Here is a 72,089-nt window from a genome sequence, read left to right as displayed (position 1 = left end):
AATCAGCACCAATCAGGGATGTGGCTGGCGATCAGTCGGATGTCTTGGCTCAGTCAAGGAGAGAAGACAGTAAGTGGCAGTTGAGGGGAAGATGACAGTTGGGAGGAGGGAAGAGAGTGTCTAATGGCCTCCATACCATGGCCCTGACAAGACAGCCCTGATCCACGTGCCCCGCCACATCTTGTTAGTGCGAGTTGTCAGAAACTGCAACCACATGCTCTTAGGGTGTGATTTAGAATTATAGGGCCTTAGTGAAAGGCCTCTTGCACACATCTGTATGGCTTTTTCAGTATTTTGCGGTCCGCAAGAAACGGATCCGCAAAAAATACAGATGACGTCCGTGTGCATTCCATTTTTTGCGGAATGGAATAGCTGGCCCCCATAGAACAGTACTATCTTGACCGTTATGCGGACAATAATAGGACATGTTCTATCTTTGAACGGAACGGAAAAACGGAAATATGGAAACGGAAGGCATACATGTTACCTTCCGTTTTTTTTGCAGATCCATTGAAATGAATGGTTCCGCATACGGTCCATATACGAAAATATGCAAAAAACAGAACGTAAACGGAAAAGAAAAACATTTGTGTGCAAGAGGCCAAAGGCTGACACCATCAAGCTGATTACCTGATAGACTGTTCAGTTGCCCATAGCAACCGGCAAGCATTTAATAACAATGTAACCATCAAGCTTTCTGCCCAATGGTGACTGCAACCGCTAAGCATTGCGCCTGCTGCTTGGGGAAAGTCATGATGTAAGTGTCTGTATCATGGCTAAGCCATACTAAAGTGCGGTCCCAGGATAGGATCGAGGGTCACGTATGAAACTGACCACACCATGCTGTTAGTATGTTCATTTACATGGTGCAGTCTGGAAGGGTTAAATAAGAGCCAAAAGTCTGGGTGCTTGGTTTTGGCACCTGGACTAGTGGCTGTCAGTAACAGAACGAACATGCTCCCCCGAAGGAGAAAACCCTGCATTCGCCAGGGAACCATAAATATATAGCAGTTATCCAAACTGGAGTATATTGACAAAGTGCTGTCAGGAAGGGGTTAAGGGCCTCTGCAGCAAGGCACATTGACAGTTGCTAAAGGGTTAACCCTTCAGAACATTAGTCATAGACACCTATGACATCACAAGCACGTGTGTCATAAGTGAAGAACCCTTGTAAAAAGCGGGCGAGCGGCCATATTTGGTGCCGTACTTGATGGCCTGAGGACCTTGAGCTTGACTACCCCCGCCCACCGCACCTTGACGAAATTTGGAGGTTCTAGCAGGAAGCCCATCGCCCAATGGGAGGAAAGGGACATCCGCCTAGCCAACCAGATCAGCCCGGCTGCTGCACCTCCCCTCCTTAATATTTATGTGGCAGCCACATAGTGGCATTACCCTCTAAGCCCAAGGGAAGGGCAGCCCTCCAGCCATGGTTCCCTAGAGGTTTCCTCCACAGGGGGTTTTCCTCTCCTGAGTGCTGGAGGGTGACTCTCCGTGAGTCGGGGGTTTGCCTTTTTTGATATTTTAAATAAACAATTTGGCCATTTATTCCCCAATTCATGTTTTCTGTGTCTTTATTCTGTCTTTTTTTTTTGCGTTCTATGGTTTCAGGGGTGTATGCACGATTTTCTCAGGGAGGAGGTTAAAGGGGTACTCCCATCTGGGACATATATGGTATATATTGATAGGATGTTCCATAGATGCCCTATTAGGACCTGCTCATATGTCCAGAGCAGTGGTCCGAAGTAAAAGGCGAGCACATTGCGCAGGCGTGGCGTCGTCTCCATTCATTGCTATGGGAGTTCCAAAAATAGCAAGAACAAGCATCACAAGCGCGACCACCTCTCCATTTACCACTTGGGGACTCCATAAAATAGCCAAACCAGAGCTCAGCTATTTTCTGAAGTTCCATAGCAGTGAATGAAGGGTGGCCACACATGCGTGACTTGCTGTCTTTACACTTCGGGGGCATCATCCTATGGATATGTCATAAAGGTCCCAAATGGAAATACTCTTTAAAATGAAATTCATTATGAAAAAAACAAGTTAGCAGGACTCTTAACAGTGTTAGGAGTCCCAGCACCGTTGCACCAAATGAGAACAGTTTCTGGTGTCGCCAAGGATTAACGACTCTTCAGGTGAATGCTGTGGGGTGAATCGATCAATCTTCTACACCAGTTTTATGGCGTTGGAAAGTTGCAAATTTAGCCGCATGTCCCATTTTGTACCTAGATTGGAAAACAGCCTGACCTAAATATATAATTATCATATATAATATTAGGGGATTACACACAATAAATAATAACATAGGTGTACCTACCCCTTGAGGAATGGGTTCATCAAATTTATCTACCAGTCATAGCCCATAGCAACCAATCAGAAAGCAGCTTTCATTTTCCCAGAGCAGTTAAAGGGATTGTCCGGGTTCAGAGCTGAACCCGGACATACCATTATTTTCACCCAGGCAGCCCCCCTGACGCTAGCATCGGAGCGTCTCACTCGATGTTCTCCTTTGCCCTGCGATAAATCGTGCAGGGCAAGGTCTTTATTGTTTTTAATAACACACTGCCGGGCGGAAACTTTTGTTTTTAATAACACACTGCCGGGCGGAAACTTCTGCCCAGCAGTGTGTTTGGTGACGTCACCGGCTCTGATGGGCAGGCTTTAGCGCTGCCCTAGCCCTTTTACTGTCAGCCCCATGGAGAGCCCCGGTACGTCACCGGATGTCCAAAAAATGCATTTTCCCTGTGTGATTTAGCGCAGGGCAAAGGAGAGCATTGGAGCATGAACTGCTCTGATGCTCAACTCAGGGGGGCTGCCGGGGGGAAAATAGAGGGATGTCCGGGTTCAGCTCTGAACCCAGACAACCCCTTTAAAGAAATAAAAGCTGAGGTCTAATTGGTTGCTAGGGGCAACAGGGACAGTCTTAATGAGGCCTAAGGGGGGCGTGGCCTGCTCACTAATGGCGCCGGTCACATAGCGCATCTGCTCCGGACTAAACATCTAAAAGGCGGCTCACAGCAGCTACTCCGTCATCCTACTAATACCAGATACAACCTTATAAGGAGCTCCAGACATGGGGAAGGTGAGGAGACGTCCTGCTCCAGCAAAGCTGACCGAATTTTTCGGTAAATCGACGCCAGCAGAGTCTGGCCTAAGAGGGACTCCACCTCCAGCCTGTACGCTGACCTCTCCGGCGGGATCGCCATTGCTACCAACACATAACCCGGCTGCTAGGAGCAGGCCTGAGCGGGAATCCCTTGAGCATACTCAGCTCACAGCAGACGCTATGCGCTCTATGCTGGACACTCTACGCTCCTCTATGAAGGAGGACATGCTGGGGCTTCTGAAAGATCTCAGAAAAGATATCCAAACCATTGGTGACCGCACGTCGCACCTGGAGGTTAAAATGGCTGAATTTGCTACCTCCCACAATACCCTTATCGATGCCCATGAGGCTATGGAGGATGATGTGGCTAAACTAACAGCTAAGTTACAAGACTTGGAGGACAGACACAGGCGGAATAATGTAAGAATCCGTGGGATCCCAGAGTCTGTTGAAGCGCATGAGCTGGAACATCCCCTGCAGCAGCTTCTTAAAGCGGCACTGCCTGAGTCCACAGAAAGGGACTTGATCATAGACCGTATCCACAGAGTGCCCAAGCCTAAAGGTCTGGATCCATCTCTTCCACGTGATGTTATTGCCAGAATCCACTTCTACACCATTAAAGAGGCGTTCCTGAGGGTCCTGAGGCAGAACCTGACCCCATCAGAGGACTTTACAGGTATTGTGGTATACTCGGATCTTTCCGCAGCCACGCTTACAAAGCGCAAAGAATTCGCCCCGATCACCACTGTACTGAGACAGCAACAAATAAAATACCGCTGGGGTTTCCCAGTGAAGCTGTTGGACACGTATAATGGGGGCCTGCAAGTCTTCAACTCACCTCAAGTGGCGACTTAATAAGGCCTAAGATGTACGTTGGAACAGATTTTTTGCATGTCAGTATCATTACAATATAGCAATAACACCACAAGTCCCAGTGCCCTCATTGTGCCAGACTGAGCCCTTAGGCCTCCTGCACACGAACGTGTGCTGCCCGTTGCAGTATTGCGGACCACATTTGCGGATCCACAATACACGGGCGCTGTTCCGTGTGCATTCCGCATCACGGATGCGCACCCATTCACTTGCATGCCACATGCTAATGAGCTGATTTGAGTCCAGCGTGATGTCATTGAGTCCAGCGTATATTTAATTAACAGCTATAGCCCCTCCCCTGCCCACCTGCTGCTGATTCATATGGAAAATAACTGTCATTCAGCAGCAGGTAGGCGGGGAGAGTCAGGAGCTCATGAATATTCAGGACTCCTCATTATCAGCTGGAGCTTTTCAATACAAGATGTTGGCAGATTGACTGGGTCAATTGAAGAAAGTGACCCAGCATTTTGCTAAGAGAATCAGTCACTTATTTATGTTGCCCTTAGTTAGGACACCATAAAACTGGTGACAGGTTCCCTTTAAGTTATATGAGAGTCAGAGGTTTGATCCTGCAGAGGAACCCACAATGACTAGTGCACACTGATGTCCTACAAATTGTAGAAAGGGTGGCTGTATAATCCTCCTGAAATAGTAGCAGTTCACATAGTTGGAGAATTATAATTAAACATGTAAAAACATCCAAAGGTTGAAGAAGCAGCACTCCAATATCACAGTGAAAGTGACGCCTATTCACACAATGCACAGACAAGCAATGTTTCAGTTTCCATTGGAACCACTTTTAAGTTTGAACTGATACTATGTTGGGGGCACTGTGACTGTGCAGACACAAAAGCGGGCACTGTTACTCTATCGAGGCACAAAGGGGCCACTATTACTGTCAATAGGGCAGTATTACTGTGTTGATGCCAATGAGGGGGCACGATTATGTTTGGGGTGAAAAGCAGGCACTTTTACTGTCTAGGCTACAAAGGCTACTCTATTGTGTGGGCCACTATTCCGGGGTACTATCTATTTGGCACTATATTTTGGAGTTATCTATAGTTATAAGGGCACTGGAGCAGCAGAAGGCAAAATATTGGGGGAAGCAGTAGAATGTGTGTTTATAGCATGGTGTATAAGTGAGAATGTAATGGAAAAGACATCTGGATGGAAAACTCTGAGACAAACTGTGGCTGGAAGAAGTCTTTATGGAGGCCTGGGTCATGTGGTGAAGAAAAGGGAAAGCACAGGACTCCAATCAAAGCAGATAACATCTATGAGTCAAATCCTTTCCCACTGACCCAAATAGATATTATTGTGTTCATAATGTTTGACTGAGAAGACATTGTAAGATAATGAACAATGCTCAGAAGAAACCTTCGCACTAGTCCCACCCGTGGTTAAAAGAGCACTGGCTGTAATATATCAGAAAGTAGGTAGGTAGGTAGGTAGGAAAGCACACATTGCAGACTGCATGGGGAAGGGGGTAAATCACAGTATAGATTAGGAGAGCACACATGCGCACTATAAGGGGGAAATAGGGACAAATCATTTATTCTTAAAGGGACACTGACAGGCCCAATAACCATAATTAGCTGTATATATGTATGCACAGGTCTTCTAATGTGCATTAAAAACATATAAGTATAACTCCTGTCCACATTATGAATACAGTAAACTCATGTTTTATAACCTGAAGTAATCGCTTTTCTTTCTGCCCAAGGGGCGGGGTTTCAGCTCCACTTGCGCCCAGACAGCAGCGCCCCAACCGCCGCTTTGAAGCGCCGCCCAGCTCATCAATATTCACTTCACTTTTCCGGGGGGCGGCTTCTGCTGTCCCCGACCTTCCGAGATCCGGTGCTTGCCCAATAGAAAGCTATGGGCATCGGACTCACTTTCAGCTTCTGCGCATGCGCCCGGCACCCATAGCTTTCTATTGGGCAAACAATGAAGAATCATCTGAAAGCTCTTCATAGAGACACTACTATAATCCAATTTCACCCTTTTTGCACACGTTTAACCTCTTAGTGACCACCCATATGCCTTTTTACGGCGGTCACTAAGGGGCCTTAGGCTGGGTCGCCGCTTTTTTACTTTTGGCCCAGTCTAAGCGCTGCACGGTTCCAATCCAGACTGTTTAACACTTTACATGCCACGGGCAATGGCGCATGTAAAGTGCTGACAGAGGGAGCGGGGTACTGATGTGTGTAAAGCCTGGATGGGGTCTCGTGTAGGCCCCAGACCAGACTTTAGTAATTTCCAGCAGGTCAATTTCAGAATGGCTCTGATATTAAAATGCAATGCACTATAGGAATAATGCATTGCATTTTAAAATCAATCAGAATGTTGTCTGTTAGGGACTATTATGTGGTAAAAAACCAAAAACATTTATTCAATAAAAAAAACATAAAAAATTACGCTTTTTTTCATTGAAAATACGCTTTTCAATGAAAAAAAATAGCAAAAAAAAAATCTCCCTCATATGTTTGGTATTGCTGCATCCGTACTGACCCGGACTACATAAATGTCATGTAAATTAACCCCTACGGTGAACAAGTGATCATGGTAAAAAAAAAAAAAAGACCGAATTGCCACCGAAAAAACATAATAACAAGCGATCAAAAAGCACCATTTACTCCAAAAGATGCCAATGAGAAATACAAGTCATCCTGCAAAAATCAAGCCATCGCACAACTCCATAGAAAGAAAAAGAAAAAAGTTATGGGTCTTGGGAATCGGCAATGCAAAAACTTTTTTTTCTTTAAAAAAAAAAAAGGGGGGGGGTTTATTGCAAAAAAGTAGTAAAACAGAAAAAAAAACTATATGTATTTGGTATTACTGTAATCATAGTGACCCAGAAAATATATTTATTATGTTATTTATATAAAAAAATGAACACCATAACATTTATAAAGTAAAAACGCAGGGGCAGTATTGCTTTTTTCCAATCTCCCTCCGAGAAAGAGTTAATAAAAGTTAATCAAAAAGTTATGTGTACCCCAAAATGGCACCATTAAAAACTATAACTTGTCTCGCAAAAAACAAACCCACATAAAGCTATATAGACGGAAAAATAAAAAAGTTATAGCTCTTGGAACGCGACGATAAAAAATGGAAGAAAAACGCTTGGTCAGTAAGGTTCAAAACAGGATGGTCACTAAGGGGTTAATATAACTTTTAGATTCATTTCTGGGCCCCATCCTTGACATACATTGTACTGTACTTTTGTTGCACTGAAAAGGCATCACAAATGCACCTCATGTGGATACGGACTTTAAATGGAATCTGTCAGCTCCGAAATACCCCTTAAACTAGAGTAAGGGGTCTATAGTGTAAGTGGTGCTGAGCCTGACTATTACATTTTTATATTAACCCTAAGTTCACACCTGAGCGTTTTACAGCGCGTTCAAACGCGCTGTAAAACGCTCAACACATGAAAACCAATGCTTCCCTATGGGAATGGTTCTCACCTGGGCGTTTTACAGCGCGTACGATCACGCTGTAAAACGCCCGACGCATTATCAAGTTCTTGAGCTTCTTTGGGGCGTTTGTGGCCATAGGACACTGCAGTCAATCACACAAACGCGCGTCAAACGCGCGTTTACTATTACAAAAAACGCGCATAAAAACGCGCGACAAAAACACGCGTTTGAGAAACGCTCAGGTGTGAAAGCAGGGTAATACTCACTTGCATTCTGATGCTGCACTCCAACAAACCAGCAGTAAAATACAATGAGAGGACTCCTCTTTTAGTTCTCTCCATTATAATTGTGAGCTTGGGAGTCCTCTCAATGCCTATTACTGCTGATTTGTGGGAGTGCAGCACCAGAATGCAAGTATCAAGATAAAAATTACATAACCAGACTGCGCGACTTAGGCTACTTTCACACTGGCGTTTTGGCTTTCAGTTTGTGAGATCCGTTCAGGGCTCTCACAAGCGCTCCAAAACGGATCAGTTTTGCCCTAATGCATTCTGAATGGAAAAGGATCCGCTCAGAATGCATCAGTTTGCCTCCGTTCAGTCCTCCATTCCGCTCTGGAGACGGACACCAAAACGCTGCCTGCAGTGTTTTGGTGTCCGTCTCATTAAACTGAGCCAAACGGTTTCACTGACACAATCTGGCACAATAAAAAACGGATCCGTCCTCCATTGACTTTCAATGCTGTTCAAGACAGATCCGTCTTGGCTATGTTAAAGATAATACAAACAGATCTGTTCTAAACGGATGCAGACGGTTGTATTATCTGAACGGATCCGTCTGTGCAGATCCATGACGGATCCGCACCAAATGCGAGTGTGAACGTAGCCTTACACTATACACCCCTTACTCTACTTTAAGGGCTGTTTTGGAGCTGAGAAAGTCCCTTTAATAAACTCACTAACTACAGATGTTCATGGATGATGCTTGTCTATGATTCCTAGTAGAAACACAGGTTGGTTGGAACGTTTAGTATAAAACATTGGCCATGCCCTACAGCCAAAATGGCAGGCATCATAAATGGCTAATGTGTAACCACAGAAATGTTTGCTGGTTACTCTATAACTGACATGTTGCTACCTTGAAGTGACCTATGAGGGCCATTATGAAACACAATCCACTAAACATATGGCCACATCCTTTGTTAACAGCAGCCATTGTGTGGCTACTTTTATAGTTATGGCTTTTATTTACGCTTTTAGACCACTAGGACTATACGTCTAGCATACTTACAGACACGGGCTGATCACTTTACGTATGACATACATGGTGGTGATATGGAGAGTGTAATCACTTCTGTTGGTATTGAAAAATGGCCACACATAAACCCTATAAAGTCTGTCATGATGTCAACCAGGTACAAGTGGCTTTGTTGATTGCATGAGTAAGATATCTGGTACAAAAGTAACAATAGTCCAATTGCAGCGCTGCCTCCCATAAAAAAACTATGGGAGGCAGACAACACACAACCGCCGCAAGAATGTTTGGACTCTATCGGCATAAACTGCCATGTGAACTTCCCTTAAGGGTAGGTTCAGACGGCATAAAGGCACATCTGAAAAGTCCAATGTGTATTTGCCTCCTCAAACAACTGATTGGCAGGGGTCCTGGGTGTCAGATACTGGTGACTGATTCAGGGGACAGGTCATCACTTAAAAAAGTCAGTAAACCCTTTTAACTTTACATTTTTTTATTGCTAATTTCTTCTATAACTGGGCTGACATGTCATTCCAAGTTACAGTGGGAATACAGCCCCCAGAGAGATTGTACAGGGCTGTACAACCTCACTGCAGAGTTGATCGGGGTCTGACAAGATCCAGCAGCTCGTGCGGACTCACTGCACCTGGCAATCACATACTGTACATAGGAAAGATTCTACTTCTCCACTTTTTTAAGGGCAAGCATCAACCTGCACACCGTGCACACCGTGTTTGAGGAGGCCACAGTGCTTCGGTGAGCACTACAAGCACAGCGCCGCACATTGCGTTAAAGGTTGTGCTTGATATTGCAGCTCAGCCCCATTCTCTTGATGTTACTGGCCTAGGGTAAGCTGTGAGAAAGCTGCAGCACTCATGAGAGTGCTGCGGCCTCCTCAAACTGCTGATCGGCGGGGATCCTAGATACAGTCAAAGATTCTTGCAGCACACTGTGACTGTGACTCCATTCATATAGTATAAAGAAGAACTCCAGCACTAAAAGGCTTATTCAAGATGCAACAAAAGGTTCTTTTATTAATAAGCAGCTACATGTGACATTTCGGTCAAACTATTGCGGCATATGAAGAGAAGAAATGGTAGTTGTGAGCGCACTAACTTGTATCTCTAATGTGCATCTTGGATAAGCCTTCTAGTGCTGGAGTTCCCCTACCAGATACTGATGATCTATCCAGTGGATAACTCCTTTAAATGTATCCCAAAGGTCTTGTATGACTTTATAAGGGGCAAAAAGTGTAAAAAAAAAAAAAAAAGACAAAATAAAAAATTTGGTACATTTTAAAAAACACCACCACAAGCTGCACTACAGTCTCTAGCCCTGTATTCAGCTACCATAATCCATACATTCCATATATCAAATTGACCGTTAGAAATGGACATTTTCCTGGTTAAATTATTATTATTTTTTTATTCTAAAATAAAGATGACATAAAAATAAAGTCCCTGGTATCACCAAAAAGAAAGGTGCAAAAATTTACATAACTGAATGGAAAAAAAAAAGTTTCAAAGTTGCATGTGATAAAAAAAAAAAAAAATGAATGGTAAATGGCCTGATCTTGAACTGGTTAAAAAAAAACTGAACCTGTACTGGCACCTTAGGCCTGTTTAACACAGATCTGGTAGCCTGTTCCGTCCAAGAACAGCCTGTCAGATCCGTCCTTGCTGGCTGCAGCCGTGCGCTGCCGGGGTTCCGTCTGGCCCCATTTACTATAATGGGGGCCAGCGGAAATCCAGACCCAACCCGGCAAATATGCCGATGACAAATACGGGTTTGCCGGTACATCTGGCTTTTATGATATGTGTTATTTTATAAATCTTTTGGTAGTATAATAAATTACCTTGGCTGATTTCAGTTGCTGCGGGTTCTCCACTATTTGGATCCCCTCTGTTGTGTTTCTGAGAAGAAACATAGGAGGAGATCGGGAGGAAAGCATTGAAGTCCAACTACAGTGATTATCTGGATGATGGTGCTTCTTTGGATTTTTATGTTCCTGACATTGGCAGAGTGGATCTGAATATTTAAACTTACCCGTAAGAACCCATGCTGCTGCACCAGTTCTCACAGCGGGCTTCTGTTTTCCCGGCTGCAGTGGTGATGTCATGTCCAGAACACGTGACTGCTGCAGCCAAGCACTGGCCTCCTCAGTGCACCCCTGAGACCAGTGGTGGGCTGCAGTGGTCACTTGTTGTCTGGGATAACCGGAGTGGGGGTGCTGGATCTGTCTAATCATCTATCTTTATTACAGGGCAATCCTCTGAGTTGTCCAGGTTTTTCTTGAAACTGAACAAACCCTAATATAATACTGCTACATGGCAGCGGGGTATATCTACACTGAAGTTTTCTGACATTGTATTAAAAACACTGAAAAAAGTGGGAAAAACTGTTTTACTGCAAGTTGCTGCAATTTTACAAAGCAATTTCTGGCCATGCAAGGCAGTATTCAGCTACTTTCACACTGGCGGAAGCAGGGGAACAGCCTGTCTGATCCTTGCTAACGCTAGCCCACCGTGCTGCTAGCCCACCGAAGTCCACTCCAGCCCCATTCACTATAATGGGGGTGGGCCGGAGGTTGCTGCAGCACGGAAAACAAGCTGAGAGGTGGCCAGATAAAACCGCAGCATGTTGTAGTTTTTGTCCGGCTGTGCTCGGCATGTTTGCCGTGCTGCGGCCGGACCTCCCACCCGTCCCCATTATAGTGACTGGGGCTGGGCGGACTTCCAGCAGCACGGTGGGCTAGTGTTAGCATGGATCCGGCAGGCTGTTCCCTTGCCAGAACAGCCTGCCGGACCCTGCTGCCGCCAGTGTGAAAGTAGCCTAACGCACTGCACAGCTGCGCCATGTGGTTATACTTTAATAGTTAATATTAATGAAGCTTTATTGTCATACAAAAAATGTAAAATAATACTACTTAAAATCACATGATGCAAGGATAGGTGACAGAAAAAATGCCATCCATGACGCACACTATTATGAATGGTAATTATACAGCAATGTGAAAATACATATAATGGCTAAAATGCATCCGCTGGGGAAACGCCCTGTATACAGTGTCACGAGATCCAAATCATTGCTTGAAGTGACCATGTCCAGTCATATGGTAAAAACATCAAAAACTTATGTTCATAACTCACCCATATATACAAGCGGTCACGGATGGTGCTACCCCGACACACATTTCGGTGTTCCTTCGACCGACGGATGCTGTTCAGCCATCATAGGTATTTTCACATTGCTGTACAATTGCCATTCATAATAGTGTGGGTCATGGATGGCGTTTTTTCTGTTACCTATCCTTGCATCATGTAGTTTTCCGTAGTATTATTATTATTATTTTTTGTATGACAATAAAGCTTTATACAAAGACAGTGTACTGTACACCATTGACTAAGGTGTCATGTGTGTGTGGCATGTTTGTTAGTTATTATTAATATACACTACTCACAAAAAGTTAGGGATATTTGGTGGGTGAAATTTATGGAAAATGTAAAAAGTGCGCTCTAAAGTGATATTATATCATGAAAGTAAGGCATTTAAGTAGAAGCAGCAATGGTGGTTTCCTCATCTCAAACAATTTATTGAAACAAAAGCCAAGACCAGTGGTGGGTATACCCCCACAAAAATGTCAGGGTCTCAATAACTTGGCATGTGGCCTTGAGCATCAATTACAGCTTGACAATGGCGTCTCATGCTGTTCACAAGTCGACTTATGGCATTCCACTCTTCTTGAAGGGCGGCCCTCAGGTCATTGAGGTTCTGGGGTACAGAGTTACACGCCTTTACACGGTGACTCAGCTGATCCCATAGGTTTTCATAGGGATTCAGGTCTGGAGAAAGTGCAGGCCACTCCATTTGAGGTACCCCAGTCTCCAGCAGCCGTTCCCTAATGATGTGACCTTATTGGGCTGGTGCATTGTTGTCCATGAAGATGATTCTAGGTCTGTGTTGTTCATGCAGAGGCACAATGACTGGATTAATGATGTTATTCAAGTAGTATAAGCTTGTCACTGTACTATTAACAAAGTGTAGGGCAGTTCTGTATTGACTAGACACACCTGCCCACACTTTCATCAGTGAACAACACTGAGGCCCACTGGTCCTTTGTCCAGCATAGATGCTCCCTGGCCCATGCAAGACGATGACGCCTGTGCCTGGTGGTGTGGTCAGGTACCCTTGCAGGTTGTCTAGCACGCAAACCACACTGATGTAAATGGTTTCCAACGGTCTGACGTGACACTTGGGTGCCTCTCGCCTCCCTTAAATGTGTCTGGAGTTGTATGACATTCATCTTCTGGTTCCGCAGGGCATTGTTTGCAATGAAATGGTCATCAGTGTTGGATATGACGAAAGGAAGTCCACTTCTAAGCTTTCTGTGACTCTTCCAGTCTCTCTGTTACAGTGTCTGTGACACTCTAAGCTCAGTGGCCACTTCCATCTGAGAACATCCTGCTTGAAGCCTCGCAAGGGCGAGGTGCTGTTGATCAATTGTTAGGCGTCGTCTTGGTCTCATGATGAGGAGGACTGTTTAAAAACCAATTCTAATTGTATTGTGCGATTCATGGATCAAACACTTAATGTGAATTTTGTCCTTAAGCTACTTGTTAGGCCCCTTGCAGACGAGCGTTTGTCACACTGCAAGTCCGCAGAGCAGCATCCGGCCTGAATTCTCAGCACTGCTGGGGGTCACACTGGATTGTATTGATTTATGATGCTATATAGAGATTTCTAAAGAATTTGATTTGGTCAAGTAGCCGAATTTTTCCCCAAAAATTGGTTTGATCCGAATTTATTCGTGGCGAATCGAATAAAAAAAACGGCTATTTCCTGGCTGCAGAGAGCCTTTATAGTAGTGTAGAACACTGTGCCTTGCAGTAACACGCATAGAAAGTTTGCTGTGGTAGTGAAACAATACTGTGAGTCAATATGTGTTACACCTGTGACAGGTGTTAGAAGGTCTGAAAGACTGGCTGTACATGAGTGATCTGATAGCCTCTTTTGGTTTCACTTTGCCTGTGGGTTGCTGGTATGTCCACACCTCCTGTTCAGGTGTGGATCATGTGACTTTTACCTCCCCCTATTTAGACTGTCTTCACTCATCACTCCTTGCTCTGGATAGCTTAATTTGGTTTTGGAAGAGCCGGAGTGTGGTTCTTGTTGAAGTCCTGTTCATCCATCATCATCAGGAGTTAAGTGTTCCGTTTGTTATGTTTTGTATCCCCCCCCCTGGTTGTTTACTATGCCTCAGCGAGACGCTTGTTCCTTCACCAGGGAAGGAACGGGTTGTCTCTGCCCTATCATTACCTTTAGGGCATACGAGGGTCACCAGGGTTTTCTAGGTTCCTGTGTATGGGCATCTCTACCATCAAGAGGTGTCCATACGGATAGGACTCAGGGCCAGGAGCAGGGTTTTATAGGTGGTGACTCTTTTCCTTCCCTAGAAGTGAGGCCTAGTGTCTTTCCCCTTTCTTATTGTTGTCTTTTGGTGTTCTCCCCTACTACATCCGTGACAGTATGACATGAAGATGACAGGCATTGCTCTTAGAATCACTGCACACTTCACTTATTTGCGCAGTTACGGGGCCAAAATTGACCAAATAACTCAAGTGTGAACTCAGCCTTACAGGTCAATGTTAGCGTCAAGAAGAAGCACACTCCTTTTACACCATTGGCAGCTGATTTCACATAGATGTCTACAGAACCTGTTCTATTAAACGCTTATACAAGTAGATCCCGCCGGACAGAGTGGAGAGGATGTCAGCAGTAAGTTTGTGTTGATGTCACTGATTATTTTGCGCTTCCTCTGATCTGTAATAACCCCCCAAAAATTGAACCTGTCTGTGGAGCATCCGCCTTCACTCGGTCAGCAAGCCATAAGTATTGCTAAAGCCAAAAAAACAGTAGTGGATCCAAAACAGAGATGACACATGAATGGAATATTTGCATGTCTTCTGAGTTTTGTACTTACTCCTGCTTTTGGCTACCAAATCATAAGCCAATTCTGATGCAAAATAGGGACCATGTCATGCAGGCCTTACAGCTGTTACATAGACAGGATCCGTTGTGCATCTACTTTTTCCTTCCTTCTGACAGATCAGTAGAAGGGTCAAATAAATGATGATGTCAGCCAGGCCGAAAGGCAAAATAGTGGCCCAGTCAAGTGGGGCGGGTGGAAACAGCATGAGAAGTCCACAGAGTGGCCCTATGACATAGTGGTGAGGTGGAAGCAGCATGAGGAGGAGGCCACAGAGTGGCACAATGACAGTGTGGAGGTGGCAGCAGCATCAGGAGGCCACAGAGTGACCCGTTGACAGAGTGGGGAGGTGGGTGACAATACCAGTACCAGATGAAGATGGGTGAAAGAAGGAGCACTTGGTATCAGATGTGTGGCATCAGGTGGGTGGCAGCATCAGAATAGTAGCTGAGGCAGGTAGCCAGAAGAAACCGGTCTCTTTTGTCACAGAGTTGGTGTGGCTCCTGGCTAATCCACGCCTGATACATCTTGACAAAGGTTAGTCTCTCGACATTTTGGGTGGACAGGTGAGTTCTTCTTGGGATAACTATGGCCCCTGCCACACTAAACACCTGCTCTGATGCCACACTACCGGGCAGGCAGGACAGCTTTTCCAGGGCAAACTCTGCTAGTTGCAGCGACAAATACAGTTTGGCTGCCCAATAGTTCAGCAGATCTTCAATGTGGGGTGGCAGGGTGCGGTCCAAGTATGCCACCACCTGCTGGTTCAGGTCCTGCTCCAGGTCTACCTGCTGCTGCTCCTGGTGAGTAGTTTCTTCACTAAGTGGGTGAAGAAAGCTGCTCATCAGCGACTCTAGACTCAAGTTGCTGCTGATGAAGATGGAACTGCTCCTACCCCCCCACCCTGCCACAGCAGAGGAAAGTGAGCGCAGAGGGCCCCCCGGTCAGACCTGCGAGAGGATGGACGATGGTACATATAGGCAGCGGCCAACTGACTACATAGGATGTCTCTATAGTAGTTCAGTTTGTCCTCCCTCTCAGCGGGTGTAAAACAGGCCCCCATTTTAGACCGATGGTAGCGAGGGTCCAACAAGGTGGAGAGCCAGAAGTCACCCCTCTGCCGAATGGTGACAATTCGTCTGTCACTACACAAGCAAGTGAGCACGCATCGGGACATTTGTGCAAGTGACTCAGAGGGACTCCCTGCCTCCATCTCCACTGCATACTGCCACGGTGTGTCTAGGCCTCTGTGTTATCGCCCTGTAGCTCCTCTGGCTGCTCCTGCTCCTCCTCTCCTGTCACCTGTGTAGAAAAACCAAATAGCTATTATACAACTCTGTAATTCCAGCTAAATATTCTTATTAGGGTGCAAGTGATACAGGCATTAACAGGGTTTATTACAAGAAAATATTTCTACGTCTTATTTGCCCTTGTGCGTTGCAGTTATATGTTCTAAAGCATTTTTTAGCTTGTATTAGTGGGGAGGGGGGCTTATTAGCCGTTGTGTGGTGAAGTGAGAAAATTACAGCCCTTTTTGGCGTGTATTAGTGGCACAAAAATATATATTTTCCGTTAAGCAGTGCAGATAAATGTTCTAAAGTCTTTTGTGGCGTGTATAAGTGTAAAAAAATAAGGGCCTATTTGCTGTTCAGCGGTGCAGTTATATGTTCTAAAGCCCTTTTTGGCGTGTATTAGTGGCAAAAAAGATATATTTGCCGTGCACTTTGGCAGACACCGACAGCCTCAAGGACTGTCCCACCTTCTGTTCTACCTACGTGTGCAGGGCTGGTATTGCCTTTTTGGCAAATAAATTATGGCTTGTTAGGGACTGCAGCACCAGCAACTTGGCCAAGAGCACATTCAGCTTCTGCGCCGTTGGATGAGTGCACACATACTGTAGTCTCTTGGCAATCGCTTTGGTGATCGATTGCTGACGGAATGACTGACAAGGAGTAGGAGGACCAGGAGCATCAGGACCAGCAGATGATGGGAAGTACAAACAGCTCTCCTCGGCTGTGGTGGTGGAGCCTGACTGCCTGAAGTCAGGTGCATGCCACTGGGTGATGCAGCGGTTTCTGTGGCAGGCTGGACCACCACATTGGAACCACAGTTCTCCCAGGCCTCTTTATGGTGACGCTGGATATGTTGACGCAGGGGCGTGGTGCCAACATTGGCACCCTGGCCACGCTTCACTTTCTGCCCACAGATTCTACAAAGGGCCATGTTCACCTCCTCCGGCGGCTTAACAAAAAACTGCCACACCGCCGAGTAGGTGATTTTACCCCCAACAGTTGACTGCTACCGCTGCTGCTTCCGTGAAAGGCTCCTGCGAAGCGGGTGGTCTACCCCGGGCACGTTTGGCTCCCGAGCTTCCACTGCTGCCACCATGCTGACTCCCGGCCACGCTAGCGACTTGCTGGCTCCGCCGCTGCCTCACATCAGTGGCGGATCCAGGGGGGGGCAACGGGGCAATTGCCCCCCCCCCCCGAGCTGGCGGCGGCTGGGCACAGGGAGATGAGCGCTTCCATTGTGGAAGCGCTCATCTCCAGTCATCTGTATCGCCGTCCTCAGGACAGCGATACAGATGCCTGCCTGTGCTGCGGTAGGGGAGGGAGAGGCGTGTCCCTTTCCCTTCCTCTGATAGGCTGCCGGCCTAGTGCCTGCAGCCTATCAGAGGCCGGCGCAGGGGCGCGATGACGTCATCGCGCCGCCTGAGCCATACAGCGTGGGACACAGGCCAGAAGAGGCCTGCATCGCATCGCTGACATGGAGGTAAGTATGTGTGTTTTTTTATTTTATTATATACAATACTTTTACTGGTGGGGGGCTGTTATTACTGGCACCTGGGGGCTGTTATTACTGGCAAAGGGGGGCTGTTATTACTGGCAAAGGGGGGGGCTGTTATTACTGGCGGCGGGGGGCTGTTATTACTGGCGGCGGGGGGCTGTTATTACTGGCGGCGGGGGGCTGTTATTACTGGCGGCGGGGGGCTGTTATTACTGGCGGCGGGGGGCTGTTATTACTGGCGGGGGGGCTGTTATTACTGGCGGGGGGCTGTTATTACTGGCGGGGGGCTGTTATTACTGGCGGGGGGCTGTTATCACTGGCAAAGGGGGGGCTGTTATCACTGGCAAAGGGGGGGCTGTTATTACTGGCAAAGGGGGGGCTGTTATTACTGGCAAAGGGGGGGCTGTTATTACTGGCAAAGGGGGGCTGTTATTACTGGCGGGTGCTGTTATTACTGGCAAAGGGTGGCTGTTATTACTGGCAAAGGGGGGCTGTTATTACTGGGGGCTGTTATTACTGGCAAAGGGGTGCTGTTATTACTGGGGGCTGCTATTACTGGCATAGGGGGCTATTATTACTGGCAGGGGGGGCTGTTAATACTGGCACATGATTGGGGGCACTATAGGGGCATCTACTGAGGCCACAAAGAAGGGGTATCTTATATGGGCTCTCTGTACAGTACAATTTTATACTGGGACACATTATGGTGGGTACTATGGGGAAGGGGGAGAGGAGTACTATGGGGTCATCTACGGGAGGCACTAAGAAGGGGTATTTTATAGTTGCAAATTATGGGGGACACTGAGGGCATCTACTGGAGCATTTTATACTGGTACATTATGGGGGGCACTAGGAGGAAGGAGGGTGTGGAGCACTATGGGGTCATTTACTATGGGCACTATATAGGGGTATTTTATACTGGCACATTATGGGGGCACTATGGGGACATTAGCTCAACTGGGGGCATTACAAGGGGGTATTTTTTGCACTGTCACATTATAAGGAGAATTATTACTACTGGGGGGGGCATTATGGTGGGCTTTATTACTCCCCCATGGTATGACCCCCTAGTAGCAGCACCGGCCTCTCCCTGCTCTGCTATCCCTCTGCCCCTTCTCCAAATCCTTATTATGAAATCTTTCTCATTAGGATAAAACAGAACATCAGCTCCGCCGAGCCCCCGGCCAAAGTGTGGAAGTGGTGTCCGAGATCCCCAAGGGCCAAGCCAAGTAATTGTAAGTTTTCATGTGAAATATGTTTGTTATACACATATAGCCTACACTGTGGAGTCTGTTCTATAAGCACTATTGTTTTGTGGCGGCGGACAGAAAATAATCTGAAAGTGCCCCTCCCGAGACCAGGCTCTGGATCCGCCATTGCCTCACATGCAAGCTGCCACCCTCTTCTCCCGATGATAAAGCCCCTAATTCACCCGACTCCCAAGTGAGATCAGCTACGTCATCATCGAGTACTGTCTGCACGTCACTGATGTCCTCCTCAACGGTCTCTGGGTCAGGAGCCTGACTGCTCGCAACACCAGCTCCCACGCCACTCTCCTCATCACTTCTTGCCTGCCTACTGGAGGAAGCGGTGGATGTCTCCTCTACATCTTGGCTGGCCAGTAGCTGCTGACTGTCCTCTAGTAGCTTGTCCTCGCTGTATAGTGGAGCTGAGCCCACAGCATATAATACTTCTCTGGCTGAGGGAACAGAAAGGGACAGAGGAAGGTTGAGGACAGGTTAGTGTACAGGGCCAGCTCCCGGGCCATGCCAACTAAGATTTGTGTCTGATGAACCCACTGACTCTTGGCTGGGGGTGTCTGATGTCACTTGGGATGAAGTGGAAGATCGAGTCAACCATTCAAGAACCGATAGGTTGCTGGTCAAGACACGACCGCTAGATAACACCTGGAGCTCAGGCCTCTTGCTGCCACTCCTGCTGCCACGCCCCCTTACTCTGCTGCGACCTCTGCCTGCGCCAGAAACACTTAGGCCTCTGCTACTCCCCTGTGCAGGGCCTGGCACTTCTCTGTCTGACAAACTGTTAGATCAAATAAATAAAAAGGAAATTAAAACACGCCCAAAAAGTCTGTAATTTTCTCACTTCACCACACAACGGCTAATAAGCCCTCCCCCCCCCACTAATACAAGCCAAAAAATGCTTTAGAACATATAACTGCACCGCTGAACGGCAAATAGGTCCTTATTTTTGTGCCACTAATACACGCCAAAAAGGGTTGTAATTTTCTCACTTCACCACACAACGGCTAATAAGCCCTTTTTCCCACTAATACAAGCCAAAAAAAAGCTGTAGAACATATAACTGCACCGCACAAGGGCAAATAAGACGTAGAAATATTTTCTTGTAATAAACCCTGTTAATGGCTGTATCAAACAGCACTTGCACCTGAATAACAAGAACGTTTTGCTGGAATTACAGAGCTGTATAATGGCTATTTGGATCCGCAGTCAGTTCAGCAAGGTGTAATAGGATTATTCCTATTACCCAGGCTGTAAACTCCCCTACTGAACCCTGTTCTACATAAATGCTGTGAATGATTCCTCCCTATCCTTTCCCTGAACTTCTATACAGCAAAATAAAAGTTTTAAAGTCTTTTCTACCACTGTCCCTAGCATCTGCTGACATCTCTCTCTGCACTGGAAAATGGCTGAATCCAAGATGGCTGAGGCTATTTATAGGGCTATGACATCACAGGCCTGGCTGGCTGCTGATTGGCTGCATGCATGGCATTGTGGGTAATCCCTTGTTCCCAGAGTTCCTTGCTCCATGTCCTAACATGTGCAGCAGCCATTTTAGGAAAAAATGAGATTCGTTACCACGAAGTGTGAGGAAATTCGGATTTGGTGTGAAACTAATTTTTCCTGAAATTCGGATAGAATTCCACTTCGTCAACTGCGATTTGCTCATCTCTAATGCTATGTAACCCTTACAGTTCTGGAATGTATTGAATAACATTGGCAGCATTATGTCAGTGTTATCCAATACATTCCAGAACTGTAAGGGTTACATAGCATCATAAATCAATATAATGCTATGTGACCCATGGCAGAGCTGGGAGTTCAGGCCGGGAGCTGCGCTGCAAACTCGTCTGCAAGGGGCCTTAGAGAACAGCAAGTTGTGCAGAAAGTACTGAAACATTGAACAGTTGGACATGTCAGGGTTCCAGACTAAAAAAAATATCAAGGAGCCATTGGCTCCTAACCTGAAAAATGTAGTCGCTAAATTTAAATTTGTAGTCGCCAAATTTAAAATACATATAATTACGGTATAATAAAAAAACACACATGTCTTACCTAGGGTTGTCACGATACCAAAATTTTGACTCGATTTCGATACCATAAAAAAGTATTGCGATACTCAATATCACGTGAAAAAAATAAAACACCAAAAAAGTTGCGTGCATTCCAGATTTTATGGAACATCCAGACCTAATTTTTGTCGGGACAAGGTGACAAAAAAATGGCTGGGGCTCCGATCGGAACTGCCACTGCACCACCAATGATAATACTTGGGGGATGGGGGGTTGGGGGCACACTGCACCACCAATGATAATACTTGGGGGGGTTGGGGTCGCACTGCACCACCAATGATTATAATACTTGAGGGGGGGGGGGGGGTTGGGGTCGCACTGCACCACTAATGATTATAATACTTGAGGGGGAGGGGGTTGGGGGCGCACTGCACCACTAATGATTATAATACTTGAGGGGGAGGGGGTTGGGGGCGCACTGCACCACTAATGATTATAATACTTGAGGGGGAGGGGGTTGGGCGCACACTGCACCACCAATGATAATACTTGGGGGGGTTGGGGTCGCACTGCACCACCAATGATTATAATACTTGAGGGGGGGGTTGGGGTCGCACTACACCACTAATGATTATAATACTTGAGGGGGAGGGGGCGCACTGCACCACTAATGATTATAATACTTGAGGGGGAGGGGGGTGGGGGCGCACTGCACCACCAATGATAATACTTGGGGGGGTTGGGGTCGCACTGCACCACCAATGATTATAATACTTGAGGGGGGGGTTGGGGTCGCACTGCACCACTAATGATTATAATACTTGAGGGGGAGGGGGCGCACTGCACCACTAATGATTATAATACTTGAGGGGGAGGGGGTTGGGGGCGCACTGCACCACAAATGATTTTGATTTATAATACTTAGTGTTGGGGGGGCACTGCACCACCAATGAATATCGTTTATGCTTAATACAAACGCAGGCTGCGGGGGCCGGCCATATCCCATACCTGGCACCCAGCTTCTATGACTGCGCGCTGCAATCCAACGCTTTTAACCCCTCAGGTGCCGCACCTGAGGGGTTAATATCGGCGGATCGCAGCGCGCAGTCAGAGGCTGGGTGCCGGGTATGGGATATGTCCGGCATCCACAGCGCAGCCTGCGTTCGTATTAAGTATAAATGATATTCATTGGTGGCGCAGTGCACCCCTTCCCCTCCTCCTCCCTGCTATCAGCCCATTGGTGGCAGCGGTACAGGGGGGAGGGACTGCCTCCTTCTCATCTGTGCTGTGGAGAAGAACATGGCACGCGCTGAGAGATGCGCGTGCCATGTCAGTTTGTGAAAGCGGCAGAGCAGCGGCGGGTCTAGGCGCAAATGGTGACAAGACTACAAAGTCTTGTCGCCATTTAGCAACTCTAGGTCGCATTTGCGACCATTTTGGTCTCCATCTGGAGCCCTGCCATGTGCATTCAAAAGTTTAGAGAATGTCATATTAAAGGGAACCTGTCACCGGGATTTTGTGTATAGAGCTGAGGACATGGGTTGCTAGATAGCCGCTAGCACATCCACAATACCCAGTCCCCATAGCTCTGTGTGCTTTTATTGTGGGAAAAAAACGATTTGATCCATATGCAAATTAACCTGAGATGAGTCCTGTACGTGAAGGAGCCCAGCACCGCCCGCATCCTAAGAATCTCCTCCTTGCTCCCCGACGTCAGAAAGCCAGAGCGCCGTAATCTCGCAATGCACGAGCTAGTGCAAACGCAGTTCCTTCCCCGAGGCTGATGCCAGCACAGGGAAGGAACATTATGACGACACTGCGCATGTGCTAGCTCGCGCATCGCGAGATTACGGCGCTCTGGCTTTCTGACGTAGGAGATCAAGGAGGAGATTTTGAGGATGCGGGCGGTGCTGGGCTCCTTCACGCTGGACTCATCTCACGTACAGGACACATCTCAGGGTAATTTGCATATGGATCAAATAGTTTTTTTTTACACAATAAAAGCACACATAGCTATGGGGACTGGATATTGCGGATGTGCTAGCGCCCATCTAGCAACCCATGTCCTCAGCTCTATACACAAAATCCTGGTGACAGGTTCCCTTTAAGTTCACCTGTAAAGGTTAATCCTGAAATGTCACCCATAAGCCAAATATCCCTAACTTTTTGTGAGTAGTGTATTTGTTGCTGCTAGTATTAATAAAGTTATACGTATTACATGATTGTATTTTTTATTGTCATTATATACATTAGAGATGAGGGAATTTCAGGATATAAAATTTGTGTACGCTTCGTTTACTGGTAATAGGTGAATTGCGTAATGGATTCTGTTACCACGGACCATAACGCAATTCTATGACGGAATGCCTTTAGAGGCATTCCGTTATTCATTCCGTCTTTATAGAAGTCTATGGGCTGCAAAACGGATCCGTCCTATTTCTGTTATGCAGAGGAGGACTCCCTTGCATAACGGATATGGAACGTATCTGTTTTGCAGCCCATAGACTTCTATTATGATGGAATGAATAACGGAATGCCTCTAAAGGCATTCCGTCATAGAATTGCGTTATGGTCCGTGGTAACAGAATCCATAAGGCTACTTTCACACTAGCATTTTTTTGCGGGTCCGTCATGGATCTGCAAAAACGCTTCTGTTACAATAATACAACCGCATGCATCCGTCATGAACGGATGCGGTTCTATTATGTCTTCTATAGCCATGACTGATCCATCCTGAACACCGTAGAAAGTCAATGGGGGACGGATCCGTTTTCTATTGTGCCAGATAAAACGGATCCGTCCCCATAATTTGTGTGTTCGGACGGATCTGTCTTGCTCCGCACCACATCGCGGACAGAAAAACGCTGCTTGTAGCATTTTCTGTCTGCGATGGGGACGCAACCAAATGGAACGGAATGCATTTTGGAGCATTCCGTTTCGTTCAGTTTTGTCCCCATTGACAAAACGGAAGCGTTTTATTCCGCTATTGAGATCCTATGACGCTAAAGTAAAAGTAACCTAACAAAATTCACCTGTAAACGAATTTCATAACCTGAACTTCGCTCATCTCTAATTACTACTATTATATTACTATTGCACATGTAATTGGTGCTGTAAGTATCATATTGCTAATAAGACATATAATTACTATAAATAATAGTAACTAATAATCAGAGCTAGTGTCCATTTAACCCCTTAGTGGAGGCGGCAGGGTTCGGTGTCCCCCGGCACCTTCGCGCTGGTCTCTGTTTCCGGGAGGACAATGTTGACGAGCGAACTCACTAGGAAAGCAGCTCCAGAGGCGGAAGAGCCGGTTTCCCGGTCATGGCCCCGTTGCTTGTATTGCTCCTGGCCGGGGTGGCACTTGCTTCTCGGGGTGACCGGGAGCCTGTGTACCGGGAATGTGTCACAGCCTGCGAGCAGAGGAACTGCACCGGGGCCGGACTGCAGGATTTCCGGGCTGAGCAGCCCCTGTACATGAGGATGACTGGTGAGAGGCGCACGAGTGACATCTCCAGGTGGGGACGGGGCGGCGGCCAGCCACAGTCTCATACCACAGTCAGTGCCCCACAGAATAGTGCCACAGTCAGTGCCCCACAGAATAGTGCCACAGTCAGTGCCCCACAGAATAGTGCCACAGTCAGTGCCCCACAGAATAGTGCCACAGTCAGTGCCCCACAGAATAGTGCCACAGTCAGTGCCCCATATAACAGGTATAGTGCCAGCCACAGTTAGTGCCCCATGTAATAGAAGGATAGTGTCAGCCACAGTCAGAAACCTGTATAAAAGTGTAGGGTATAGTGCCAGCCACATTGTCCCATGCCATAATCAGTGCCCCATAGTATAGTGCCAGCCACATCCTGTGCCCCATATAACATTGAGGTATAGCGCCAGCCACATCCTGTGCCCCATATAACATTGCGGTATAGTGCCAGCCACATCCTGTGCCCCATATAACATTGCGGTATAGTGCCAGCCACATCCTGTGCCCCATATAACATTGAGGTATAGTGCCAGCCACATCCTGTGCCCCATATAACATTGAGGTATAGTGCCAGCCACATCCTGTGCCCCATATAACATTGAGGTATAGTGCCAGCCACATCCTGTGCCCCATATAACATTGAGGTATAGTGCCAGCCACATCCTGTGCCCCATATAACATTGAGGTATAGTGCCAGCCACATCCTGTGCCCCATATAACATTGAGGTATAGTGCCAGCCACATCCTGTGCCCCATATAACATTGAGGTATAGTGCCAGCCACATCCTGTGCCCCATATAACATTGAGGTATAGTGCCAGCCACATCCTGTGCCCCATATAACATTGAGGTATAGTGCCAGCCACATCCTGTGCCCCATATAACATTGAGGTATAGTGCCAGCCACATCCTGTGCCCCATATAACATTGAGGTATAGTGCCAGCCACAGTCATTACAGCAGTGGGAAGGGAAAGTGCCAGTTGCACCATATAAAGATGAGCGCTGTGTGCCAGCAACAGTCACTGACCTATATAACATAGGTAAAGTACCATGAACAGTACTCCACTGTAACACTGAAGGGGTGACGTGCCAGCCGCAGAGCACCATTGGGCAGAGAGATCGGAGCCCTGCCACAGTGCCCCATACCAGAGCGGTGCCCTGTGGAAGTGACATCTTCATGAAGCAGGTAATGAACGCCCTGCAGGGGCAGCAGCTTCATCAGTCAAGAAAGGGCTGCAGTGATTGTGTGCTCTTTTGGGGGAGGGGGGAGCCAATGTTCACTTTACACACCCTAACAGCAGGATCTGTCAGTACTATCTGTGGAGGGCACTGTTATGGAGGGGATCTGTGGAGGGCACTGTTATGGAGGGGATCTGTGGAGGGCACTGTTATGGAGGGGATCTGTGGAGGGCACTGTTATGGAGGGGATCTGTGGAGGGCACTGTTATGGAGGGGATCTGTGGAGGGCACTGTTATGGAGGGGATCTGTGGAGGGCACTGTTATGGAGGGGATCTGTGGAGGGCACTGTTATGGAGGGGATCTGTGGAGGGCACTGTTATGGAGGGGCTCTGTGGAGGGCACTGTTATGGAGGGGCTCTGTGGAGGGCACTGTTATGGAGGGGCTCTGTGGAGGGCACTGTTATGGAGGGGCTCTGTGGAGGGCACTGTTATGGAGGGGCTCTGTGGAGGGCACTGTTATGGAGGGGCTCTGTGGAGGGCACTGTTATGGAGGGGCTCTGTGGAGGGCACTGTTATGGAGGGGGTCTGTGGAGGGCACGGCTATGGAGGGGGTCTGTGGAGGGCACGGCTATGGAGGGGCTCTGTGGAGGGCACGGCTATGGAGGGGGTCTGTGGAGGGCACGGCTATGGAGGGGGTCTGTGGAGGGCACGGCTATGGAGGGGGTCTGTGGAGGGCACGGCTATGGAGGGGGTCTGTGGAGGGCACGGCTATGGAGGGGGTCTGTGGAGGGCACGGCTATGGAGGGGGTCTGTGGAGGGGGTCTGTGGAGGGCACGGCTATGGAGGGGGTCTGTGGAGGGCACGGCTATGGAGGGGGTCTGTGGAGGGCTAGGCTATGGAGGGGGTCTGTGGAGGGCTAGGCTATGGAGGGGGTCTGTGGAGGGCTAGGCTATGGAGGGGGTCTGTGGAGGGCTAGGCTATGGAGGGGGTCTGTGGAGGGCTAGGCTATGGAGGGGGTCTGTGGAGGGCTAGGCTATGGAGGGGGTCTGTGGAGGGCTAGGCTATGGAGGGGGTCTGTGGAGGGCTAGGCTATGGAGGGGGTCTGTGGAGGGCTAGGCTATGGAGGGGGTCTGTGGAGGGCTAGGCTATGGAGGGGGTCTGTGGAGGGCTAGGCTATGGAGGGGGTCTGTGGAGGGCTAGGCTATGGAGGGGGTCTGTGGAGGGCTAGGCTATGGAGGGGGTCTGTGGAGGGCTAGGCTATGGAGGGGGTCTGTGGAGGGCTAGGCTATGGAGGGGGTCTGTGGAGGGCTAGGCTATGGAGGGGGTCTGTGGAGGGCACGGCTATGGAGGGGGTCTGTGGAGGGCACGGCTATGGAGGGGGTCTGTGGAGGGCACGGCTATGGAGGGGGTCTGTGGAGGGCACGGCTATGGAGGGGGTCTGTGGAGGGCACGGCTATGGAGGGGATCTGTGGAGGGCACGGCTATGGAGGGGATCTGTGGAGGGCACGGCTATGGAGGGGATCTGTGGAGGGCACGGCTATGGAGGGGATCTGTGGAGGGCACGGCTATGGAGGGGATCTGTGGAGGGCACGGCTATGGAGGGGATCTGTGGAGGGCACGGCTATGGAGGGGATCTGTGGAGGGCACGGCTATGGAGGGGATCTGTGGAGGGCACGGCTATGGAGGGGATCTGTGGAGGGCACGGCTATGGAGGGGATCTGTGGATGGCCCATAACAGTGTCCCTGCAGTGTGAATGACCCCAATACAGGGGGTGGAGGCTGGCATCTGGATTAGGAATGACGGCGGGGACCGGTGCAGTCCCTGTATTCTATTGCACCGGCACCGCTCACTGTTGTATAATCTTATCTAACCTGTAGGCATTGTTAAAATATAATAATCATGTGTAATCCAGCTGTATTACTTACAACAAGTTCCGTAGCAGGGAGGAGGCAGGGCGGGCGGCGCGTCGCTCACTACGTCACGCGCCTGCACCGCCTGCTCTATTTATAAGTGGGTGGCGCAGGTGCATAGACGTAGTGAGTGACGCCCCTCCCGCCCTGCCTCCTCCCTGCTACGGAACTTGTTGTAAGTAATACAGCTGGATTACACATGATTATTATATTTTAACAATGCCTACAGGTTAGATAAGATTATAGAACAGTGAGCGGTGCCGGTGCAATAGAATACAGGGACTGCACCGGTCCCCACTGTCATTCCTAATTCAGATACTGGCCCGCAGCCCCTCCTCCCTCTGATACACCCGCCAACCGTACTGTTCGGCGGCCGTGTATCATTGTAGGTAATTGCAGCATTTTTAGGTTGGCCAAATCGCCATATCGCAATTGTCGATTATTGCAATACGATTGCTTTGGCGATATATCGTGCAGGCCTACTTCACACTAATGCCTGACATCTGCATTTGAAAATACAGACATCTGATCAGTGGGATTTTAGTCAACCTTCTATTTCCTAAAGGTATCTTGTAGTCTGAGACATGCCTTCTGTCTTACCATTGGTTCAGTCTGTAGGGGTTGCAGCCTGAACCAATAATGAGATGGGGGGGTGTCTCAGACTGCTCAGACACTGAAGTCACAGATGGAGCTGGAGTCAAAAAGCAGTCTGAGGAAAGTCATTAGCAGGTAATCATTTTAGGCTTTAAAAATAACATTAGTTAATATTATTTTTAGTTGTGGGAAGGAAGGGTTAATCTGGAGTCTCTGTATCTGGACTCCTTTTTAAGTTGGAGTCCTTGTTGTGAGATGGAAAGCTCCTGTAAAGTTCCGTTTTTCCAAATTGTGGTTTCATGCGGATTCAGTTCTCCATTTTCCTTTGTCTACAGGATGGGTTTGCCTGGATGACTGCAGGTATCAGTGTATGTGGGACACTGTGTCCCTGTATATCAGAGAAGGATATGCTGTGCCCCAATTTCATGGCAAGGTAAGTTCTGGGACAAGACCGCAATAGGATTTGTAGGCGGCACAATATGCTGAAAGCAGTGACCAGGAATTAAAGGGGTTTTCTAATCTCAAGATTTGTGAGATAGTGTGACATAGGTGCAGGGACCACTTCTGGGGAACGGGGCCCCCGAAGTAAAGGGAGAGCAGCTGCACAAGCCCGGCCACCCTCCTTTCACCACTGTGGGAGTTAAAAAAAAAAAAAATAGCCGAGAGCTGTATTGTTTTGCATCTTTCCAGCAGCCCCCTAGTGGTGAATGGAGAGGTGCCCGCGCTTGTCCAGCTGCTTTGGGACTTCTGAAGGCAGCAGAGCTCAGCTATTTTCGGGAGTCCCATAACATTGAATAGAGAGGATGCTGCGCATGTGCAGGGGCCCTGTTCTGGAGATAGGAGCAGGTCCCAGAGGTGGGACTCACAGCAATGTCATCTTAGTGATATGTCTCAGATGTTGAGATGGAAAACCCCCTTTAATTTTAAATCAACCTTTTTATCCCACTCCACCATAAACATGCACGCTTGGCTTGGGAGAAGACTAGGCTCCTGCTGGCAGCCGCTTGTGGGTAATCCAGCATGACTGATCTCTCTTTCCCACTAGATCTGGTGTCGTGGAAAAGTCTGAAGGCCATTTATTTCAGCTCTTATTATCTTATGTTTATGGTCAGCCGTAGTCTGGCTGGAAACATTGCTGAGATAAGTCGACCTTTGTTTCTGTCTGTAGGAACCAAGGATCGGGCACGTCGAAATCAAAATGCTCAGTCTTTCTTTCCCACAACATCTGCCTTCAGGGTAATCTGTACTCCTCTCCCCCATACACACTAGATAGTTGGCTGATCCAACTTGGTGAGTTTAGCTAAGTTTCCCTCAAAGGGCTATTCCAGAATCCGAGTTCCACTGTCCCACTTACATCATCTTTGTGGTGGACGCACAGTACTGATTCAAGCCTCGTTCTGAGCTCTCCGCAGCAGTCACTTGGCCCCACCAGCACTGTTTTGATCATTCAACGCTGAAGCCACGTCTACAGATCACATGGTCCTCAGCCCTGACGATTGAACACGCTGTGGACAGGGTGATGCGGGGAATGCTGAAGCACAGACCCAGCACACAATACCTGGATCTACATATATCGGCATCTAAAAACAGCACCTGCCCTGAACAAGGAAGTGAAGGGTGATACCTGGCCCAGAGCACTCCAGTGCATGCTGGGATATGTAGTTTCAGTATGATGCTGAAGCCACTTACTTGCCCCCACAGCATCGGGATGTCAACAAACAGCATGGGGTATGGAGGCGGAAAGAGCATGTAGTACAATAATGAGTAAGGACATACTCCTTGTACGGTAGAAACACCGTTGCTGTGTCTTTTTATTAAAAAATTTTTCTTAAAATCGGAGAACTCCTGTAATGTGGATTGCAATTCTCAGTTAATAGGTAGAAATAAAGTGGTTTCAGACCATTAAATACAAATGTTTTTTTTTTTTGTTTTTTTTTCATTTGCAGTGGCCGTTCTCCCGATTCCTGTTTTTCCAGGAGCCAGCATCTGCCCTGGCCTCCTTCCTTAATGGCATTGCAAATCTTGTGATGCTGAGGCGTTACCGATCCTCGGTTCCCGCCACGTGCCCAATGTACCAAACATGCCTCAATTTTGCTATGGTAGGTACCAGATGTGGCACCACTGCTAAAAGCCCTTAGATCTGAAGTGATGGATTTAATGTAAACTTGATATGTTTACTCAGGTCTCCATAAATGCCTGGTTCTGGTCCACCATTTTCCACACCAGAGACACTGCGATTACTGAGGTAAACAGTGGAAGGAAATGGGATTTGCGCCGTAAAGAAATGATTGCTTGCACAGATCTGCTCATGCATGCATACAGTGTCCATCTGTCAGTGTAGCCTCTGCCACATTCACTGTCTGTCCCCACAGAAAATGGACTACTTCTGTGCCTCGGCAGTCATTCTGCACTCCATCTACCTTTGCTGTATGAGGTGAGTCTAGGAAGTGCAGAAAAAATGAAAAAATTCTGCCTTCTATACAGTATTTCTTCTCCAATGCGTGCTGCTTTGCCCTTATATTGCCTCACTTAGGGTTCTTTCAGACGTGCGTGTCCTGTGCGGAAATCACACTCCGTGTATGAGCATGATTCCCTGTTATGGACACTGCTCGTTTCTCAAAAAACGCCTGGCATTATACTGATTTATAATACTGTGTGTCTCTGCCTGACCTGTGTCTACTGAATTATACTGAGCAGCTTATGTCAGCATAAGGGCGTATTTACACAACCGTAGTCTTTTGCAAAACACGGATACTGACCGTGTGCGTTCTGCATTTTCCGGCACTATGATAGAAATGCCTATTCTTGTCCGCGATTGCGGACAAGAATACGACATGCTCTATCTTTTTTACGGGGCCACAGATCGAAACCACGGATGCAGACAGCCCACTGTGTGCTGTACGCATCTTTTGCGCCGCTGTTTAAATGAATGGGTCCACACCCTTTCCGTCTGAATGAGCCCTAATTCTGTAGAAATAAGATCGCGCAGAGACGCACAGCATTATAAATCCGTATAATGCCATGTGTTTTTGAAAAACGAGCAGTGTCCATAACAGGGAATCGTGCTCACACATGGAGTGTGATTTCGGCACAGGACATGCTCGTTTGAAACTAGCCTTAGGCCTCTTTTAGACGGACGATGGGAAACTCCAGGACTATGAACACGTGTGGAAACGGACCACACATGGAATGGTGCCTCTGTGCCATCTGTTTTTCTTGCCGAGCCATTCACTTGAGTGAATGAGTCCTGTGGCAAAATCAGAGCAAGATGGTGCATACAGCGATCTTCTGGGCACAGACGGATGGTCTGTATGGAAAACCGCTCATGTGCAGATATCCATCAAATTGAATGGGTCAGTGTTCAGTCCAGGTGCTGTCTGTTCTAAAGTCAGACAGCATGCGGATGGAAATATCATCCCGCTGAAAGAGACCTCGAGTGCTTCTTCCTACCTGCTCCCCCTTTCTCATATTGTTTTTATTGGGTTTTGTGTGTGCTGTCTTGGTCTGTGCCATTACACTGTACAATCACTATGTAGCTTGTCTGCTGCCTCCCTCTGCTACACACCTGGTGTACACTCTTACTCTCTCGTTTGTTACCTTCCTTATTACCTTCCTTATTTTGGTCAGTGATTTCCATCAGTGATTGTGAGCCAAAACCAGGAGTGGAGCCTCCACAGACATAAGGTACAGTTGAAACTCAAAAAAATTTGAATATCGTGCAAAAGTCCATTTATTTCAGTAATGCAACTTAAAATTAGAATATTGTGAAAAGGTTCCATATTCTATGCTCAAAGTGTCACACTCTAGTCAGCTAATTAATCCATACCCCCTGAGCAAAGGGGACCTGAGATTGTGACTCTGGGGCGTCATAAGCTGTAAGCCATAATCATCCAAATTATAGCAAAGGCTTGGAATATCTCGCTTTGCATGTAATGAGTCTATCTCATATGTTAGTTTTACTTTTTTCTTTTTAACTTTATGTTTATTGAATATTTTTCATTATCCAAGTATCAGAATATGAAGCAAAATTTTTCACAGACAACATGTCTTTGGTAATGTATCTATTAGAGAAAATGAATAGAATCGATCTATAGTCTGTGTAGATAGGGGTAAAAACTAAAAGAAAGGGGGGAAACCAAAGAAGGAAAGGAGGGGGGGGAGAAAGGATACAGGTAGCTAGGAGTTCTCTCCTTCGTTATAAGCGGAGCTCTTCGTGATGGAGATACAAACAGGACCTTGTCCACAGTCCCCCGCGACAAAGCTGTACAATATTCTAAAGCGCGAATATCCTTGATACGGGAGTAATAATCTACCTTAGTCAGGGGGGGTTTTACAAAAGAGGGCTATCAAACCCTTTGCTGCAGTGAGAAGATGCAGGAGCAGCCTGGAGGTGCGACCACTCATATCTCTAGGTGAGACATTCAACAGGTATGAAAGAGGATCCAACCTCACTGAACGCCCCAAAACGTCCTGCAGTACAGAAGCTACCATCCTCCAAAAGGGTACTACATTAGGGATATTCCTATTTAAGGCGTGCAACACCTCCGGGGTGTGGTACCAGTGCATCAGTAATTTTATTTGAGTTTCTTTATAAGTTATGCAAGATGAACTAGTAAAAGCTCTGGACCTCACCACCTGCCTGAGGTTTATCGGAATTTCCCTATCTAGCCATTTCTCCCATTTTAGCATAAGTGCTTTCCCCTCAGTAAGTAAGTCTGGGTGATAAGCAGATCATATAGATCTGAGATGAGACCTCTAACTGATGGGCCTCGGACACATAATTTCTCAAAAGAGGTAAGGAGGGACATTTTTCCAGAGGCGGTGAATGAATGGCAGAAATTTGCTATTTGGTTGTAGTGATAGTTGGAGAAGGAGGGTAGGTTATATTTAGTTTCTAAATCTGTAAAGGACAGAAGGCGGTTTGTTAGGGGATTATGTAAATCATGGAGACGGAAGAGTCCACTCCTGATCCATGGGTTAGCCAATTGATTTGCTGCTATTACCTAAATGCGGAGTAAACAAAAAAAATGGTGTAAGAGAGGAGTATAATGTAGAGAGGCCAAATTTAATCCTACAGGTCAGCCATAGATTTCTGGTGAATGTCATTGGGCCTAGCAGTCTCTGGGGTGTAATATCCGCTGGACGGCCCCAGATCATAGCTCCCATATGAATTAGGGCTAACCAAAGCCTCTCTATTTCTGTCCATTTATTGAAGGAATTTAAAGGGAACCTGTCACCGGGATTTTGTGTATAGAGCTGAGGACATGGGTTGCTAGATGGCCGCTAGCACATCCGCAATACCCAGTCCCCATAGCTCTGTGTGCTTTTATTGTGTCAAAAAACCGATTTGATACATGTGCAAATTAACCTGAGATGAGTCCTCTATGTAAGGTGAGTCAGGGACAGGACTCCTCTCAGGTTAATTTGCATATGTATCAAATCGGTTTTTTGACACAATAAAAGCACACAGACCTATGGGGACTGGGTATTGCGGATGTGCTAGCGGCCATCTAGCAACCCATGTCCTCAGCTCTATACACAAAATCCCGGTGACAGGTTCCCTTTAAGGTAGTCCAGGAGGCTAGGTGTCTGAGATGTGTGGCCTGATAGTATAGGGCTATATCAGGTAGGAACAGGCCGCCCTGAGATTTCTTCAGGGTCAGGACATATTTAGGGATACGGTGTCGCTTGTTATGCCTTACAAATGTAAGGAAGGCAGATTGGATTTGGCGCAATGTCCCCGCCGGTACTCTAACTGGGAGCGTTTCAAATTAGTAAAGCAATTTGGGTAAGGCCGAATGCACACGGCCGTTGTTCTCGGCCGTGAGCGGTCCGTGGAGACGCGGCCTGGATTCCTGCTGAGAGCAGGAGTGCACGGCGTCATGGGTTGCTATGACGCCGTGCGCTCCCTGCCGCCGCCACAGTACAGTAATACACTGGTAAGATCTATACCAGTGTATTACTGTACTGCGGTGACAGCAGAGAGCGCACGGCGTGAACAACGGCCGTGTGCATTCGGCTTAAGATCGGCATCTTAATTGCTGCTATGCGACCCAGTAAGGATATATATATATATAGGGGTCTCCACTTATTGAGGAGCGTATTTATACTAGCTATGGCCGGCGGGAAGTTTGCTCCATACAAAGCAGGATAGGTAGGGGTGATATTGACTCCTAAGTATTTAAGAGAGTGGATTTTCCAGGAGTATTTAAACAAGTGTTGTAAGAGAGTTTGTGGGGGTATATTTAAGGGTAATGCTTCAGTTTTGGTATTATTTATTTTATAGCCTGTGTAAGGGATCGTCTCTTTTCAGGGGGTCACACTCACAGATATCTTCGCAGACACGATTATAATGTCTAAACTCTTGCTTTATTTCAGACACTTTAGCAAAGCACAGGTTAAGAAGTCGCAGCTTCAACTTATCACGTGTGACATCCACACAAAATGACAAACCCTTGCCCGGCTAGGCTCTAACTAAACACATAAGTGTATCCCTGACTAACCTAGAGAGCCCTGTTTACACGTGGAACACAAATGTGGATTTCCTCAGCCATTCAGTCCAGCAACCTCCAGGCTGTGACACTTCAATACCTTTTAGGGGATTGTGGCCCAGTAGTCCTCCCAACTCTGGCGTTGTGATCCTTGTTAAACAGGCGTCACCGCGTCACCCAAAGTTCAGGCTATCGCCTAGCCTCGTGGTCCCTCAGCCCACCCGGCTGAGACCACTCACACAGAGCCTCACCAGGACTCTGCTTCACCAAACACTCCAGAGTGAGACACACCCAAGATCCAGTAGCAGGATTAAATAGGATCCCTGGACTTGAGCATGCCTCAAGTCCCGGACAGGAACCTGAGGAAACAACACCTCAATGTTCACATTGCCACACTTGATAGCCTACTATATGTACCTATGGTGGCGTGCAAATTCGGAAGCGAGATAATTGGGTTTGTTGACGTTAAAAGGACATTGTCTGCAAAAAGTGAGATGGTGAAGGACTGGTCCCTTATTTATTTTTTTTTAAACTCGTTTTATTGGAGTATAAAGGTGCAATAGTAACGTACATGACATTTTTGACATGTCAATAAATGAAAATACAAAGTCAACATGCAAGTTGACATAAGACAAACAAAAGAAACAAACATTCCGTGGTACATTAATCCGAAAATAGTTTCCACTGGACGCAGCAGGGTTACTGGCAGTCACCGTTACAAATCCTAAAACAGTTTCACACTAGACATTTCAGGAACATCATCACAGATGGCTATTGATTACATTTAAAAAAAAATCTACATTTCCCATCAAAACCTACATAGATAAATAGATATGAGAACTCATCGAGAATTTAGCGTACTAGCGGTCGCATACCACTCCCCCCACACTTTCTCAAATTTCTGAGGGCACCCCCTGTAAATGTAAACTACTTTTTCTAGAGGAATAATCTGATTCACTACCTGTTTCCAGTGGTTAACATTAGTCACCCTATCAGCCATCCACCTAAGGGCTATCGCCTTCCTAGCCAGAAATAAAGTTTCCTTCAGGAATATCCTGTGGTGATGAGACCACTGCTCCTCGTCTATAATTCCCAGCAGGCACATCTTAGGACAAAGGGGAACAGTACCTGGCACCAAATCTGACAATAAGGATGTTACATCCCTCAAAAAACTCTGTATAATTCTACACTCCCACATCATATGCCAGAAATTGGCATTGGCCTGATGACATCTTAAGCAGTTGTCGTTCTCCATCCTACCCATTCTAAACAACCTGCTAGGAGTAAGATAGCTCCTATGAAGTATATGTAGCTGTATCATCTTATTGTTGACCGAGGGGGAAACTCTTGTAGGAGCTGGTAATGCATTGGCCCATTCTGTCTCAGAAAGGGATGGAATGCAATTCCTCCACTTGTCTTCTACGGTCAGAGGGGACGTGATCATCTTCGTGGTTATGAGGTGTGTATAGATAGCTGATATGAGCCCTCTAGGACCTTGTGTGGACAGTACTCCAATCAATGGATAGTTGGAGATCTTTCTAGAGCCTCTACCAAACTGCGCAGATAGGGCATGTCTAATCTGTAGATACCTGAAGAACATGTGTCTCGGGATACCAGATTTATCCTGGATTTGAGAAAAGGATCTCAAGGATCCTCTCTCATATAGGTCTGCCAGGGTCAGTATCCCATGATCCTTCCACATCGCAGCACCGTCATGGCTACTCAAATGCGGAAACATAGGGTTTCCCCAAAGGGGTATTACGTCCGGCAGGTCAGAGTAAGCTTTTTGTTTAGCTGCCTCCCAAACCTGATGGGCCAGCTTATGTAGCAGGAGGGCTCTACCGTGGAACAGACTAATATCTTCCAGTACTGGCCATAGGGAATGTATCTGAAGGAAGTCCTGTAAATCGAACTCCACATTGGGGAGGGGCTGCGAGGAGACCCAGGAGGTTAGATAACGTAGTTGACCCGCTAGGAAGTACAGGAACAGGTCTGGTAGTGACGCCCCCCCCCCCCTGCAACTTGGGCCTCTGCAGAGTACGAAGCGCTAACTTCCTTCTAGCCGTACCCCAGATGAAGGCGGGCATCATAGAGTGGAGGCGATCAAAGAACCTTCTCGGGATGGTCGTACTAGCATGTTCCAATACATATAGAGCTTTGGGAAGAAGGACCATCTTTATGAGGTTCAGACGCCCCATCAGAGAAATAGGAAGAGATTGCCACGCTGCAAATTTCTTCGTGAAAATCGAAGTTAAAGGCTCTATATTCAAAGTATATGCTGAGGGGGGATCTCTAGTTATTATGATACCCAGGTATTTAAACCGATCTACAACTGGTAGATTGCAATATGTCGTAGGCCAGCCCTCAGGCCTAAGAGGCATCAGAGCCGACTTGGACCAATTAATATGCAATCCAGAGAAACGGCCAAAAGTTTCAATTAACTCAATTGCCCTAGGTAGCGACTGCTCCGCCCTATCCATAACAAGGATCAAGTCGTCAGCGTATAGCCAGACTCTGTCCTCTCTGTCTCCTAAGGAGATTCCACTGTAGACCCCATCCTGCCTCAGTCTAAGTGCTAAATGCTCTATTGCGACTGCAAATAGGAGGGGTGACAGGGGGCACCCTTGCCTTGTTCCTCTACCCAGTTCAAAATGACCTGAGTGTGAACCGTTCACCAGTATATTCGCTTTAGGCTGCTTATATAACATTTGTACCCACTGGGCAAATCCTGGACCAAAACCAAAACATTTCAGTGCTTCCAGTAGATACGGCCATTCCACCGAGTCAAAGGCTTTGGCCGTGTCTAAAGAAGCTAGGACCCATGGCCTATCTAAGGCTCTTCCGATTTGCGTGATAACTTGTGCCCTCCTGATGTTATTGGATGTGGACCTCCCCGGTATGAATCCGGATTGATCCTGGTGTACAATAGAAGCGACTACCCTATTCAATCTATTGGCAATCATTTTCGTAAGAACCTTATAATCCAGGTTTAACAAGGATATGGGTCTGTACGAACCACATTCTAAGGGGTCTTTATCTGGTTTCAAGATGATCACTATGGTGGCGTCATAAAATGAGTCTGGCAGTTTCCGTTGAGTCTTAGCCGCCTGCAGCATGCTCCTCATTCTAGGGGCCAAAATGGCACCATATCTGTTGTACACCTCAATCGGGATGCCATCAGGGCCGGGTGCCTTTCCAGTTGTCAGTCCTCGCATGGCATCTTGTATTTCTTCTAGTGTAAAATCCCTCTCAAGCATTTCTCTATCCTCAGCACACAATTGAGGATGTCACCTCCTGTAAGTATGTTGCAAGCTCCTGGGGCGAGTAATGTGACACTGAACTATATAATTCTTGATAGAATTCTTGGAATCTAGCAAGAATGTCCGGCGACTTTTCTTTTATCTCTCCGTCCGATCCTCATACGCAGGACTGGAGGGGCTGAGGAATTATTCCGGGCAATATGGGCAGGAGCTTACCTGCCTGACCTCCCTGCTCAAAAGACTGCTGTTTAGGAAAGAAAAGTTTGCGGTCGCACTTTTCTTGTAGGTGTTGCATGTATTGTCTCCCCTTAAGAAGCCAGTCTAACCTATTAACCTCAGAGGGATTTGCAATAAAAGCATTCTCGGCTACCTTGCAAGTCTCCTGAAGCTATACTTCCCTACGGTGGGACTCTCTTTTAATATATGCTATGGACGATTTAATGCAACCCCGTAAGTAAGCTTTTAACGTTTCCCAGATTAGTAGCTTGTCTGTTGTGTCACCCTGCACCTCAAAGAACATATGGAGTTGATCCGGAATCCGATCATTAGACCCCATTAGGGTGAGCCAGAAGGGATGTATATGCATTTTGTTCCCTCTCTCCCGACCATCCAACAGTAAGAACCTTGCTAACAGCGGAGCGTGGTCAGATGGCCCCTGCGGGCAGTACTCAATACTCTCCAGTTCAGTAAGGGTTAGCAGTAAGGGTTAGTGCGTTACCCATAATGTAATCTATCCTGGACAAGGCACCTCTAGAGGGGATGAAGCAAGAGTACTGCATCGTTAGGGGATGTCTCTCCCGCCATAAGTCAAGCCATCCCATTTCAGTGGCCACTTTCAGGAGTGCTGAAGTTGAGCTAGTAGTCACCTCCTCTCTTGCCAGGCCCCGAAAACGGTCTAACTCAGAGTTCATTAGCATATTAAAGTCCCCCATACATATCAATCTGACATTCAGATACTGCACCACGATTCTCACTACAGCCTGATGTGCTGGCCGGCGGAGGATTATACACATTAATAATGACGTATGGAGTAAAATTGACATATGCATACACAAATATGTGCCGTCTGTCTGGATCCGCTACAAGCCTCTGCATTTCCCATCTCGGGCTGCTGTGTATTAAAACCGCTACCCCTCTTGAGTACGAGTTCCCATATGCATTGGCGCTCCACTGATCCCACGGCTTCTTTATTCTGTTGCCCATCTCTAATGTTAAGTGGGTCTCTTGCAAACCCAGGATATGTGGAGCAAGCCGACGCACATGCAAAAACACCGCTAACCTCTTCCTAGGTCCTCCCAAACCCCTCACATTCCATGACATAACTGTTGGTCCCGCATGCTATCCTAAATCCCATGAATTGCATAAGTAATGTGTCTTTAAATAGATTCTAGGATCCCCTATCTCTGCCACCCACCCCATACAGCTGTGTCATACTTTTCCAGGGAATGTTAAAGTACCACCAGAACAAACATGCAAAAATAAAAAAACAACTTTAATGTCAAGAACATCAGATATAGAGCAGGTGCTAGGCCCGCAACATTCGTGACCATATATACGGGGACCTGCACGGTGTACATAGATGTTAACCCAGTGCAGGTATTCGCTGGGTGAGACCCGTGGCCATGTAAAACTAAACAGCCAAATATCAACTAATACGAGTGCAGGAATTAAAACATTACAGATAACTTAACACTCCGCATATCCCTAATTGGGAGCCATGATGCTCATAAGATACCAAGGGAATGTTCCTGTGAGCGGAGTCCAGCCTTAAACAGATTAACATCCTACACAGGTTTGGAATAGGGAAGTGTAGTATAGACCCCAAAGCTCCTCAGATCAATGTCTCGGTCTGCTGGCTACCCATTCATCGGCTTCCCTTGGGTCCGTGAAAAATAAGGATTTCCCGCCATCTACAACCCGGAGCCGTGCTGGATACGACATGGAATATTGGACATTCAGCTCACGTAGCTTCCTCTTGACAGCCACAAAGGTGAATCTCTTTTTCTGCAACTCTGCCGAGAAATCAGGGAATAACGAAATCCTGGAGTTATTATAAGATAAGTTCTGCACGGATCTTGCCAAGTTGAGCAGCAGATCCCTGTCCTTCCAGCTCAAGAGTCTGGCTAGCAGGGGTCTGGAGAGAGCCCCCGGCTGGGGAGGTCTTGCTGGGACTCTGTGAGCCCTCTCCACGGCGTATGTCGCTGAGAACGCTGCACCAGGGAATGTTGTCTTGAACCAATTTTCTATGAAAGACGCCGGATCAATTCCTTCAGCCCCCTCCGGAAGGCCTAAGATTCGGATGTTATTGCGTCTGGATCTGTTCTCCAAATCGTCACATTTTTGCTGCCACAACTGGACTTTCTGCTCCAGATCCGACAGTTTAACCTGCATTGGTCGGGTGATATCTTCCAGCTCTGACACCCTGTGCTCAGTCTGTCTCGCTCTTTCCCTCAGCACATCTACCTTCACCTCCTCAATTTTGCTTGTGAGGGAGGTCTGGCACATGGAGATCGCAGTCATCAGCTGCTCATGGGCTTCTTTAGGTGAGAGCTCGGCTTCTTCATCACTTTGAGGATCCTGCTGCAAGGTCGGGTTGCCGCGAGTCACATTTGCGCTCTGATTAGAGGGAGACGCGGCGCCATGTTTGTTCTCGGCTCTAGCAAATTCTCTGAGCCGTTCCGCCGCCTGCGCCTTGCTTGGGCTCATTTTGCTTCTCCTGGTGGTCCCCCTCCGTTTCTGCACTTGCCACTCTATGTTTGCGGCTGTTTAGAGATCAGGATGGAGGAGGATTTCGTTTGGGTCTCGGAGCGGCGCTCAGAAGCGTGCGCTCATACCAGAAGTTGGTCACGCCCCCCTGGTCCTTTATTTTAATGCCCGTCATGTCTAGGTTTGTCCGGATCCGAGAGGCCAGGGGCTCAATACTCAGTATATAAACAAGCGGGGACAAGGGACAGCCCTGTCGGGTCCCATTTATAATGGGGAACACCGAGGAGCAGGCATGGGGCAGATTGATATGTGCCATAGGTGCCGAGTAAAGGCCTCTACGTGCTTGCAGAAATGGGCCAGTGAACCCAAATCTCTGCAGTGTGTGAAACAGAAAAGGCCAGCTAAGGCGGTCGAAGGCCTTTTCTGCGTCAAGGCTGAGGAGAAGGGCCTCTGTTGACTCCTTATTAACCGCATCGATCAAGTCTACCACCCGACGTGTATTGTCTCCTGCCTGGCGGAACCGGACAAATCCCACCTGATCTTTGTGAATCAGTTGGGGGAGCCAGTAGCTTAATCGATTTGCAAGTAGTTTGCTAAACTAACTGATCTTAAGATATTTACCAAACTAATTGGGCAATAGCTGGCACAGTCTGAGGGATCTTTTCCTGGTTTAGGTATAACTGTAATAGAAGAGTGGAGCATAGTTTGCGGAATAGGTTCCCCTGCTAAAAAGGAGTTGAATAGGGTGACCATCTGTGGAAGTAAAATCTCAATATATGTTTTATAATATTGATATGTAAGACCATCAGGTCCTGGTGCTTTGCTTCCCGGCGTATCTTCCTCCTCCAGTTCCTCCGATGAGATCTGCTGGTTCAGCTCTGCTAAGGCCTCTGGAGGGAGGGTGGGCAAAGTACAGTCAGACAAATATTCATCCAACATCTGGTCCCTGACATCAGGATCCCTAGGGAGTTTTGAGGGGAGGGGATACAACTTAGTATAATATCATTGATCAAAGTATTAAGGTGCCCGACACATCCTTTATACCCAGGGGGGTAGTAGTAGCTTCTCGGTCCCGCAATTGTTTTGTCAATAACGAGTGGGGTTTATTGCCGAATTCGAGGAAATGCTGTTTAGAATATCTTCTCTGTTTTATTGAGTGCAATTATTTTGAGTTGGTTTCTGAGATCTAGAATCTTCCTTAGTAAGGATTTCGATGGTCTAGTGGCTAGTTCTTGTTCTGCCTGATGCAGATCTGCTAGGTACTTTCTATAGTGGCTAGCTCTGTCTTTTTTGATCTTAGAAGCTGTTGAGATGCAGCAGCCCCGAAAGACTGCCTTATGGGCTTCCCACAGTGTTCCAAGTGAGCAGACTGAAGGTATATTAATCTGCAAGTAATTGATTAAGTGAGTTTTCAGTTCCTCCCTTGAAGTTACATTGGACAATAGAGTTTCGTTTAAATGCCAATGGGTGCGTTTCGGGGACGGAGCCACACACTCCAAATCTAAGCTCAAAGGGGCATGGTCAGACCAAGTAATGGGACCTAATGTCGCTGAAGTCAACGTTCGGAGGGTCAGTATATTCCCAAAGAAAAAATCAATTTTCGTATGTGTTTGGTGGGGATGGGAGAAAAAAAAATGAATATTGTCGTGCAGTGGGGTTATCAATTCTCCATAAATCATATAGGGCAGTGGTGGCGAACCTATGGCACGGGTGCCAGAGGCGGCATTCGGAGCCCTCTCTGTGGGCACCCACACCCTGGAAAAAGTCTGTGTGTACCAATATGTCTTAGACATTTCCTGTCATTCATCAGCGCAGGACGCACCATGAACAGCACAGGCAGCGCACTGAATGTAGGCAGGCTATTCTAGCTACTACATGATAAAGTACATGAAAGATATACTATATTGCACTGTAGGATTCAGGTTAATTTGCCGCGTTGGCACTTTGCGATAAATAAGGGAGTTTTGGGGTTGCGGTTTGGGCACTCGGTCTCTAAAAGGTTCGCCATCACTGATATAGGGAATGGGCATCGATGAGTTTACGGAATTACCTAGTTAAACGGTAGGAAACTTGAGAAGGAGGAGAGGAATGTATCGCCAATCTGTCGGCTATATCCAAGAAGTGTACGTTAAAGCACCTCCAATTATTAAGGCCGTATTATGGTATGGCCTCAAGGCCGATAAGACAGAGGTAAGGAAGGATATCTGTCCTGAATTAGGCTAATATACATTACTTAAAGTCACCTTCCTGCCATATAAGGTACCATGGAGGATAACTTAACGACCCTGTGCATCAACCTCTGTCCTCTCAACCTGTAAAAGGCACGTCTTAGCTATTATTATGGCAATTCCTGCAGTTTTAATTGGAGCATTGGCCATATAGGATGTGGGGAACCAGTGCTTTGCGAACGCCAGTGACCCTGTTCCTGATAAATGCGTTTCCTGAAGAAAAATTATCTCCGCCCTAGACCTACGCATCTCTTGAAGAGCGAGTTTCCGCTTGGAGGGCGAGTTCAGCCCCTTAACATTTAAAGATAAAAACCTAACCATTTTGGAAGATAAAAACCCTGGGCTGCAAATTAAGGAGTGGTATATAATGTCTACCACATCTTCTGGGTCCCATCGGGTCTACCTCCAGGCTGCTCAGCATCACCACAGCTAGTCCCCTCAGGATTGAAGGGTATCTCTGAAGAACGAAGGAGAGATCAAAGCAGAAAACAGGATAAATTATGAGAAGGGAAAACAAAAAATAAAGACATCAACAACATGACCACTGTTAGGTAATACTATCAAATAGAAATTCTGAAAGATATCGGATTTAAAGGGGTTGTCCAGGTTCAGAGCTGAACCTGGACATACCTCCATTTTCACCCAGGCAGCCCCCCTGACATGAGCATCGGAGCAGTTCATGCTCCGATGCTCTCCTTTGCCCTGCGCTAAATTGCACAGGGCAAAGGCATTTTTCTGAGTTCCGGTGACGTACCGGGGCTCTCTATGGGGCTGACAGTAAAACGGCTAGGGCAGAGCTAAAGCCCGCCCCTCAGAGCCGGTGACGTAACCGAACACACCGCTGGGCGGAAGTTACCGCCCGGCAGTGTGTTATTGAAAACACAAGAGCCTGTGCCCTGCGCGATCTAGCGCAGGGCACGGGAGTGCATCGGAGCATTAGATGCTCCGATGCTAGGCTCAGGGGGGCTGCCGGGGTGAAAATAAGGGTATGTCCGGGTTCAGCTCTGAACCCGGACAACCCCTTTAAGTAGTATAATATGCAGTTTCTTTTGGAGTCTCAAGTTGAGGCCCTGGAATAATAATAGGCCAAATATAACTAAGGCTCTCATCGGGAACATGACGGTAGCCATAGAAGGAACTGTCAAGCACTAATAAAGGAATCTATGAATTACAGCCTAGCCTAGCAAGGCTCCACAACATTAAAGTGTAATGTAAACCCTCATCAGTATGGGAATAGAGTGGGGCTAGCGAAGTAGCTATAGGGAAGAGAAAATACTGATACTCAATCAACAATCTAACGATGGAGGTGAAGCATCCGGTATAACCATTCCTGCTGTAGTCATCAATGAGGTACTGTCGATGGTTTCATACGCCGCTTGCGTGAGATGACTGCAGACCAGGTCGGCGGGAGTGGAGGAAGGTCCGCCGGGGTCTCCCAGTCGGGTAAAGACGGAGGGTGGACGCATAGATGCGTGCAGAATTCGTGCAGGTCTTCTGGTGAACGGAGGACTGCTGTAGTTCTGTTTTTTTCCTAGCTGTAAGTCTGAAAGGAAAGCCCCATCGATATGAAATGGTATTTTAGCGAAGCACCTCAAGCAGTGGCTTTAATGCTTTGATCTTCTGAAGCGTTATCCATGATGGGTCTTGAAACACGGACACTGGTGAACCTCTGAAGTCCAATCTGCGAATTGAGCGGGCTTTAGACATTATATCTTCTTTCAGTGTATAGTCATTAACGTAGCATATTATGTCTCGCGGGAGTCCTCCCAAAGATTTAGGGCAGAGGACCCTATGTGCCCGGTCCATCTTGATGGGGTGGGTTAATGGGCGGTATAGTGTTGAAGATATGTTGCAGTATTGCAGGGACATCTTCGTTTTCTTTGGATTCAGGAACCCCTCTCACCCTTTTATATTATGACGTCTACCCCTGTTATCTAGGTCCTCGACATGTCACTGTAGGTCCCGTAGGAGGAGAGACTGTGAGGAAGTGCGGTCTTGAACATGGCAGATCACTGACCAAGCAGTATTGTGGTCTTCTTCCAGCTGATTGAGGCGGAGACCGACATTCTAACGTCTTTTCGGATAGCCTGCACTTCGGGTTTAAAGGCGTCTTTAACTTCTGATATAAGGGCTTTAAAGTCCTGTTTTGTCGGAAGCTGTTGTATATGGGACCACCAATCAGGAGGGGGTGATCTGGAAGTATTTGGATCTGCAGAGCTTGAGGATGAGGCTGATCGGTGCCTAGAAAGGGGATCTAGACCGCAAGATCCGTGGAATGTCTGAGACATCTGCTGGCAAAAGCCTAGGCATCTCCTCAGGTGTCTGGTCTGTGATCACTCTAGACCTAGAATCCCTCTGAGGTAGCGGGTCGAGCTGCTGGTGAGAGAGTTCAGAACTGTCAGCAGTATGAGGTAATGAAACCCCGGAGAGGGGGGTCAGCGCGTGCATCCCTGTTTGAGAGGCTATGTGCTTGTTAATGTAGAGTCTAGTGTCTGCGGCACTGCAGCCTCCGGCCGGGCAAGCACATGTGGGTTAAGTAGCTGACCCTGCTTATTTCCTCGGGTAGAAGGTGAAGGCGTTTGTGGCGTCAGCTCGCTGAACCTGCACTCCTCCTCCATCTTCTCCGGCCCCTAGAGTTCCCCACGTCTCCTCACCTCCACTTCCAGTGAGAGGAAGTTTTCTCGTGAATGGCATTGGGGGACACAGCACCATGGGTATATGCCAAGCTGCCACTAGAAGGCTGACACTAGAAAGAAAAGTTGGCTCCACCCATCTGGGCTATACCCACTGCACATGCTGGAGATAACCACCAGTTTTTTTCTAGTGTCATAGGAGGCAGACATGACCTGCTCTCTTTTTTTTCTTTGCTGGTCCTGCTGCTTTTTTTTTTTTTTCTTTTCTTTTTCTTCCACAGGTTCAGCAGGCTGGGGCTCCATAGTGGACTTTCACCATAGTTGCACCCCCTGCGGGCACGTACTTTATACTTAGCCGGTCGCCCAGTCCCCACAACTGCATCGGCCTGTTGAGTCTGCCGATGGGGCGACCCAGCTGCGCCTGAAGACGTCTGAGGGTAAGTATCAATCCTCCCATGAAACTAGTGGGTCCCTTTTCTCCCAGTATAGGGGGGGAGGGGTCCTTCTCCATAGTCAGGGCACCCTTGTCCCCCTGTCCTTCGGGTGGTCACTTTTCTTGTGGCAGACAGGTTGTTAGGGGCTCATTGGAGGTCACATTCTTGGACACAGCACCTCCGCCCGCCTGTCGGCCCTCCCGGGCGTCCGCCCGCCTCAGGATCAACTCTTTAGCAAAATCTGTTTTTGCCCCGACTTGGAATCGGGCTGTTTTCAATGTAAAGTGATTATTTTGGCTCTTGCTAATAAAAGTATTTAAACAAAATCCCTTTTTGTTGCAGCGGGGTCCACTGTCCGTCCAGCTTTTGCAGCGTCTTGGGTGGGTAAGGGCTGCGTTGTCTGGACCAAACAACTCGTGGTCCTTGCCCTAGGACTACGCTCTACGCTCAAGCTTTCAAATTCTCCAGGACTCCCGGTACCTCTGTGATGCTTCCATGGAATGGCTAACAGTCTGGCTCCGTACCTGGGCGGCAGGTGCAGCTTCCAAGAAGGCTCTCAATTCTCTCCCTTTTCTAGGCGGTAAACACTTTGGGAAGCGCTTGGAGGGACTGATTTCCGAGGCCACGGTGGGTGGCATTTATGTTCCTTTCGGGACTCCTCCTCCCGCTCAGTCAAAAAGTCTCCTAGGCCCTCTTTTAAGGCCAAGCCCTCCTGGCATGCTAGCCTTCTAAGCCACAGCCCGCAAAGACAGCCTTTTTCCTATCTCCTCCACCCCGGTCCCCCGCAAGGGCGGACAATTTTTATTTTATTTTTTCAGGCCATTCATTCACTTCATTCTTTAGGGGTCATTGTCCCAGTTCCGAGCTTGGAACGGTTCCAGGGGTTTTTCTCGAACCTTTTCACGGTTCCCAAGAAAGACGGGTTGCTCCCCCCTCATTCTGGATCTCAAGGCCCTCAACCTGTTTGTCTGCGTCTGCCATTTGCCATTTTCGCATGGAGTCCCTCCAGTCAGTGATCGCCTCCCTGGAAGAGGGCAAGTTCCTGTCGTCCGTCGACATTCAGGACGCCTATCTCCATGTCCCCATCGTCCCTTCCCACCAGAGATTCCTTCGCTTTGCGGTGGGTTCTCTGCATTTTCAGTTCGTGTCCCTGCCCTTTGGTCTGGCTTCTGCCCCGAGGGTCTTCACCAAGGTATTGGCTCCCCTCATTGCTCTTCTGTGTACCAGGGGAGCTGCGGTGATTCCCTACCTGGACGATCTTCTGGTGAAGGCCCCTTCCCGTGCAGACAATCTGTCCAGCCTCCACATTACTCTTTCTGTTCTGGCCCAGTTCGGGTGGCTGGTGAATTTTCCCAAGTCCTCCCTGGTCCCCGGCCAGAGGATGTCCTTCCTGGGTATGATCTTTGACACTCGCCTCGGGCGAGTCTTTTTTTCCCCAGGTCAAGGTGACATCTCTCCATTAGGGGGTGGCTCGCCTCTGCGACCCGTCCCCTTTTCCCATCAGGATATGCATGAGAGTTCTGGGCCTTATAGACTTCCCCAGAGGTCCCTACTCTCCAATTGGGACAAGTCTCCGTCAGGTCTCGATCGCCTGATCCGCCTTCCCCCTGAGGTCCGCCGGGGCTTGCGTTTGTGGCTCCTACCTCGCACGGTCTTCCTCGGCAGGTCTTTGCTTCTGCCAGGTAATCACCACCGATGACAGCCTGACGGGCTGGGAGGCTGTATTCGGGTCCCTCACTGCCCAGAGGCAGTGGTCAGCGGAAGAGTCTTCCCTGTCTATCAATGTCCTGGAACTCAGGGCCATTTCTCAGTCGCCATTGTCTCGACCTGGGCGAGTGGACCCTCCATCCGAAGGTGTTTCTGCACCTGTGTCAACGGTGTGGAACCCCAGACATGGACCTGTTCGCTTCGCTTCTCGTCTGAACCACAAGATTCCGGCTTATGTCGCCAGGTCCGAGGACCTTCAGACTCTGGCGGTGGATGCTTTGGTTTTTCCTTAGTCTCAGTTCAGCCTCCCTTACCTCTTCCCTCCTTTTCCGCTTCTTCCCTGGGTACTCAAACGCCTCAAGGAGGCTCTGGTCCCAGTGATCCTGGTGGCTCCGGATTGGCCCCGCAGAGCGTGGAACGCAGACCTCTGTCTCTGCTCGCAGACGTCCCGTGGCAGCTTCCCCTGCGTCCCAACATCCTTTCCCAAGGTCCGCTATTCCACCCTAATTTACCGCAACTGCGTTTTACAGCGTGGCTGTTGCCGCGGTCCTGAGCTTCTGCGGTCTCTCGCAGTCTGTCATTCAGACCATGCTTCACGCCCGTAAACCCCAATCGGCCAGGATTTATCATCGTACCTGGCGGGCGTATTTTTCCTGGTGTTAATCTGGCCAGTTTCACCCTCTCTGCTTTTCTGTGCCTAGGATCCTGTCTTTTCTCAAGGCCGGTTTTGACAAGGGTCTTCGACTGGCCTCTCTTAAGGGTCAGATTTCAGCCCTGTCTGTTCTTTTCCAGAGGTCTCCGGCTTTCTGTCCTCAGGTGAAGACTTTTCTCCAGGGGGTCGCTTACCGTGCTCCTGTGGAGCCATGGGACTTGAACCTTGTCCTTGACGCTCTTCAGTCTTCTCCTTTGGAGCCACTGAAGGATGTCTCTCTTTCCTTCGTTTCATTTAAGATCGCCTTCCTTGTGGCGATTACCTCTATCCGCAGGGTCTCTGAGCTTGCTGTGCTTTCTTGCAAGTCTCCCTACCTTGTGTTCCACCAGGACAAAGTGGTCCTTCGTCCAATTCCCACTTTTCTTCCCAAGGTAGTGTCCTCATTCTATATTAATGAGGAGATTGTCCTTCCTTCTTTTTGTCCTAATCCCGCTCATCCCAGGGAGAGATGCCTTCATCGCCTGGATGTGTTGTTCGGGTGCTCCGCCTGTATCTTCGGTTAACGGAGTCTTTCAGGCGTTCCGACCCCCTCTTTGTTGTTCCTGACGGACATCTTAAGGGTCTGCAAGCTTCCAAAGCCACCGTCTCCCGTTGGTTTCGGTTGTCTGTCAATGAGGCCTATGTTGCAAAGGGTCGGGTTTCCCCCTTTCGGTTGACCTCTCACTCCACTAGGGCGGTTGGGGCCTCTTGGTGGGGTTCGGCATCAGGCTTCTGCTTCCCAGGTCTGCAAGGCCGCCACCTGGGCTTCGCTTCAAACCTTTTCGTAGTTCTATCAGATCCATTCCTTGGCGTCTGCCGATGCCAGCCTGGGTTGCAAGGTTTTGCAAGCAGCTGTGTGTTAGGTGACTTGCATGGCTGTTTCTTCCCTCCCTCGTGGAATGCTTTTTGGACGTCCCATGGTGCAGTGTCCCCCAATGCCATTCACGAGAAAAATGTATTTTTGTACTCGCCATAAAATCCTTTTCTCGTAGGATGCATTGGGGGACACAGATCCCGCCTTCTTTGGTTATTTCTAGACTTCTGGGTTTTTTCCCTGGGGTTTTTGTTCTCGCCCTATATCTGGTTAAGAACATGTTGGCTTCTTATTTTTGTTCAATTGTTGCTCCTACTGCTTTTTTGACCAAATGGTTAGCTCCTGCATGTGCAGTGGGTATAGCCCAGATGGGTGGAGCCAACACTTTTTTTCTTTCTAGCGGCAGCTGGGCATATACCCATGGCGCTGTGTCCCCCAATACATCCTACGAGAAAAGGATTTTACGGTGAGTAAGTACAAAAATAAGTTTTTCTCCTCCAGAGGGGGGTTCCAGTTGATAAACGGCTTGTGCTGCACAGAGCGCAGGGAGTGACAGGGGAGATGAGCTGTGTGTCGGCTGAGAGGCGGATTTCAGCCCGCTCTCGAACTGTGCAGCAGGGCGCCATCTTGAGCTCTGGGACCTTGCGCTCTCTGCGCACAAAAGCATCCATGGTGAGGGATGTGAAGTTTCTGGGGGGTCTGTGCTGCTTTTAGACGGCTTCCCAATCCACTTCTTCCTCATAGCGGTGAGGGATAATGCAAATTTTAGTCTGGATGGAGCTTGCGGGCGTGTGGGCTCAGAGTTCAGGCGTCCTGCACCATCGACTTTTTCACGATATTCAAATTTTTAGAGTTTCACCTGTATAAGGGAAAGATCTGTGTATAGAGCCACACCTGGATTTAGCTCAAAGTCACTGATGGAAATCACTGACCAAACACTGACTTGTGAATGAGGCATCACACCAACCAAACTACTGCTATAGTCTTTCCCTACTGCTTGCTTAGGTGCTGCCCCCTTGCCCCAGCTGCTGTCTCTTTGCCTCACTGCCTGCCTTGGCTGCTGTCTCCTTGCCTCGGCTGCTGTCTCCTTGCCTCGGCTGCTGTCTCCTTGCCTCCCTGCCTGCCTCGGCTGCTGTCTCCTTGCCTCCCTGCCTGCCTCGGCTGCTGTCTCCTTGCCTCCCTGCCTGCCTCGGCTGCTGTCTCCTTGCCCCCCTGCCTGCCTCGGCTGCTGTCTCCTTGCCCCCCTGCCTGCCTCGGCTGCTGTCTCCTTGCCCCCCTGCCTACTTTTGCTCCCATCCCCTTGCCCCACTGCCTGCCTCAGTTGCTGTGTTGTAGCCCACATTGCTGTCCGGCTCTGCACATTAAAACCATAATGACCACTTTGGATATGTGAAGGGTTTATTGTGAATCAATTGTAATTATACATCTCCTCTCAGGACTCTAGGTCTTCGATACCCTTCGGTTGCCAGTGTTTTTGGTGCTCTCCTGGTCCTTCTATTTGCGTGCCATGTATCTTACTTGACCCTTGGACGGTTTGACTATAGTTACAACATGCTAGCAAATGCTAGCTTTGGTGAGTTGAGGTTCATTATATTAATTGTGTGATTTATATGCTTCAGTGCATTTCCTACTGTTCTTCTAGTCCTGTATGGGACATTGGATCATTTCTGTTATTCTTTTTGAACAGGCATGGTCAACCTAGTGTGGTGGCTTGTATGGTGCTTGAGGAGACATTCTCACCAGCCTTACCTCTGGAAATGTGTCCTGGTGGTTGTCTTGTTACAAAGCCTGGCGCTTCTGGAATTACTAGATTTCCCTCCTGTCCTGTGGGTACTGGATGCCCATGCCCTCTGGCATTTCAGCACCATCCCTCTAAACATTCTTTTCTACAGGTGAGTGACTAAAGCGATGTTGTAGTCCAATCTGACTACATTGTATTATCTGCCTTTTTTATATGCTTACAGTTACTTCAATCCCTGTGCCTGAAACTATACAGCCCCTTCTTAAAGAGAACATATCAGCTCTGATGACAATATTGTGAGCTTCCTCTGTTATTCCTCCTGGAAATGTGCAAATACATTTGAGAACCTTTGTTCTAGCTCATAGAGTGGGGTCCCTGAGTTGGGGGACCTCCCTCTATAACAACCATGTGCCCTAACAGAGCAAATGTACAGGATTTTCTTTATAAGATGACTCCTTTAAAGCATGAAGAATAAAGTGTTTTTCAGGGTTTGAGTTTTGCTTGAGATGTGCTGTACTAATATATATATTAATTCTATTGTTCAACAGTGTATAGTTATATTATTCCTAGCAATTATTCCTCAAGTGTAACAATGGTGACTACATTTTCCAAAATGTCTATTATATATACAGTATACATATATGTATATTTATACATATACTACCGGAAAATGAAAAAAGAACATCTGGAAAATGTAATGTGCTTGAACTAAGATTGAGAAAGTATAAAGCAGGTCCTGCCTAGGTGCTAATGGTAGCCGCATTAGGCAGGGCTGGAGAGTGCCTACTGCCATCATGCATAGTGCGACATAGAGACACACAAGACCAGTACCAGGTGTCATGATGTGGTGCGCCCTTAGCCGTATGTCTAGGATGTCTTGGAACCAGTCCTTCTGCCTTTTTTTGACTCAGGAGATGTGATGTGTTCCAACAAGACACCCGTTCACACATTACGCGCCCTACACAACGTGCTCTTTATGGTATCCAGCAGCTCCCCTGGGCAGCTTGATCGCCAGATCTCTCCATAGTCGGGAAGGTCTGGGGCTGGATGGGGTTATGGATCTCCCATGCACCGCAGCCAGCAACCACCTTGGCTGAACTACTGCTCCAAGTTGAAGGAGCCTGGAATGAAATAACACTGGAGGAAATCCAGCATTTGTATGACCGTTACCATGCCAGAGTGGTAGGCGGTATCATGGCAAGGGTAGATGCCACCCATTATTTATGTGAATGCGCATCAATACCCTACCCAAAATAAAGGGTGCACCACCTTGGTCTTGTGTTCGTTCACTAAGCACCACTAGCAGTTTATGCTTTGTCAATTTTAGCTTACTTGCATTCAATTTCCTAGGTGTTCTTTTCTCATTTTCCAAGTATAGGTCTAGTTTGCACATATGGGTTTGTTTTTGTCTCTTGTACTGTACCTTTCTGAATGTGCCATTGTGAGGAATATAGATTAATATTTACTGTCAGCCATGTTCTTACACCAGCCATCAGCTGTAAGATAGCAGAGGTAGTGAACTCCACAGGAGGGCCCTGCTTCAAAGCCCAGCCATATGGCAAAGAACTTCTTGCACCTTTGTTTACAATTTCTCACCTCCATTCAGCCAACCAGGAACCCACCTAATGAAACAGGAAAAACCTCTCTGCAGGGGTCTGGGCCATTCCCCAGTTAAATCAAAATTTATCAAACATATTGGAGGCGGTAGTTCATAAGGAATTATGAATCGCCCTTCCATCACAGGCATAAACCCGATACCTATTTGTGTCCTGTGGCCACGAAGAACAGGCCTGTGGTCTTAGTGTGGTGGTAGGAGCCCAGGGAGGGGAGATATACATATCTCCCCACAGAAACCAAATAACGGTACCATGCTTGGACTCTACTGGTAGCCGGAACCCAGACAGATCCATTGGTCCTGGAACCACCCCCTGCGACATTCTGGTCTGGAGCCATTTTCCCTTATCGGTTTTGTGGGTCATTTGCTGCCAGCCCAGCAAAGGGGGGGAAGTGGACCCCTCCCAGAGGCCGGGAGGGGAGGGGCCGGCTACAGGTTAAAAGGCTTGTGCCAGCAAGTGGGCGTGTCTTTTCTCTGAAGGAGGGTCACATCGTGCCATGTGTTTAGAGGGGCCTGCAACCTGCTGACATCACTGCCCTCCATGTGAATACAGCTATGAACTTATCACAACCCAAAAGGACTCATCCAACTAGTAAACTGACTTTTGTTCTACTTAATCCTGTTTGTAACATGCCACCTGTATTTGTAATCTCGGACCACTGTGTATATCCTTGTGTGTGTATAGTGAGCCCTTAAGGCGATTCACTATATAATTTAATCTTGCGTTGTCTTGTATCTCGATCACGAATCCCCACGTGCGTGTTTCGGCCTAGTAATACGCTACCGCGGCTTGCTTTCTTACTCTATATAATCCCGTTAGTGGACCTGGCTTATATCAAACAAGAAACTGGTGGCAGTCTTCCCGGGCTGAGGACGCGTTGAGACAGAACAAAGGTTCTCAAATGTATTTGCACATTTCCAGGAGGAATAACAGAGGAAGCTCACGATATTGTCATCAGAGCTGATATGTTCTCTTTAATAAGGGGCTGTATAGTTGGGTGCAATTGAAAGGCACTATTACTTCTCCATAAAACTTCCGAGTTTGGGGAAGGTGCCCATAAAGGTGTATGGCCTCCAGACGCAGAGGTATTCTTACCTAAAGTTTTTTACGTCTAGTGGAAAATGTGTCTGCACGTATGGGTCATTCAGAGTCTGTATTCCTCTGCATATCTCTGGCAGTCCAATAGAGCTAAATGGAGCTGCAGTGTGCATGCTCCACCAGCACCCCAATGAAATGGGAAACGTGGTGGGTTGTAACTATGGAGACGCATAGAGCTGCATAGGAGCTGTAAGCACAAAACGGTAGTGTATTTTTAATTGCAAAGTTATCTTTTTATTTTTTTTATTTTAGATTGATTATAGTCCTAGAAAGCGGTTGCAGAAGTGCACATTGCCTTTAATCTTGCCACAATCTTTGTGTTGCTGTACACCGTTCTGCCAGGAGATGGTGAAATTGTGTTTTAGATGTCAAATAAACTCTTTGCTTTTTACACATTTACCCTTCTTATTTCTTTCCATTAAGTTTCTTGACGGATGACAGCTTATATCTTCTGAAGGTGAACTCTGTACAGAAACTGGACTAGACTTGGAAGAATTCCTGAATTTGGGTCCTCCACTCTCTCGTGTCTCTCGTCTGCTGAATCGGGATTTTAAGTGACCATGATATACCATTGTATTTCCCTCTCCGAGAGTGGGAGTCTCTGAAGTGCCTTATTGCTGTTGTGAAAGTGACTGTGACATGAGTCTGGTACCCAGTGCAGTCAGTATCCATTTTCTGTGTGACTTATCTCGCGTTTGTCATTGGAGTATATTTTGCCCACTGCTGTGACTTCAGGGTCTCACACCAGTCTTACAGGAAATCTGCAGTAGATGGCAGATCTGTCAAGCTTGTCATTGTCATTTCTGCTTCTAATATACAAACCTGCACTTTCTATATTATTTTTATATATTTATATATATATATTGTGTCCCAGTTATTTGGTAGACAGTACATCATCATCTGTAAACTGTTAAATCAACAAGGGGCAAGAATGTAATTGTCTTGCATGTATATATTTCAGTTAAAATCTAAAGTTTACTTATTGCTATATACAAAGTTAGATCATTGAAGGTCTAAACAGTGGGACCCCAACTGGTCATGAATACATTTATCACTTGCCCCCTGTTCTGTTATCAGGCAGTGATTAGATGAATGTAGCAGAGCCCGCTCAGCTCTTCTCGTATCGCCAATACACTGTAATTTGCCCCGCAGCATGAATGGATACATTTTACTTCTATACATCTTCTGGCCTCATTATAGAGAATAGGTAATATGGGGAACCAATTTTTGTTAATGATGGAGATCCCAAGGCTAGACCCCCGTATGTAACATTTTATCCCCTATATTGTAGGTATATAATAAATACCGGTACCCTTTGGGAAAAGCCAGCAGCAGTGTATATGATTTCTCAATATGTTTAATTGGTGATCGTTTCCTAAGAATCTTAATAATCATATAAACTGCTGCTGCCATCTTTAAGGGTATAATTGATAGACTGTGAGTTTGTGTCAGAAATTTCTGTGAGTGAAAATCAATGTCATACATCTGAATAGGACAGTCTTAGAAATTTCTATAACAAGTTTCCCATATGTGAATATATTTTAAAGGCGGTGTCTCTTCCTGCTTTGGCACTTAGAGGGGGATCCTGAGCTAGGGGGTGTACACAGGTTAATGTCGTGTGATAACCCCTTTTAATTTTGCTTAGAGAAAGTACTCTTTAAGCCTCGAGATGTATAACCAAATGGTCTGGGTGAGTCCAGACTCTGTTTCCCATTTTTCTGACTTTTTCATGTAATCTTTGTTTTTCTCTATGGTTTTAGTCCTGTGTATTTCACATTAATTCAGGCTGCATGATGTAATATAATCAGGAGTAATGCAGTTTATTCCAGCATGTGCAAACTCTTTAATTGTGCCATTGAATATAAAGTGCCCTTAGGTACTTAAACATATTGTGAGTTGTAACCAGTAATTGGTAGATGGCCCAATATTCCAGCAGTAATGACCCATTTATAAATATATACAAATACACGGGCAAATTAACAAATTAAAGGGGCTGTCCAAGATCATAAAAAAAATGGTCTGACCTTTTTGTTCCATTAACAGTAACACTCTTGTATAAATGTACTTTCACACTTGCGTTTTTCTTTTCCGGCATTGAGTTCCGTCACATGGGCTCTATACCGGAAAAGAACTTATCAGTTTTATCCCCATGCATTCTGAATGGAGAGCAATCCGTTCAGGATGTCTTCAGTTCAGTCTTTTTGACTGATCAGGACAAAGATAAAACCGCAGCATGCTACGGGCAAAAAAACGGAAGACTTGCCTGCATTTTTTTTCCATAGGAATGTATTAGTGCCAAATCCGGCATTCAAAATACCCTTGAATGCCGGACCTGTCCTTCCGGCCTGCGCATGCACAGACCGAAAAAAAGGTGAAAAAAATAAATGCCGGATCCGTTTTTCCGGATGACACTAAAAAGACGGATCCGGCATTTCAATGCATTTTTATGACTGAACAGGACATTTTTCAGACTTATCAGGATCCTGATCAGTCTTACAAATGCCATCAGTTGGCTTATGTTTTGCCGGATTCGGCAGGCAGTGCCGCCAACGGAATTGCCTGCCGGATCACTCTGCCGCAAGTGTGAAAGTACCCTAAGTGCAGTGTCTGGTACTCATGTGAACGAGGCCGTAGAAAGTTGGACCCTTTTTTCGAATTCCATTTAAGCCATTGTCTGCGTTCATTGTCTTGTATTGAATCTGTTAATATGGCGGAGCAAATCTGTGGTATTCTGCCAGTCATTTTAAAGGCATCAGTGGGGCATTGTCACCTACTATGAGGTCTGATCCCCTAAAATTGCTTTCCATTACATTCATGGTCAGTAAGAGTCCTCCAAATGTTTTCAGAGAGCTTTTAAGCCTTTAAGTTTCCACTGATTTTGGTAAATTTTAGAACAATATGTTATGGTTAAAAAGGGAATATTTTAAATGTGTGCCAAAAAAAAAAATACACCCAACTCCCACCCCATAAGGCTACAAGGCTACAAACCCCAGATCAGTTGCATAAACTGTTCCACTTAATGATCCCAGTTGCCATCATGGCGGCTCCAGATGTTAATCTTTTTTATAAAATGGCATAGCAGCTTTCATACTGCTCACTTCTGGAGAGATCTAAACATTCATAGAGTCGGCTTCTGAAAACACTTGCAAGTTAATGTTGATCTTTCAACACCACTTTCAGTGCTAATTAATTTTTTAATCTATATTTAAAGCAGTCAGAAGTCTTTTTTTTTTTTTCCTATTCAGAGCTCCAAACCCCCTTACGAGTTAAATGATAACTCTCCTGCTACCTTTAGACACCACTGGGGGTGGGAGTATACTGCATACTGTCTTAGGGCTCATGCACACGACCGTGCCGTTTTTGCGGTCCACAAAAAACGGATGCCGTCCGTGTGCCTTCCGCAGTTTGCGGAACGGAACAGGAGGCCCATTATAGAGATGCCTATTCTTGTCCGCAAAACGGATCATCATTTTTGCGGGGTCACAGAACGGAGCAACGGATGAAGACAGCACACAGAGTGCTGTCCGCGTGTTTTGCGGACCCATTGAAACAAATGGTTCCGTATACAGAATCAAAATACGGCCCGTATACGGAACGCTAAAAAGCGTTTGTGTGCATGAGCCCTTTTTGTTGAATTCAGTGTGTAAACAGTATGCAGGAAGCACCTGGGCTCCCTCTAGTGGTGACTACAGGCAGTCAAGAGTTTACGATTTAAAAAATGTTGAAGGCTGGTAACTGAATTAAATAATGATAAAGTATATATACTTATAACGGGCCAATTTAATAATGGCCTGAATAAGTGTGCCACATAAAAGAAAGCCACTCGCCTGTTCTGAGCAGTTTTGTTTGAGCGCCAGCGATCTTATCCCCTCGACTCCCTGGCCAGGTCATTTACGTTTTATTATAAACTCAACTGCAACTACATTCCTCCTCATTTATTGTTTTCTCAAGCCCTCCTTGGCTGTGGGAGCTTATTATCGCAGGTCAGTGGCCACCTTTCAGTACATAAAATCGCCAAACAACGGTCCTGCCCTATATAATATATAAAGCTGTAGCCTTCTATTTATGTTGTTTGCACTGGTTTGCGAGACCGGTTTGGATATGCTGTGGGTAAAGATATGTTCTGTACACATTACATTCCTTTTGTGTGTATATGTATACCCTGCTATTTGCACACTTCATCAATCCTCCATGTGTTAGGAAACAATATATTTGCACCAAATGTATTAGTATAACAGCCTGTCGGACTGGAGTTTCCAGTTGCCAGTAATCTGCACCTGCAGTGTTGGGAGGATGCAGGTCTGATGCTATACTGGAATCTATTTTTGCCATGAAATGTGTTTTAATATTTGGTTCATTTTAGGTTGTCGATATTTAGAAGGGTGGGAATGCATGTGTGCCTTACTGTCTGTCAACCAATCATTATCCATGCTGCTGTGTAATATATGACTGCTTATCGTCGCTAAAACAATCTGCAACTTAAATGAATTTTTATTTAATGATTTATGATTAAAATCAATAAATTGTGATGACCTGTTGACATACGTACTGTTGTAAACTGAGAGCAATGACCATTGTGTGACCATGTAAGAACATCCAGTTGCAAAGAGTGCAGGTCAACACTGGCCCCATTAAAGAAGCACTCCAGAATTTTTTTTTTCTTTGCCTATCCTGCACTATATAGGCAATTATTAACCTTTTCTGGACCTCCGACGTACATGTATGGCTGAATCAGGTTTTTAAAAATGTGCCCGCTCGAGAGAACAATAGGCTCCATAGTTGCACACAATAGCCCTGGGTGTCTTCTGTATGAAACTCAGGGCTAATGTATGCAATTGGCAGTAACACCGATCGCAGACATTGAAACCCTCAGATGTCATGGTCAAATGTGACCATGACATCTGAGATAGGGTTGCTGCAGGTATCGAAATATCGATACCCTATCGATACTTTTGTTGCGGTATCGATACGATACCGGTATTTCCATTTTTTCGATACTGGGCTGCCCAGAAATAATGGTAAGTGCTGGGACATCGCTTGGCGCCGCTCTGTGTAGCCTAATACTGAAAGTCTGGACCCAGGAAAAGTAGTCTTTGACACATAATACAGGAGGCGGGTGCCGGCAGCAGAATTGCATTGCCGGCACCCTGCCCCTGACAGGGAGCTGCGATCAGTGGCAGTTAACCCCTCAGGGCCGGCACCTGAGGGGTTAACTGCCGCTGATCTGCCAGTACCCGCCTCCTGTATTAAGAGGTAATTATCATTGGTAGCGCAGTGCGCCCCCCCTCAACCCCCCCCCCACCCTATTAAAATCATTGGTGGCACAGTGCGCCGGCCCCTCTCAACCCCCCCAGTATTAAAATCATTGGTGGCAGTGGCCACAGGGTCCCCTCCACTCCCCCTCATTGATGGTGCAGTGGCAGCTTCTGATCGGAGCCCCAACAGTGTAATCCTGGGGCTCCGATCGGTTACCATGGCAGCCAGGATGCTGAATAGGACAAGGGATGAAAAAAATCCCAGGTTCTGGCCCCTGGGGGGGGGGGGGGGGGGGGAATGGTTATTCAATAAAAAGTGTAAAAAAATAAATAAATTATTGTAAAAACAAAACACCAAAATATTAAGTATGAATCACCCCATTTCACATATAAAATGTATAAATAATAAACATATTACATATCGCCACGTCAGAAAAGTCCAAACTATTAAAATATAAAAAAAATCTATGCAGTGAACGCCGGAACAGAAAAAATAAATAAAAACTGCGCGATTAGCCATTTTTTAAAATGTAGAATGCAAGTGGCTTTTTTGGTTTATTTTTTTTGCGTGGTATCGAGTATCGCAATACTTTTTCATGGTATCTAAACCGAATAAAAAATTTGGTATCGCAACAACTCTAATCTGAGAGAGGAAAAACCCAGGAGCCTATTGTACCTATAAAACTGTCTGACCTGTTGAATGTGTGCTTGGCAGCTGAAGGCATCTGTGTTGGTCACATGGTCATATGTGCCCACATTGCTGAGAAAAACAATGTTTTAATATATGCAAATTAGCCTCTAGGAGCGATGAGGATGTTCACATTACACCTAGAGGCTCCGCTCTCTCTGCAACTGCTGCACCTTCTGCATTTTGACGGCCAGACAGTGAAAACATCATGCCTGGTCCTGTCAATCAAAGTGCTGAGAGAGCAGAGTCTCTAGGTGTAAGGGAAATGCCCCCATTGCTCCTAGAGACTCATTTGCATATATTAACCTTCTCAGGACCGCCGCACGCAGGATTGCGTCCTGGCAGCGGCCCTGTTGTTCCTCCTGGATGTGCCGATGCGTCCTTTCGCAAGAGGAAATTTCCTGAGAACGCGCGCACACAGGAGCGCGCGTTCACAGGATTGGACAGTAAACCAGTGGATCTACAGCCTGCCAGCGGCGATCATTCGCTGGCAGGCTGTAGATGCGATTTTTTTTTTTTAACCCTTGAAAGGTATATCAGACGCTGTTTTGTTAACAGCGTCTGATATACCTGCTACCTGGTCCTCTGGTGGTCCCTTTTGCTTGGATCGACCACCAGAGGACACAGGCAGCTCTGTAATAAGTAGCACCACACTGCACTACACTACACCCCCCGTCACTTATTAACCCCTGATCACCCCCCTGTCATTGATCACCCCCCTGTAAGGCTCCATTCAGACGTCCGTATGTGTTTTGCGAATCCGCAAAACACTGACACCGCGGATCTGCAAAACACGGACACCGGCAATGTGCTTTCCGCATTTTGTGGATCCGCACATTGCCTGAACTATATAGAAAATGCCTTTTTCTTGTCCGCAATTGCAGACAAGAATAGGACATGTTCTATAGGCTCTACAAAAAACTCAGTGTTCGCCCGATCAGGCCTGATCTTGTGCGCACACTTGCTTTCAGTCTACGGTGCAAAAACACCGTAAAATCGCTGTGGCGCTATAAAGATCACTTTTGAGGGGCATGGCGAGTTCATAGAAGATTTATTTATTCTTTGACACAAGTTAGCGGAAATTATATATTTTTTTTTCTTACAAAGTCTCATATTCCACTAACTTGTGACAAAACATAAAATCTTACATGAACTCACCATACCCCTCACGGAATCCAAATGCGTAAAATTTTTTAGACCTTTAGATTCCAGACTTCTTCTCACGCTTTAGGGCCCCTAAAATGCCAGGGCAGTATAAATACCCCATACGTGACCCCATTTTGGAAAGAAGACACCCCAAGGTATTCCGTGAGTGGCATGGCGAGTTCCTAGAATTTTTTTTTTTTTTTTTTTTTTTTTTTGGCACAAGTTAGCGGAAAATGTTAATTTTTTTTTTTTTTCCTCTTACAAAATCATTTTCCGCTAACTTGTGCCAAAAAAAAAATTATTCTAGGAACTCTCCATGCCCCTCACGGAATACCTTGGGGTGTCTTCTTTCCGAAATGGGGTCACATGTGGGTTATTTATACTGCACTGGTATTTTAGGGGCCCTAAAGCGTGAGAAGAAGTCTGGAATCCAAATGCCTAAAAATGCCCTCCTAAAAGGTACTCATTGGAATTTGGGCCCCTTTGCACACCTAGGCTGCAAAAAAGTGTCACACATGTGGTATCGCCGTACTCAGGAGAAGTAGGGCAATGTGTTTTGGGGTGTATTTTTACATATACCCATACTGTGTGTGAGAAATATCTCTGTAAATGACAACTTAAAAAAAAAAATGTATACAAAGTTGTCAATTTACAGAGATATTTCTCTCACCCAGCATGGGTATATGTAAAAATACACCCCAAAACACATTGCCCTACTTCTCCTGAGTACGGCGATACCACATGTGTGACACTTTTTTGCAGCCCAGGTGTGTAAAGGGGCCGAAAGTCCAACGAGTACCTTTTAGGCTTTACAGGGTTGCTAACAATTTAGCCCCGCCCAAAATGCCAGAACAGTAAACACACCCCACAAATGACCCCATTTCAGAAAGTAGACACCCCAAGGTATTCGCTGAGGGGCATATTGAGTCCATGAAAGATTTAACTTTTTGTCCCAAGTTAGCGGAAAGGGAGACTTTGTGAGAAAAAAAACAAAATCAATTTCCACTAACTTGTGCCAAAAAAAAAAACAACTTCTATGAACTCGCCATGCCCCTTACGGAATACCTTGGGGTGTCTTCTTTCCAAAATGGGGTCACATGTGGGGTATTTATACTGCCCTGGCATTTTAGGGGCCCAAAAGTGTGAGAATCCAAATGCCTAAAAATGCCCTCCTAAAAGATACTCATTGGAATTTGGGCCCCTTTGCGCACCTAGGCTGCAAAAAAGTGTCACGCATGTGGTATTGCCGTACACACAGACATAAAGAAATATTTCCCATACATTAACACACACACACACAAGTCTTTGGACTTATTAACAAATAAAATTTTCTGGAGCTCCATACACTCACACTTAATACCTCTCATATATTGCCTTATTTTCTCTTAAAATTTCCAACAGTGTTCTTGCTATTACACATTTCAATGCCGTGATGTCACTCCTCGCTGCAAGCAGCCCCTGCATTCTTCCATCTGTCACACTCAGCTTTCCGTCCCCATATGTTCTCTATCTCAGCAAGCAGAGTTCCTACCGGTTCTGCAACATATTCATCAGGCAACAGGTCACACAGATACACGGACAGGGAAGTCATAATACTTCCTCTGCGCTACACCGATCAAGTTTCCATACTCAATTCTCCACTTGAAATCGCATTCTGTAATCGTCCACAGTCCAGCTGCATACGTCTCTACTGTCTTTTCCCAGGATTTGGGTTTGGCTCACAAGGCACTTTAACACCCCAAATCCTAAATGAAGTCCTTCCATGAAGGCAGACGGGAGAATTTTTCTCCCATTTGTCCAGTGGCATCTCACCCTATGTCAGTCTGGACAGATTTTAATCTTGACTCAAAAGGAGACTACATCCTCTTTAGCCTCCTGCACTACGTCCTTCAGGCTCTGTAAACTCTCATCCTCCTTTGTCCTGGCCCATCTACCAAAAGTCCTACAGTACTCTGTCCCTGACTGTTCTGTCTTCTCCCAATCCCTCCAGGCCACATTTGTGTCATTTTTCACTCTGTCGCCCTCTAGGGTATTCTTAACAGAGTTATACTGTGCCTCCCTTAACTTCAGGGCTACCAAGTCATTTAATAAGTCTGTCCATGTTGCTCTGTGAGTGGCCTGTATCTGTTGTAACATTCGGGATGTGGGCATGGGTCGCGTCAGTTATCCTTGACAGCAGTCCCAGTTGGTCCTTAGGACTCCATGGAACATACTGTATAAGGTGCGGTTGAAAATAATGGGGAGCCTGAGGAGGTAGTGCTGCCTGTTGGCCATCTCCACCACCAGCTCCATCGGCGGTGGGCTCCTGAGGGACCTGTGGTATCATCCCTGTTCTCAAAAGCACTGGATATAATCCAGTACTGTATCTAGGAGCACCACACGCTCTGCGGGTTTCAGTCCAATCTGGATTCTGATTCCTGCAGGTCCTGCATATCCATCCCTCCGGTCCCTGTGTAGGGGCCGTGGGAGAGGCATGCGCCCTTGGAGGATTATACGGTGGTGGACCTCCAGATTTAACCTTTTCAGTTTCCTTTTCAGGGGGTTTGTAGTACAACTTTCCCCTGTAAACTTGTGGCTTCAACCTTCGTTTTCTATCTCTTGCTACCTTAATCCAGATGCTAACTACATCTTCAAATGCATGATCCTTAATCCACCCACTGTGGGTGTGCTTGTACCTTTCCCAAACCTCTAAATCAAGGTTTCCATGCTTCTTACCTGCTTTTTCCAACACTTTGTCAACTTTCTTTAACGCGTCTTTGCCACCTGTCTTTCCTACCAGTGCTGTCTCATACTCTTCGGGAATGCTGTTCTGATTACCCATTGTCTATTCCTGAATCTGTACTTACTAGGGGGAACCTTAGATGTCTATTTTCTCCCACAGTGGTTTCCCCACCCTGTCCTTTCAGGTGTACTTACGGTGTTAAAGCCAAAGTCTCTCTGAGCTTCTGGCCCCTTCCCCCTAGCTTCCTGCCAGATTCTACACACAATAAACAATGACAAATACGTAAACAGTTACTCCCAGAACAATCCCAAGCAATTCTAAGCTAAAATCCTGGTTCAAATCCATCCATCCACTGCGCTTATCTGCTAGTCCTTTATCAGGGTCACAGATTCTTAAATGTAAATTAGGCATGACTGTAAAGTTAAAACACTAGTAATACACCGGCGCTTACACTAAAATGGACTGACGCAGCGGTACCGCAATGGTATCGCCACCGTTGAAGATCAAGTAAATGATGTATAATATGTGTATTAGGTACTGCGCATGACTGTAAAGTTACCTTATACTCTGCCGAACCCTCGAACAAGACGAATGCCAGACGGGGAAGTACAGACTACCTGTTAGAAAAAGCTCTTACTTCGGCGCTGATTTTCATCTGTTTGTCCCAGTGTGGCACGTCCAGGCGTCGGAGGTCTCAGCAGGAAGGACTTAGTCATGCCCCACGTGTCGGGCGCCAGTTTCTGTTGGGGCAAAAACCCCAATGCCGGATGAGCGGTGGACTCCGAATTAGAAGTTATGGATATCCATAGAGAAAAACCAACACAGGCATAGAGCTGTGTTTCAAGAGTTTGTAAACTTTATTGAAAGAAAGCAGAGTTATAAAGTAGATTTCTGGATCATTTCCAACTGAAGACGTAGTCAAACATTTACGTCATTAAAAACACAATCTGAAATGAGCATCTCTTGGCTGTACGCCTGAAGCGTCTTTTTAATCTTAAATGTGGGTGTTCGTCACAGACTTGTCCTTTTAATAATTGTAAAGATTCCTTTCTGAGACAAAACTGGAGGGGCTACTAGCTAGGAGCGACCTTGACGTCATGGTAGTCTCACAGTTTATATCATAGTTCTACACACAAAGGTTTTAAGGCTTATAACATAAAATGGCTGTACAAGGCACAACATGGAGTCTGAACCCCCATAGTAATGACCTGCTGGCCATGACACCCACTGCACGTGCGAACGGGCACCATGTGTGCCCATTGCTCCAGCGGGGTTAAAGGGGTATTCCAATTTATTTATTTTTTAATTTGTTTGTTTATGTAATAGGAAATCATAATTTTTTTCTAATATACATGTATTTAAAATTCTGCATACATACCCTTCTTATCAGACAGTTGACCACCTATATGCAGTAGAATGGTGTAGCCCATGTATCAGTCCTGTGTAATATATCTATGACTTAACTGAAATATGATCAGTCATATGTCATCATATAATGCAGGACATTCAGTAAGCAGCAGTGTCACATGACATGCATGTGCTGGTTCAGCACACAGGATACATACATATGATAATTAAATGTGTGCATTTACATAGCTGCCTGTCTGTAGGTGATGTTATATTATTAATAACGTTCACCTGTTAGATACCTGGGCAGTTAACTGAAAGCCAGGTTACATGATACTTGCGAGAGTCACATGATGGACACCATTTTTAGCCCTATTCAGCTCTCCAGTGGATGCATTTTACGTTATTAAATTAAGCCATACCATTTTTGTTTCTTTAGAGAGAGGCTACTGTATGAATATAATAAAGGTCTACAAGTAACATTTTAAATAGATGCATATTAGAAAATTGTTCAACATCCTATTCTCTACATAAATGTAATCATTAAAACCGGAATACCTCTTTAAGTCTGATTAAATTGCTATAAAATGGGATGTCAGCAAAGGACCAAATGCACTCTCATTGGCAGTGCATAATCTAAACTAAGGTTTATTGATGTGTGGACCGATTTTGTCTCATCTGTCATTTATTTCCAAGGCTGATGTACTATCACAGTTTAGATTCAGCACACAGTTGCCATAGCTCATGTTTCACCATACTGCGAGTAAACTGTATGCCATCTGTACAGAACCTAATTAACATCTTCCTTGATACCCAGAAACTAGGCAATGATAATAATTGATTGCATGGTACGTATGATAGTTAAAAAGTCCTTGTATCTCAAGGGGTTCATTGTCAAAGTCAAACGCAGGTGCACAGGTTTTTAATAGCGGAATTTATTAGATACTATTTGCATATTTATGTTTTTATATATGGCATATAGATAGGTGATACATTACATTTCATTACATTACCTGAAGCCCTCTCCATATATCTAATATTATTAATAGTTCATGTGGTTGAGTGCCTCACTTTGGAGTGTCTTTCTGAGCCCAAACAAAAAATATCCCACTCACGTCATCTACACCAACTTTCATGCTAGGAGTCATGGAATAGGTAGAAAATTCCCTTACAACACACTTTGCCTTGGACAGTGCCTTCTTCACCATATCTTCTGTTACTGGCAAGACGCTCAACCGCGCCTCTCCAGCCAAGTAGTAGGACTCCTCCAAAGCACCAATCCATAAAAAGTGCCCCTGTGGTTTCAGAAGCCCAACTACATTTTCAAGTGCCTTATGAAAGGCCACTAGACTGGGACTGCAAGCCTCAAGGCAGAAAGAAGATACCAGACAGTCTATTGAACCACTGACTACTTCTTTTCCTAGTGGACTAGATTGATGGATGTCAACTGGGATCACACGAGACACACGTTCCCGCAATCGTTTCTGCTTCTCTTTCCAGGACTCTCTGGATAAGCAAAAGGAAAAAGCTGTTTAGTAAAGACAACTACCCTTCTGCAGTATACACAACTGGAATGAAAGATTTAGTCACCAGAGACTTGAGAAGGCAACAGACTTCCTTCTCAGATTCTCAAGCAAAAGACATAAGATAAGTATTGTACTGTAGGATCAAACAGATTTTATCCAGATATTAGTAGACATTATATTGTTTTGTTTTTTACATTTCTCGTGCAGAAATCCATCATTTTAACTTTCGTTCAAAATATTGCGCAGCCAATGAATATTCATTATAGCTCGGTGTTTCAGATTGGCTGCTATGTATTAGCACAAGCTCAACAGCAATTGACTTTATGTTGAGGAGAATTCTTTCATAACAAGGTCGGACAGAACGATTATAAGAGACTAAGCCATTATTAAGAGTTTGGGCACATGTATGAGGACTGTTTAATAGATGGAACTGAAGACTCTAAGCAGCTTTTAGTACGTGACCATTTTTTAATGCTACTATAACACCATGTTGCCTCACTGTTACCGTTGACTGCAGCTTTGGCCTGACGCAGTGCATTTACATGACATTTGCACTCTGGTATAAGTGAATGACAACAGTCATGTGGAATTTGCCATTTTCCCATTGGAGTCTAACTCAAATCGGGTAAAACTGAGGATCTGATACCTAAATATACGGCTACTGCAAAGCCCTACTCTGGCACTGAAAGGCAAAATGTCATCAAATTGAGCCACAGAATTAGGTGGAGAGAAGAATGATGAGCACTTGAACATGCTATTGACTACTCACCCTTTGCCCTCCAGCTTACAGACATATTCAAAGTAGGGACTCCAGTCAAACACCCCATGTTCATTATTTAGCCACATCTTCAGTTCTTGACGATTTACCTCCAAGTAGTCCGTCAGAATCACCTCCTGAAAGGGCTCAAAGGCACTCAAGAACTGGTATATTGTAGGACCTGAGCCGATGTCTACCAGGGTGTGTCCTTTTATCTCACCTAAGAATACAGAAGAGAATGTTTGTTTTCGGTTTTTTAACTGTCTTTATATGATCATAAAAAAGGGCAAAAAATAATGTTACAGCAGAGCGATAATTCAGATAACCTGCGGATAGAAGGGGTTGTTCTAGGGTACATACACACAGCAGTATAGTATATGTAGATTTTCCACATGGATTTCACTGCGTTTCCTCATCAAATATATACCAAAATCTGCTTGATTTTGATATGGATTTTCCCCAGATCTCACTCTTTGCATTTCAAATGGTGAAATCTGCTCGGTGTACATGAGATTCTGGAAATCCCGTCACTGCTAGTGTATTACGCTGCGGATTTGGAAGTCTGCAGCTTGTGAATTGTTTGTGCAGATTTTCGATGCACAATTCAACCATTGGTGGAGGGTGAGATCTGGGGCGAATCCGCAGCATGGCTTAACTCTAATAAAAGGAGCTAAACTGTGAACAGATTCCTGCTGCAGCTCCAAGTGGCGGCTGTCCACACACACCGCGTCAAGAAGGGACATGTCCCTTCTTGGCGCAGTTATGGCTTTAAACCACAGTCCCTGGCCATGACTTTGAGTAAAGGTTTTTCTACTATATAGGACCTCATGCACACGCCCATGTCCATTTTGCGGTCCGCAAAACATGGATGCCTGCTTTATGCATTCTGCATTTTGCAGAAAGGAACTTCCGGCCCTCAATAGAGCAGTCCTGTCTTTGCCCGTGACACCGATAAGAATAGGACATGTTCCGAGTGCTGCCCGCATATTTTGCTGCCCCATTGAAGTGAATGGGTCCACATCCAACCCGGACCCAAACCATGGTTATGTGCATGAGGCCTAAAGCAAAAGGGGTATGGTGAGCACCACACATGGTCATGCAGTGAGGTAGAATGAGGAAGGGGAGCTCAGGACCATTGTTTTAGTGATCGGTAGGGTCCCCTGCGATCAGACATTTGTCACCTATCCCTTGGACAGGTAATAACTGGCCATTGTGAGGACTTGTAAGACGTTACAGCGATTACAAGCCATAAAAACTGATAAAATACATTTAAAAGGTACAAAAATGTCCACACTCTGAACTGATATATCAAGACAAGTCACAGAACATACTAACAATGTCCTAAAAGACAAAAAATGTATTTGTGTAAATAACAGTATGTTTATCTCAGAATGAGTTCACATAACCATGTGTGATGCACAGCAGCGGTCATGGGTCCCATAAAGCAAATGTTTTTCGTGATGCCAGTTGCAGTGAAGCAACAAGAGCACAGGGCCCCTTTTAGTGATGTAGTAGATGGTACCCAAGTGTAGGAATGCCAGAGTGGTGTAGGGTGGCCTAAATATCCCTTAATGTTGGAGCACGTGTCACGATACTCCTACCTGGATACGCTGGAGCCCAGACGTTATCGTCCGAAGCAGAGCAAATAGGGGGAATAATTGAGGGATTTGAAGAAATAAATTAAGTCCAGACCTTGTGATGAATTTCAATAACAGCTTTACTTGAATAAACATTTCTCCAACAGTTTCAGGCTTTGTCTTGGTTCCCAGCAGGCGTTAGCATTAACTCTGGCAGGCAAACAGACTCAAATCTGCTAAATCTGTTGCTCTATGACTCTGCTGTGCTGACAAACGTACTGTATAACTTTGCTTCTTTCTTTATGCTGCAACTTCTCTCTGTAGTCTGTCTCTAGATTAATACCAGGGAATCTATACCTCTTGGCTTCAGAGTCTTCAGGCTTTGGCCTCTGTGTCCAGCAAAGCTGAAGGTGCTCTAGCTGGCTTAGGCAGGACACGTCTAGCAGGGATGTGAACCCTAGCAGGGGGTACTCTCCACTGACCTATAACTAACTAAACTCCTCCTTAGAGAGAAAGAAGAGAATGGAAAGAAGGTTCCATCCTCTGTAAATGTAGCTTTTCTATGCTCGATTCCACCTTCTGATGAACCAGGTACATTACATGAACATTAACAGTTACATAGGAATAGCAATGCACATTGTATAGGACCTGCAATAAATGCATAAGATGACACTGTGTTAGCCCATAGGAGACAGTAGCAGGGTGCGGAGTGGTAATGGCACTCTGGGTCATTACACATGTAGCTGTATGTGATTACTGTGACTCCTCCTGGGAGTGAGAGCCCCACGCATATCACTGCGATCACGACTGATGAAGCGATGATTGTGCCATGGGCATCTCACACCCACAGTATTTTAAACTCAAGTAGGGTCTCATGCATGGCAAAGCCACTCTGTGCTGTGTATTCTTCTTCCTTAGGCCTCATGCACACGACCGTATGTATTTTGCGGTCCGAAAAAAAACGGATCTGAAAAAAACAGGGATGACGTCCATGTGCATTACGTATTTTGCGGAATGGAACAGCTGGCCCCTAATAGAACAGTCCTATCCTTGTCCGTTGCTATTTTTTTGTGGAACGGAAATACGGACATATGGAAACTGAATGCACACGGGGTAACTTCAGTTTTTTTTGCGGATCCATTGAAAAGAATGGTTCCGTATACGGTCCACGAAAAAATGGAACGGACACAGAAGGAAGTTACGTTCATGTGCATGAGCCCTTAGAAGCTTCTTTGGGGAAAATACCACCATAGTATGGCATTTATTAGAACATACCAATTGCTATATGTGTAAAATAGCTGGCTCATAGCCATGTGCATTAACCCTAAGGGCTCTTTAATATGAGCAAGTTTTCTGTCCGGAGGCTATGCGTGTAGCAAACGCATAGCTTCCGGACTGAATCCTGACCCATTCATTTTAATGGGTCTGTGTACATGAGTGTAGTTTTTCACACATCATCTTTGCATTCAGGAAAAATTGCAACCTGTTCTTTATTGTGTATTTTTCTCACAGCCCTGGCTCTGTAAGGCTGGTTTCACACGGGCGTTTATCGGAAAAGATGCGGGTGCGTTGCGGGAACATGCACGATTTTTCCGCGCGAGTGCAAAACATTGTAATGTGTTTTGCACGCGCGTGAGAAAAGTCGGCATGTTTGGTACGCAAACCGGACTTCTTCACAGAAGTTCGGGTTTGGGTTAGGTGTTGTGTAGCTTGTATTATTTTCCCTTATAACACGGTTATAAGGGAAAATAATAGCATTCTTAATAGAGAATGCTTAGTACAATAAGGCTGGAGGGGTTAAAAAAAAATAAAAAAAATTTTAACTCACCTTAATCCACTTGTTCTTGCAGCCCGGCTTCTTTTCTGTCTTCATCTATGAGGAAAAGGACCTCTGGTGACGTCACTGTGCTATTCACATGGTCCATCACATGATCCATCACCATGGTGATGGATCATGTGACGGACCATGTGATGAGCGCAGTGAGGTCACCACAGGTTCACAGATGAAGACAGAATAGAAGCCGGGCTGCACGAACAAGTGGATTAAGGTTAGTTAAATTATTTATTTTTTTAACCCCTCCAGCACTATTGTACTATGCATTCTGTATTAAGAATGCTATTATTTTCCCTTATAACCATGTTCTCCTAGCAACTGTGCATGAAAATCGCACCGCATCCGCACTTGCTTGCGATTGCTTCGCGATTTTCACGCAGCCCTATTCACTTCTATGGGGCCTGTGTTGTGTGAAAAACGCACAAAATAGAGCATCCTGTGATTTTCACGCAACGCACAAGTGATGCATGAAAATCACTGCTCATGTGCACAGCCCCAAAGAAGTGAATGGGTCCGGATTTAGTGCGGGTGCAATGCGTTCACCTCACGCATTGCACCCGCGCGGAAATCTCGCCCGTGTGAAAGAGGCCTAAAAGTGAATAGCGTTTGCGTGAAAAATGGAAGGCATCTGGGTGCGATGCGTTTTTCACTGATGGTTGCTAGATGTAGATTGTTATTCTTTCGTTTTTCTTCACAAGCGTGAAAAATGCATCAAAACCAATTGCATCCACGTGGAAAAAATGGAAACACTGAACGCAAGCAAAAGTGGTTAAACTTGTGTGCAAAACCACACGTTTTTCCCTGAACAGATCCTGACACAATCCATATCCATTAGAATACAGCCCCACTCCTGTGCATGGACTGTGTCTGGTATATTGCAGCCGAGGCTCATTCTAGTGCTGAGTTGCAATAACATACAGGGACCAATTTAGGCCTCTTTCGTGCAAACTATACGAATTGTGTCAGGATGCGTTGAGTGGAACTCGCACCATTTCTCCCGCAAGTTCAATCAGTTTTGTCTGCAATTGTGTTCAGTGTTTCAGTATTTTCTGTGCGGGTGTGATCAGTTTTAATGCGAGTGAAAAAAAACGGAAGATTTACAAACAACATCTCCTAGCAACCATCAGTGAAAAAATGCATTGCATCCAGACTGCAAGGCGTTTTTCACAGAAGCCCCACTCACTTCTATGGGACCAGGGCTGCATAAAAAACGCTGAATATAGAACATTATGCGATTCTCACGTAAGACAGAAATGATGCATGAAAAAAACGCTCATGTACACAGACCCATTGAAATGAATGGGTCAGGATCCAGTGCAGGTGCTATGCGTTCACTTCACACATTGCACCCGCGCGGAAAACTCGCTCGTGTGAAAGGGGCCTGACTTTTCTTTTACGCAAAAATGCAACTTTTCATGCGTTAATAAATTAGACCAGTCTAAGTAACCAGTCTATAATAACCTGTCTAACTAAAAGACAACCACAAGAAGTCAGACTAATAAAAATAAGCCTAGTCTAATTCATCAACTTCTGTGCCACCTTTAATAGATACTCGGCAAAAGAAAGACAGCCGAATGAAATACACCTGTCTAATTTTATGGCCAAAAACAGACGAGCTTGATAAATGTGCCCCTCAAAGCCTATGAACAAGACAACCACTGTTAGGGTTCATGCACACAAACATATTTTCTTTCCGTGTCCGTTCCAGGTTTGTTTTGCGGACCGTATACGAAACCATTCATTTCAATGGGTCCGCAAAAAAACGGAAGGTACTCCGTGTGCATTCCGTTACCATATGTCCGTATTTGAGTTCCCCAAAAATATAGAACATATCCTATTATTGTCCGAATTATGGACAAGGATAGAACTGTTCTATTAGGGGCCAGCTGTTCCGTTCCGCAAAATACGGAATGCACACGGACCTCATCTGTATTTTTTGCGGATCAGTTT

General features: G+C 46.4%; 2 protein-coding genes across 3 annotated transcripts in view; one reads left to right on the top strand and one right to left on the bottom strand.

The window, feature by feature from the left end:
- The first annotated feature begins 23,966 nt into the window (after nt 1-23,966).
- PGAP3 (post-GPI attachment to proteins phospholipase 3) lies at nt 23,967-55,474 on the top strand. Of its 2 annotated transcripts, none has more exons than XM_044298807.1 (8): nt 23,967-24,189; nt 28,204-28,301; nt 29,815-29,967; nt 30,051-30,113; nt 30,241-30,302; nt 50,269-50,405; nt 50,520-50,724; nt 53,540-53,651. In XM_044298807.1, the coding sequence occupies exons 1-8, from the start codon at nt 24,024-24,026 to the stop codon at nt 53,586-53,588; spliced, it is 933 nt and encodes a 310-aa protein (XP_044154742.1). In that variant the 5' UTR covers nt 23,967-24,023; the 3' UTR covers nt 53,589-53,651. The 2 variants fall into 2 exon arrangements, with proteins under 2 accessions (XP_044154742.1, XP_044154741.1); XM_044298806.1 differs by lacking the exon at nt 53,540-53,651 and adding an exon at nt 53,711-55,474 and having other exon boundaries at nt 23,969-24,189.
- Nucleotides 55,475-65,358: 9,884 nt separating this feature from the next.
- The window catches only part of PNMT (phenylethanolamine N-methyltransferase), an 8,881-nt gene continuing 2,150 nt past the window's right edge, over nt 65,359-72,089 (bottom strand). The window contains exons 2-3 of the mRNA XM_044300239.1: nt 66,741-66,948; nt 65,359-65,951 (exon numbers count right to left, since the gene is read on the bottom strand). Of these exons, the coding sequence (XP_044156174.1) occupies nt 65,513-65,951; nt 66,741-66,948 (647 nt within the window). The 3' untranslated portion in view covers nt 65,359-65,512. The remainder of the gene's footprint in view (nt 65,952-66,740; nt 66,949-72,089) is intronic.

Source organism: Bufo gargarizans, chromosome 6 (assembly GCF_014858855.1).
Source record: "Bufo gargarizans isolate SCDJY-AF-19 chromosome 6, ASM1485885v1, whole genome shotgun sequence".
NCBI lineage: Eukaryota > Metazoa > Chordata > Amphibia > Anura > Bufonidae > Bufo > Bufo gargarizans.
Note: the sequence above shows the minus strand (reverse complement) of the source record. Positions and strands in the feature narration are given on the sequence as shown.

Coding starts and splice junctions, on each gene's coding strand:
- PGAP3 (XM_044298806.1), top strand. CDS start 24,024: ATGGCCCCGTTGCTTGTATTGCTCCTGGCCGGGGTGGCACTTGCTTCT. Junction 24,190..28,203: donor CCTGTACATGAGGATGACTG/GTGAGAGGCGCA, acceptor CTTTGTCTACAG/GATGGGTTTGCCTGGATGAC. Junction 30,303..50,268: donor ATCTACCTTTGCTGTATGAG/GTGAGTCTAGGA, acceptor ATCTCCTCTCAG/GACTCTAGGTCTTCGATACC.